Source organism: Glycine max, chromosome 3, assembly GCF_000004515.6.
Source record: "Glycine max cultivar Williams 82 chromosome 3, Glycine_max_v4.0, whole genome shotgun sequence".
NCBI lineage: Eukaryota > Viridiplantae > Streptophyta > Magnoliopsida > Fabales > Fabaceae > Glycine > Glycine max.
The window spans coordinates 40,522,407-40,583,157 of NC_016090.4; the positions used below are offsets into that span (position 1 = coordinate 40,522,407).

General features: G+C 32.8%; 5 protein-coding genes across 6 annotated transcripts; 4 read left to right on the plus strand and 1 right to left on the minus strand.

Annotated features, from left to right (window-relative positions):
- Positions 1-1,722: 1,722 nt before the first annotated feature.
- PAL1.3 (phenylalanine ammonia-lyase 1) lies at positions 1,723-5,077 on the plus strand. Its single transcript, NM_001357058.1, has 2 exons — positions 1,723-2,213; positions 3,150-5,077. Exons 1-2 carry the CDS (start codon positions 1,813-1,815, stop codon positions 4,897-4,899), a joined length of 2,151 nt encoding a protein of 716 aa, NP_001343987.1. The 5' UTR covers positions 1,723-1,812; the 3' UTR covers positions 4,900-5,077.
- A 7,451-nt stretch (positions 5,078-12,528) lies between these two features.
- Positions 12,529-16,379, plus strand: PAL1.2 (phenylalanine ammonia-lyase 1). The gene is made up of 2 exons (NM_001357057.1): positions 12,529-12,964; positions 14,479-16,379. Exons 1-2 carry the CDS (start codon positions 12,573-12,575, stop codon positions 16,226-16,228), a joined length of 2,142 nt encoding a protein of 713 aa, NP_001343986.1. The 5' UTR covers positions 12,529-12,572; the 3' UTR covers positions 16,229-16,379.
- Positions 16,380-19,030: 2,651 nt separating this feature from the next.
- On the minus strand, positions 19,031-36,985 carry LOC100813574 (chromodomain-helicase-DNA-binding protein 8). 2 transcript variants are annotated; one of them, XM_014773877.3, is made up of 16 exons: positions 36,038-36,985; positions 34,084-34,274; positions 33,408-33,532; positions 33,000-33,293; positions 32,162-32,311; positions 30,871-31,125; positions 30,591-30,731; positions 30,201-30,518; positions 29,844-30,017; positions 26,236-27,304; positions 25,882-26,015; positions 23,982-24,086; positions 22,195-23,034; positions 20,462-20,899; positions 20,141-20,354; positions 19,031-19,519 (listed from the first exon to the last, which is right to left on the minus strand). In XM_014773877.3, the coding sequence occupies exons 1-16, from the start codon at positions 36,199-36,201 to the stop codon at positions 19,482-19,484; spliced, it is 4,650 nt and encodes a 1,549-aa protein (XP_014629363.1). In that variant the 5' UTR covers positions 36,202-36,985; the 3' UTR covers positions 19,031-19,481. The 2 variants fall into 2 exon arrangements, with proteins under 2 accessions (XP_014629363.1, XP_006577025.1); XM_006576962.4 differs by lacking the exon at positions 36,038-36,985 and adding an exon at positions 34,395-34,506.
- A 9,462-nt stretch (positions 36,986-46,447) lies between these two features.
- LOC100789494 (adenosine kinase 2) lies at positions 46,448-50,207 on the plus strand. The gene is made up of 12 exons (XM_003521351.5): positions 46,448-46,594; positions 46,764-46,817; positions 47,563-47,609; positions 47,750-47,781; positions 47,866-47,967; positions 48,064-48,131; positions 48,283-48,359; positions 48,468-48,565; positions 48,640-48,710; positions 48,781-48,847; positions 48,937-49,120; positions 49,901-50,207. The coding sequence occupies exons 1-12, from the start codon at positions 46,506-46,508 to the stop codon at positions 50,041-50,043; spliced, it is 1,032 nt and encodes a 343-aa protein (XP_003521399.2). The 5' UTR covers positions 46,448-46,505; the 3' UTR covers positions 50,044-50,207.
- A 5,600-nt stretch (positions 50,208-55,807) lies between these two features.
- LOC106798265 (uncharacterized) lies at positions 55,808-57,982 on the plus strand. Its single transcript, XM_041014125.1, has one exon. It carries the CDS (start codon positions 56,235-56,237, stop codon positions 57,633-57,635), a length of 1,401 nt encoding a protein of 466 aa, XP_040870059.1. The 5' UTR covers positions 55,808-56,234; the 3' UTR covers positions 57,636-57,982.
- The last annotated feature ends 2,769 nt before the right edge of the window (positions 57,983-60,751 follow it).

Sequence of the window (60,751 nt, forward strand, 5' to 3'; positions counted from 1 at the left end):
TTTCCTCGATTAATTATTTATCAGCCCCTTCAGCATTAAAATTTGGGGACAATATAAAATTATTTTAAAAAGCTAGCATTAAAAACCACAAGGAAACACGATAGAGATTACATTCACTAAAATAGCATTACATAAAAAGTCAGAGACAAAATGAAAATCTCGTAATTGACCATTCAAGACTAAACCATGATTAGCCAGAAATGCTACTTGATTAATTACCTTCTCTCAAGATATGTGACTATATGAAAACACCACCATTGAGGCCAAACTCCTTAATGCACTGCACAATTTGGAAGCAAGGGTGAGAAGGCAGCTACATCCATTATTCAACAGATTAATCGAAATCGTAAATCCAATTCAACAATAAATTCCTTAAAGCCACGACTCCATGCTACACGAATGCCATATAAAATGGCCCACAATTCCACAGCCAAAACTGAGCATCTCCGATATCTGCAGCATAGGAAAAAAGCACAGCTCCACTGTGATTTCGAAGGGCACCTCCACTATGATTCCTTAAAGCCACGATCTCAAGTATATTTCATAACCCGTCTTTTTTTTTGGTAGAGATTTCACAACCTGTTGTACGTATATTGCTATCAACCAATCTGGTTTCTTGTGCCTGTCTTGGTGTCATCATTAATTTAATGTAAAAATTCCTTTACTTTTTTAAAAAGTAAAAAATAAAAATCTCATTCAATCTCATCCCACGTGCTTAGACTGGATATTGGTTTTTTTTTTTAAGAAATATAGAGCAAAGTTATCTTATAAGCAAGACAAATCTTTAAAAAAATTATATCATATAAACAATAGTCTATGCATATCATTATCACCAAAACAAAAAGCTTAGACGAACTATCTCTTATCTTTTATATATGTGACCAAGATGGAATAGACCAATCATACTATATATATTACTAACAGACTTAGAGCACGAAAGTTGCTTAGCTATTACATGGGTTATTTAGTAATAAAATATTATTTTAGTTGTGATATTTGATTTTAGGTTGCTTAAAATTGGAGATAAATTTTTATATAAACAATTATTTATTTTTTTGAGTTTCTTAACATTTGTATTAAATATAAGAAAGTGGATATTGAATATTGAATAGACAATTTGAATATTTATAAGTTAAACAATTTGTTAATAGAAAACTTCATTAAAAAAATACCCATGTATCTCACTCAAACAATTGACTTAAATTTCTTTAGTATATTTGAGTATTTATAAGTTAAGTAACTTGTTAATAGAAAATTTTATTGAAAAAAATACTCATCCACCTTACTCAATCTATCAAGTGAGTTAAACTCCTTAGGTATATCTTGTTTAATTTTATTTATAATTAATTAATGAGATCACCATATATATACAAAAGGGTTGGGGATGAAAGCTTAGTTAGTGACGTGAGGACCAAATACATTTAAAAAAAAAAAAATCATTTTTGACCGGAGCATTTGGAAGTAAACGATTATTAGTGTCCATGCATGCAAGTTAAGGACCAGACATATCAGAATTGCTAATGGCAATTTCCTCACCAACTATCGGGTTTTGTTTGGTCCACTCTCTTGGGCGCCACCCCAATCCATCTACCACGTGGCGCAATCAGTGAGAAAGTACCATTCCGACGGTCATAGTTAAATTTCAACAAACCTCATTGAGCTACCTACCAAACACCATTGCATGACATCTATATAAATACCCAACCAAACTTGTTTCCCCTCAAGAAATCCACAAACTAATTAACTTTCTCTCTCTCTCTCTACAAAACTTAGCTCTGTTTTTAATTATTCCTTGCATTCTCTTGTATTAAGATGGAAGCAACTACCATCACCAATGGGAGCCAAAACGGTTCGTTTTGCTTGTCCACTACTAAGGGAAGTAGTGATCCGTTAAACTGGGGAGCGGCGGCAGAGGCGATGAAGGGGAGCCACCTGGACGAGGTGAAGCGCATGGTGGCCGAGTACCGCAAGCCGGTGGTCCGGCTCGGCGGAGAGACGCTCACCATCGCTCAGGTGGCCGCCGTAGCCGGACACGACCTCGGTGTGGCGGTGGAGCTCTCAGAGTCTGCGAGAGAAGGAGTGAAGGCGAGCAGTGAGTGGGTGATGAACAGCATGAACAACGGCACTGACAGTTACGGCGTCACCACCGGCTTCGGTGCCACATCACACCGCCGAACCAAACAAGGTGGTGCTCTGCAGAAAGAACTCATCAGGTAACTAACCATATTCGTATCAGTCGTATGCATTTCCTACGTTTCCTTCTGTTCAATTTTTCATGTGTCGCATAATGAATAACTACCACCACCTAATCATGTTTAGACACCTTATTTACAGCGTTTATTCAAAGTTTTGCATGATTAAGATCCTCCTTTCAGCAATTGTCACCCGAATAAATTCCTTAGTTATGTCAATTTTTTTTATCGGTGGAGTTATGTCAATTTAATACAAGAAAAAATAACGTGATGAAATAAATTATTAAGTATTTTTTTTTTGAAGAAATTGTTATTAAAATTTATGACGTAACATTAGGGAGGCAGATTTTACGGTTTTTTCCAACTAATTTATATTTTTTTTATATTATATGAAAATTTTTAAAGCATAAAAGTGTCGGATCCATATCAAATTTAGAACTTTTCCATCATTTCTTTACTATTTTTCATGCACCCAAACATTATCTTACGAAATTCCTTATAACTAACTAAACTAAGATTGGGAAGTGGTAATCACACAGTATTGATTTATATTTAGAAAGGAAAAATACAACTTTTTTTATCAACGTTATTAGTGTAAAATCTTTTGTTATTGTGACATCAAATTTGTCTTTTATATAAATATATAAACTTAAATATGTTTTTATATCTGTAATATAATTTTATTTTGATGTTAATAATTAAACTTTACTTTTTTATTTTATTACTTAAAATATTTTTATATTTGATTTTAGTATCCATCGTCAATTAAGATTTGCTAACTAATGAATTGTAAATATAATTTTAGTTATAATTTTAAATTAATTGAATTCATTTTTATTTTAGTGTTTTATAATAATCATTGCAAATATATATGCAACTTTCTTCCATCAACATCGATTTAGCTTACCATTAAATTTAAAAAATTTCTTTAATAATGATTCATTTATTCTTCTTCAGATTCTTAAACGCTGGAATATTTGGAAATGGAACTGAATCAAGCCATACCCTGCCACACACTGCAACCAGAGCAGCCATGTTAGTGAGAATCAACACTCTTCTTCAGGGGTACTCAGGCATTAGATTTGAAATCTTAGAAGCCATCACCAAGCTCCTGAACAACAACGTTACCCCATGTTTGCCACTTCGTGGTACAATCACAGCTTCTGGAGATCTTGTTCCACTTTCTTACATTGCTGGTTTGCTAACTGGCAGACCCAACTCCAAAGCTGTTGGACCTTCTGGAGAAGTACTTAACGCAAAAGAAGCTTTTGAATTGGCTAGCATCAACTCTGAGTTCTTTGAATTGCAACCCAAGGAAGGTCTTGCCCTTGTTAATGGCACTGCTGTTGGTTCTGGATTAGCTTCTATGGTACTCTTTGAGGCTAATATACTAGCTGTGTTGTCTGAAGTTCTATCAGCTATTTTTGCTGAAGTGATGCAGGGGAAACCTGAATTCACTGACCATTTGACACACAAGCTAAAGCACCATCCTGGTCAAATTGAGGCTGCTGCTATTATGGAGCATATCTTGGATGGAAGTTCCTACATGAAAGCTGCTAAGAAGTTGCATGAGATTGATCCCTTGCAAAAGCCAAAACAAGATAGATATGCCCTTAGAACTTCACCACAGTGGCTTGGTCCTCTTATTGAAGTGATTCGTTTCTCAACCAAGTCAATTGAGAGAGAGATCAACTCTGTGAATGACAACCCTTTGATTGATGTTTCAAGGAACAAGGCATTGCATGGTGGCAATTTCCAAGGAACCCCTATTGGAGTCTCTATGGACAACACACGTTTGGCACTTGCATCTATTGGCAAACTCATGTTTGCTCAATTCTCTGAGCTTGTCAATGACTTTTACAACAATGGATTGCCTTCAAATCTCACTGCTAGCAGAAATCCAAGCTTGGACTATGGTTTCAAGGGAGCTGAAATTGCCATGGCTTCTTACTGCTCTGAACTCCAATATCTTGCAAATCCAGTAACTACCCATGTCCAAAGTGCTGAGCAACACAACCAGGATGTCAACTCTTTGGGCTTGATCTCATCTAGAAAGACAAATGAAGCCATCGAGATCCTTAAGCTCATGTCTTCCACATTCTTGATTGCACTTTGCCAAGCAATTGACTTGAGGCATTTAGAGGAGAATTTGAAAAACTCGGTCAAGAACACCGTGAGCCAAGTTTCCAAAAGGATTCTTACCACAGGTGTCAATGGAGAACTCCATCCTTCAAGATTTTGTGAGAAGGATCTGCTAAAAGTGGTTGATAGGGAGTATATATTTTCCTACATTGATGACCCCTGCAGTGCTACATACCCATTGATGCAAAAACTTAGGCAAGTGCTTGTAGATCATGCATTGGTAAATGCAGAGAGTGAGAAGGATGTGAACTCGTCCATCTTTCAAAAGATAGCAATCTTTGAGGAAGAGTTGAAGAATCTCTTGCCAAAAGAGGTTGAAAGTGCAAGGGCTGCTTATGAGAGTGGCAAAGCTGCAATTCCAAACAAGATCCAAGAATGCAGATCTTACCCACTGTACAAGTTTGTGAGAGAGGAATTAGGGACTGGGTTGCTAACTGGAGAAAAGGTGAGGTCACCAGGTGAAGAGTTTGACAAATTATTCACAGCAATGTGCCAAGGGAAAATTATTGATCCTCTTATGGAGTGCCTTGGGGAGTGGAATGGAGCTCCTCTTCCAATCTCTTAAATTTATTGTAACTCTTAACAAATATTTTATTTGTACCTATGCAAGAAAAACCATAATCATTTGGTTTGTCTATCATTTAACAAATCAGTTTGAAAAGCCTAATTTCAATGTTCCTTCAATGTCAAATAGGACCTTGTAATTTTAATATTTTAATGGAATTTCATATTCACATGTTCTATATACCAGTGTAGTGTCATACGAGTGAAGTGTCATGAGGCATAATGTTTATGTTTCATGTTGTTTATGTTAGTTATGCATGTTATTCACATACACACATTAAGTTGCACATTTTTGTTGTTGACAACTAGTTTTGAAAATGCAAATATAATTCATAAACAAATTAATTATGAGTTTTAATTAAATTAAAGTAAATTTTCATTAACATAACTAAAGTCATTTTAAGATCAATTCTCTCCTTAGTTCACACTATATCATTATCTTTTTAATATCATTCATCAAGAGACAATGACTTGGATGAAAGGTAGAGACAAGACGGATCTAGAAAGAGATAGTATGGACTCTGAGTTTTCTTTTCTAATAACTTTTTAATGTATATACATATATATATTTTTAAATTAATGTATAAAATTAATTTTATATGTTATTATTATAATAATGATTTAGATTAATTAGTGTAAAATTGTGTAAAATTAATTACATTTGTTGATTTTTTAAAATGTTTAAAGTGATAACTAGTGTAAAATTGTATAAAACTAATTATGTGTTTATTGTTATAATAAATATTTTTTTAAGTTTGTTATTTTTCTTTTTCCTTAAGCCTAGAAGAATTAATTAAATTCTTCTGATTTTGAATCATCATAATATCTACACCTAGTTCTCCTCTTTGAATAAAGGCTATAGTAATTTCTCTTAAAATTGTCAATCTAATAAAGAGACAATATACTTTGACATTGTTAAATATTATTTTACCTACGAAATTATTCCAATTTAAATATAAAATCAAAAGATTTCTTAGTAAGAAATTAAGTTTTGCCTCCATCTTGTTCTTTTCTTTCATTTTTCTTGATACCCTTATTGTCATTTTCAATGTCTAATCCTACATAATTGTTTTCATTATCATTTAATATAAAAAAAATAGTTTCAATTTTATGTGTAAAACTAATAAAAAAATTTAAAAAAATTATTTATTAAAAGTTAGACACTCAAACAATTATAAAGAAAAGAAAAATTCAATCCCTCCTCATCATAAGGTTTCTGGATCCACTGATGGAAGGTTATGTTTACATTTTCTTTAATAATACAAATGTGCGGCTTATCATCTATTAATTAAAATTTTCTCATTATTTTAATTTAAATGTTAAAAATAATTGTCATGCAGGTTAATTTAATGACCCTTCCTCAACTTTTTACATTAGTTATTGTCGCAACATGGGTCACATGGAATGACGATAATAAAAAGATAAAAATTTAGTTTCTTAAAAAAAGAAAAATCAGGAAAGTCGCCACTATATTGATTTAAGGAAACGTCGGAAAAAAAATAAATAAAGAATGATTTACGGACTGAAGAAAAGGATTCAAAAGTTGTTTATGCACGAAGAAGGTGTTAGCACTCAACGTATCTGTCATGAAGATGACAACAACCTTTAATCGAATATGCTAAAATTAAAGTGATTTTTTTTAATTATTTATCTTCCCTTAAGAACATGAGTTATGTTTGTTATATTTTTTATTTAGAAAAAAAAATCAAATTTTTTTTTAGGGAAAAAAAGAATTTTATGTTTTTTTAGTTTTTTAGGTCGACAAGGGATTTGTCCTCGCTCATTCACATCCTCAGGTGCAATGAAGAAATCAGACTTACATAGTTCTTTGGGTAGAATACAGGTTGTGTGTTGAATTTATTTTATCTTTTTTTTTTAAGGTTTGTCTTAATTGTGAGAAAAAAATTCGTTAAGGCATTGGACTTTAAAACCATCTCGAGTAATTTGTAATTTTTGTGGAAAAAAAAAGAGAATTGAGTGATGATTTGTTTGAGTATTTTTTACTTTTTTAGAAAAGATTTTAGTTTTCTGGTAAACTTTGTGAAGTCAAACAAGTCAGAGACCTAACATAAAATTTACAAAATTTTACTCACACATTATTGAAACACCACAAGTCGAAGACCTAGCATGGAGTGCATGGAGTGTGAAAAATATTTCAAGTTTGCGGTAAACTTTGTGAAGTCAAGCAAGTTCGAGATCCAATATGCAATTCACAAAATTTATCTACATGTTATTAAAACACCACCAAGCAAGTCGGAGATCCAGTATGGAATGCACAAAATGTAAGCACGCACTAAAGAGTACTAAGAGCGCACTAATGAATTGTGAAATGATTAACGTAGTGTTAAGTAATCAATTAAATAAACGAAACACACATAAATAAATTGAATGAGAATAGAAAGGGATAAAATAGAAACAAAAAATACATTTAGTAATTAAGGGTGTGAGGTCAAAACACGGGGGAAAATAAATAAGTGATGAAATATTTACAATACATTACAAACTAACCAAACAATGATAAATCAAAAATGAAAAATAGAGCCAAATCGAGAAAAAGGTGGTGTAAATAGCAGCTTTACTTTATTTAGGCTATTTCTAAAAGGAGTGGGGGTGTGCATGTAAATGAAGATGTGAGTAGTGATATTTATTTTATGTACAATTATTTTGAGAGAGAAAAACAAACAAGCCAGCCGAAAATGGAAAAAAAAGCATATATGTAAAGATGGTGGTGTAAATAGTATTTTTTATTGTTTTAGGCTTAAGAAACTAGGCTCGTTTCAACTTCTTTTCTTTTAAAAAAAAAGAAAAGTGCAACAAACATTGACAAAAATAATTCTAAGGATCTCTTCGGCGGCCAAGAAACTTACCGACAAGATGAAACAAATCAAATAGCAGACCGAAAGAAAAAACACAAAAAAAAAAGGAAAGAGGATAAGAGAGGGAAGGAAGAATGGAGGAGAGAAGAAAAGGGAAATGAAGAGATGAGATAGAAGAAATAAGGGATACTTAGAGATCTGACTTTTGACTTCTTTCGTCTCGTCAGATTCTTGCCTCTTCTTATTTTCTGTGTGTTCTCTTTAGGTTTTTTGTTTCTAATCGTGTGTGTAATTTAATGTTTAAACCTCTTCCTTTTATAATGTTTTTTATCCTTCTGTTTTTCTCATTCTTTTCCTTTTTATTATTATTTTTATTCTTTCTTTTCTTTTTTTTCATTTTTTTTCTTGTTTACGTTTTCTTTCTTCCCCTTTTTTATTTTTTTTCTTTCTGTTCTGTTCTTTCTTTTTATTCCCCCTTTTTTCTGTACTTTTCTTTTTCTTTATGTTGTATCTTTTTATTCTTCCTTTCTTTCCTTTTTTTTTCCAAACAGAAGTAGGGTCGGATGACAATTGTATTGATAACCAATTGAAAAAGTGTGTTTAGATTAGTTACTAACAAAATCAATCTAAAAAACCTTTTATTAACATTGATTCAATATTCAATTTAAAAAGTGTTCACATTCTATATCCCCTAAATCTGTAACATATTTTTAACAGATGAAAAATGTTATTTTAACCGATTTAGAAAGTCTAAAGTGCAAAAATTCTATAAATTTGTTTATTTTTTATTTTTTATTTTTAATGATTTTAAATCATTGAAAGAACAAATAAAAATTTAATTTAAAAAATTTTATTCATTAAAAATCATAAAAATATATCTTTAGTCATTTTCTTTATTATTTTTTATAGATAATTATATGTTAGTATTGTATTTAAAGATATTATTTTTTATAACATAAGCTCTTGCGAATGATTTAATAACATTTTTTATTGATTTAATAAAAAAATTTATATCCACACTTACACATTATAATCATTTAATCATAGTTAAGTTTTTAAATATTATATATATTTTTTGACCAAATTTAAGAATCATTATATTACTAATTAGTGTTTGATTTATGTTTAGATGATTTAAGAATGAGTTTTCAATTCAATTATAATAAATTTTTAATGAATGTTTTTATTAGGGTTTATCATTTCTTTAGTTTTTAAACTTTTTAGAATTTTGGTTTTTTTTCTTTGAACTTATTTTGACTAATTGTAGTTCTTAATTTTTTTTTCCGTCTTTACTTTCAGTTCCTATATATAATATAAATGGTAAGCATAAAAAGTAAAGACAAAAAAGTTAAACAACGTTGGTCAATAAAAAAAATTATAGACTTTAAATATTTTTTTGAGAAAAACAGAGAATTAAAAGGTTAGAAATCTTTTTATTAATTTATTTATTTTACATTTAAGTAAAGTGTAGTGACAACTGGTGTTGACATGATGAGTGTATAATTGATAGGTTTAATTAATTCTTTCATTTATTTTTTATATTTAATTTGATCTTTTTATTATTTAAATGTTCAATTAGGTCATGTATTTTCTAAAAATAGATCAATTATATATCTTATTTCTTAAAATAAATTTAATTTGGTCACATTTAAAATTAATTTTAGGCCTGTTTTTGTAATTTTTTTGGAGCAGATAAAAGAAAAATGAAACCAAATTAAATTTATTTTTAAAAATAAAAGACATAATTGAACATTTTAAAAATAAAAAACCTAATTAAAACATTTAAAAACATAAAACCTAATTAAACCTTTAAATAATAAGTAAAAGGAAAAAAAGTAATTAAACCAAATTGATATTCATGCAGTTATAACAATAGGTCTGAATATTTTGTTAGACGTGCTTGTAAAGACGAATTTTTATATTACTCTATTCAAATCCTACTTAGCTTGTGAATTTGTGTTGCACGCTAAGTGGATAACATGGAAACTTACCAGCAGCGCACGTGCTTCACCAAATATAAAATTGGACATTTTCTTGTTCTATTCTACTCTCTCATTGGATCAGTAGTCAGCGTTCAAACGTGGTTGCTCTTTTTTTTTTTTTTTATACTGATAGGTACTTATCTTAAAGTCCCTTTATTTGACGTCAACGGAAAACAAGAGAAAAAGAGATCCATATGATGATTTTTTTTAATAGAGTAAATTATAAAGTCCTAAAAATATAAGAGTAAATTATAATGATATTTTTCTGAAGTTTTTCTTTAGATTATACATAATCTCTTGTTTTTTTTTTTAACGCTTACAGCACTTCTTATAAAAATATATGATGTGATGTTGTTTTAAAGATATTATTGTAATACATAAATTAATAATAATGTTTTTCGAACAATTAAAAGAATTAGTAAAAAGATAAAAAAAATATCCAGATAAAAATTGCCAAAAATTTAAAAATATCAGTATAATTTACTCCTTTTAATAGTGAGTTTCACAAAATTTAAATAATAGATTGATTTCAATTTCATTTGGGCTATATGTGTGAAATGATAAGTGAAGAATTTTAATCCCTCAATTTAAACTCCAATGCAAATAAATATGTGTTAAAATGTTCCTTGTTAATGTACCTCAAAAATAGTTGTATTATTCATATAATAATTTATACACAATTTATATAATTTTTTTCCACATAATTCATTACTTTTCATACTTCCTTATCCTCTTTTTCTTTATCTTTATTGTTGAAATTCTAAATTTATCACTTTATATAACGACATCATTTTTCTCTCTGTTTTAATTCTTTAAAATAACAACAATAAAACTTTGAATCTCATGGTCGTTATTATATATATATATAAAAAAACTTTACTTAATTAAAATGTTATTATTTATTGATGGGTCTAACTCAATTAATTAATAAGATGTATAAATTATTATAAATAATATGTAGTTTTTATTGCTACGAAGAGAAAAAAAAAAATCTATAATAGTCAGTCCTTAAAGTGGTTTAAATTTTTTACACAATACTTCTTACAGTTATTTCCTGTCAAAAACATATAAAGTTTGTGCAAACCGCCACTAAATAAAAAGACAGATCATTAGAGTCCTCTTGGTCGCCACACATATCAGACCAAAGTTGTACTGCTCGCTCCACCATGTGATCCATACTTGTCTCATGATATTAACTCAAAAATTTTCCTAGCTTTTAATTTTAAGTACACAATTCTTTATACAAAACAAGCATTGTGTTTGGGCTTCTATATATTTTCTCATTTCTTCATGATTCATCACCCATAATTAATAGGATTAATTCTAAGTGTACTCCTAAACTAGGATATGTGTTAACTATTTTCAAACATGACAGGCTATATGATTTTTACATGAAGATATTATTATTATTATTATTTAAAGGAATTTTTTGTGAATGTATTTTAAAGGATGGTGCACTATCATAAAAAATAAATTTTATATATTTAAATAAACTATAATGTAAAATTACTTGAACTGAAAAAATTGTTACTCATTATATAATTATATATATTTTCTTCAAGTTCACTTAGAATAAAATAATTAAAACTTAAATTTTAAGTCTACCAATAAAAAATTATCTGTTGTTAAATTTTATAAACCAAAAAATCATATATATTTAAAAAAAATCATATATGTTTACAAACGAAAAGTAAACAAAATTTGGACTTTAGTAGTCTCATCGTGCTTTCTGCTCTTCACGCCCCCATTCTTAGTCTGGTTTTTGTGATTTCCATAAATACCTTTGATAGAAATGTGATTGTGTTGATAAAAATATACGATAAAATTATGTTTTCATTATGTGTAAGAGGGGTATGACAAAATATATAAAAAATAATAATTTTATTGTGCATTGATCAATAAAGTCACATTTCCTTTATGTATTGGATTTGCACCATAACACAAACTGAAATATGTCTTCATTTTGTTAGATGGAAGCACATTTTTGTTGTGTTAAATTTTTACAAAAAAAAATTGTAATTAATTTTGGATATAAGTTACTTTTTGAATAATAATAATCAAATTAATGGTAATATAAATTATATTTTCAAATTTTTGTTAGAAATGATATTTATATTTAGTAGGTAAAATATAAATGTATGTAAAAGAAGATTTGGTGTGGGAACTAGGAGGGAAAAGAGAAGTAGTAATGGGATAGAAAAGGCCTGGACATGAGATCTTAGCAAGTGACATGAGGATCAAATAAATTTAAAAATGATTAGTGACCAGACCATGCATTTTGAAGTAAACCATGAGTATGTATGTCAAGCGTTTCCACGTCTACTTCCTCAGTCCTCACCAACCCACTTCATTTTTTTGTTTGGTCCACCCAGCTACCAAGAAACTCCAATGTTGTCTTCCACGTGGCAAAATCTCACCACCCCAATTCCGAGTGCCAATCCGACGGCCCAAGTTAATTTAATTTCAACAACCTCATTTTCCTCTTAATTGACTAATTCATCATTCTGACTCATTTTTATAAATAAAATATCAATATGAATATATTTTAAAACAATTTATCAACATAAATTTATTTTGACTATTAATAGATCAAAATTACCTATTTAACTTGATAGATTTTAAGAAAAATATGATACGCCCTTAAATCTATTGATTAAATAAGTAATTTTGACCGAAATCATGAAATCAGATTCATATCAATAAATAATTTTAAAAGATATCTATATTTATAAAAATGACTCATGAGCCTACCAAACACCACTGCATGACAATTGACAACAACACACAAACCCGATCTCTATATAAATGCCCAACCAAACTTGTTTTCTCCTCAGGCTACTAAATTTGTTCCCTTTTTAATTTCTCTCTGTATTAAGATGGAAGCAACTAATGGCCACCAAAACGGTTCATTTTGCTTGTCCACTGCCAAGGGAAGTAGTGATCCCTTGAACTGGGGAGCGGCGGCGGAGGCGATGAAGGGGAGTCACCTGGACGAGGTGAAGCGCATGGTGGCCGAGTACCGCAAGCCGGTGGTCCGGCTCGGCGGAGAGACTCTCACCATCGCTCAGGTGGCCGCCGTGGCCGGACACGACCACGGCGTGGCGGTGGAGCTCTCAGAGTCAGCGAGAGAAGGAGTAAAGGCGAGCAGTGAGTGGGTGATGAACAGCATGAACAACGGCACTGACAGTTACGGCGTCACCACCGGCTTCGGTGCCACGTCACACCGCCGAACCAAACAGGGTGGTGCTCTGCAGAAGGAACTCATCAGGTAACTAACTAACTAACTCTACTCTACTACACTTTACACACTGCGTATTCGTATGTAGTATTTGCTACGTACACGTAACACGTACGGCTTTCGTTCTTTAATTTCCATATTCATGTGTCGGATGCTGCTTAGTTGCTATCTTGCTGGTTATTGTACGGGTTACCTAAATTTAACCACATCATAAATTACTACTCCTACCACCTAATCATGCTTTTCCACAAGCTCTTACCTTGAACAAATTCTTTAGACGTGTCATTAATTACAAGAAATATATATATATTAGTGAAGAACATTATATGTATTTTTATTATAAAAAATTGTTATTAAATTTTTTGTCACTTTGATATTTGTGAGAAAGAAAAAAAATATTTTTCATCATTAACTTATTTTTGTTGTGTGTATGAAAATTAGGAGAGATGGATAAATTTTTCATTGTTAATTAATATTTCAAATGGAATTGATTTTATTCCTAATTATTGGCTAAAGATACCTTGATAAACGACAAAATAATATTTGTCAATAATTGAATTTTATTTTTTCGTTGAATTGTCTTATTCTGTATTTAAAATAACTTATAACCAATTGTTTTTTTATTAAATAACTAAACAAATCCAAACGTACTTCTTGGTATAATAATGAAACACTAAAGTTAACTCATGATTTTTTTTTCTTTATACGTGGCCAATAAATAACTAGTATTATATCAATAAACATTTTTTTAAAAAAATGTGTTTTTTATGATTTATTATATTAGCATCATTTTTTACATTATTAGTTTATAAAAATTAAATATATGAAACGGTCGAGGGAACTGAGTTAACACTCCCGGAAAACAATCATATTTTTCGCAAAATGCGAGTTTGATGTCAAAACAGTAACTAAACGGACGTTTGAAAGGTTTCAAACGGACATACAAACATTCATATTTTATCAGCATCTTACGGGTTTAGGAGTTAGGATAATTGTGACGATAATAATAATAATTTAAACTAGAAGAAGGGTTGATGTGATTGCATGCATGCATCTGCATATCATCCCACCAACAACTCACCATGTTTGACTTAAGTTCTTCCTACAGATGCCATGTTTTATTTTATTTTAAATTGGACGGCTCTCACGAAATTCCACCTAACTAAACTGAGTTTGGAAAGTGGTTATCACACAATATTGATGTTTATTCGGAAAACTAAAAAGATATATAACTTTTATATCAACTTTATTAGTGTAAACTTTTTTGCTATTGCTACATTATTAAGTGATAAACCAAAAAATCTTTATACTAAAAGCATATTATTAAAATTATATATTTTCTATACCACAAAAATTATTTAAAAGTATAAGTTCTTACATTCTCACTTTTCTAGTTCTGAATTTACATGTATTTCAGTTCAGTATGAATGTTTTTTACAATAATTATTACAAACTCATGCGACATGCTTCGTTCAAGATGGACAAAGTTTACCATTAAATTTAAACAAAAATTCCTAATCATGATTTTTATTCTTCCTTTTCAGATTCTTAAACGCTGGAATATTTGGAAATGGAACTGAATCAAGCCATACCCTGCCACACACTGCAACCAGAGCAGCCATGTTAGTGAGAATCAACACTCTTCTTCAGGGGTACTCAGGCATTAGATTTGAAATCTTAGAAGCCATCACCAAGCTCCTGAACAACAACGTTACCCCATGTTTGCCACTTCGTGGTACAATCACAGCTTCTGGAGATCTTGTTCCACTTTCTTACATTGCTGGTTTGCTAACTGGCAGACCCAACTCCAAAGCTGTTGGACCTTCTGGAGAAGTACTTAACGCAAAAGAAGCTTTTGAATTGGCTAGCATCAACTCTGAGTTCTTTGAATTGCAACCCAAGGAAGGTCTTGCCCTTGTTAATGGCACTGCTGTTGGTTCTGGATTAGCTTCTATGGTACTCTTTGAGGCTAATATACTAGCTGTGTTGTCTGAAGTTCTATCAGCTATTTTTGCTGAAGTGATGCAGGGGAAACCTGAATTCACTGACCATTTGACACACAAGCTAAAGCACCATCCTGGTCAAATTGAGGCTGCTGCTATTATGGAGCATATCTTGGATGGAAGTTCCTACATGAAAGCTGCTAAGAAGTTGCATGAGATTGATCCCTTGCAAAAGCCAAAACAAGATAGATATGCCCTTAGAACTTCACCACAGTGGCTTGGTCCTCTTATTGAAGTGATTCGTTTCTCAACCAAGTCAATTGAGAGAGAGATCAACTCTGTGAATGACAACCCTTTGATTGATGTTTCAAGGAACAAGGCATTGCATGGTGGCAATTTCCAAGGAACCCCTATTGGAGTCTCTATGGACAACACACGTTTGGCACTTGCATCTATTGGCAAACTCATGTTTGCTCAATTCTCTGAGCTTGTCAATGACTTTTACAACAATGGATTGCCTTCAAATCTCACTGCTAGCAGAAATCCAAGCTTGGACTATGGTTTCAAGGGAGCTGAAATTGCCATGGCTTCTTACTGCTCTGAACTCCAATATCTTGCAAATCCAGTAACTACCCATGTCCAAAGTGCTGAGCAACACAACCAGGATGTCAACTCTTTGGGCTTGATCTCATCTAGAAAGACAAATGAAGCCATCGAGATCCTTAAGCTCATGTCTTCCACATTCTTGATTGCACTTTGCCAAGCAATTGACTTGAGGCATTTAGAGGAGAATTTGAAAAACTCGGTCAAGAACACCGTGAGCCAAGTTTCCAAAAGGATTCTTACCACAGGTGTCAATGGAGAACTCCATCCTTCAAGATTTTGTGAGAAGGATCTGCTAAAAGTGGTTGATAGGGAGTATATATTTTCCTACATTGATGACCCCTGCAGTGCTACATACCCATTGATGCAAAAACTTAGGCAAGTGCTTGTAGATCATGCATTGGTAAATGCAGAGAGTGAGAAGGATGTGAACTCGTCCATCTTTCAAAAGATAGCAATCTTTGAGGAAGAGTTGAAGAATCTCTTGCCAAAAGAGGTTGAAGGTGCAAGGGCTGCTTATGAGAGTGGCAAAGCTGCAATTCCAAACAAGATCCAAGAATGCAGATCTTACCCACTGTACAAGTTTGTGAGAGAGGAATTAGGGACTGGGTTGCTAACTGGAGAAAAGGTGAGGTCACCGGGTGAAGAGTTTGACAAATTATTCACAGCAATGTGCCAAGGGAAAATTATTGATCCTCTTATGGAGTGCCTTGGGGAGTGGAATGGAGCTCCTCTTCCAATCTCTTAAATTTATTGTAACTCTTAACAAATATTTTATTTGTACCTATGCAAGAAAAACCATAATCATTTGGTTTGTCTATCATTTAACAAATGTTCCTTCAATGTCAAATAGGACCTTGTAATTTAATATTTTAATGAAATTTCAGTTGTTTGCAGAAGCTTTGGTTCTATTATATACTAAGTCTCATTTTTTCACACTCAGTTTTTATCCAACTTCCATCTTTCTCTCTGTCTCTCCTGTTTTAGCCATCACATTTATTACTTTCTTTCTTATATATCTCCCATCTGTCCATTATTCATGCTTTTTATGTAAATGATGTTTTCTGGAAAATAAGTTCTCTAATTTCTCTCATGTGGGTTTTGGTTGACGTTCCCTATGGTGTTGCTTTCTCTCTTTTTATCTTCTTTTCTAATGAACTAAGATGTGCTGCAAATGATGGCTAGTGTCGTGGGTGCCAACTTCGTTGGGATCCTTGATGTTATTGTGATGCTTAAATTATATTTTTAGTCCTTTAATTTATTTTTTAGATTTGGTGACATGGAAGCTAGTCTGGTGTTTGGTGACAAGGTGTCTATGGAAACCGAGAAATGAATGAGTGTTCAGACTTCAGAGGAGGTATCCTTTTGTTTAGTGAATTTATCTATCTTTGCTGATGATAAAAAAAAGTAGGTGATGGTACAATCAATTATTCTAATACCCAGATTTTAGTTTTGGACCACTAACCTCTAACACAATCAATTTAATTTCAAAGTTTGTTTGATATTATTCTCTGCCAAAGAGCAATCACTAAAATATGCATATCTTGATATGGTAAATAAAGTTACCCGCATGTCATTCCAGATTGTAGTTTTCGACTACTAATAAACCTCAAACACAATCAATTTAATTTCAAAGTTTGTTAGATGTTATTCTCCCAATGAGCTATCACCAAAATATGCATACCTTGATATGGTAAATAGTTATCCACATATCATATTCTAAGGCAAAATATATGATATATTGGCTTGCATTAGTGGAATCACTACAATCTTGAATTACCCGGTCTACCGTAAAAAAAAAAAACTTTTGTTTTTTGATAGAAAAACTAGAGTAGGTAGTAATCGTGTGATACACATGGTAGTTACATGCGGTGAAAGTATAAGTCATGGGATGCACAAGATGACACGAGAGAATAGTTTACTGATGATTTGGTCGTAATCGTGTGATTCCCATATTATATTTTTTGATAGAAAAACTAGAGTAGGTAGTAATCGTGTGATTCCCATATTATATTTACTGATGATTTGGTCATCAGTAATGACTAACAATCTTGACTGTAACACTGTTGTTGATACCTTTGTTACTTCCTCAACTGGCTGCTGGCTGCTCAGATTACCATGTCATATTAAATAGATGTAGACCTTGCAAACTCTCTACTTGTTTCAAACTCAAGGGTGGTGAGTTCCATAAAGAGGTAAATAAGTTATGTGACTCTCAAGTTAATTAGGGTTCAAGATTTTATGTTAGCTCTTATGTTTTGATTATATTTTCGCTTGTATTCTTTCTCAATTATGAATAAAATGATATGGTCTTATTTTCTCTTAAAAAACAATTTGCAATAATCGATGAATGGGTAAACATATTTTTATAGAATTTATAGAAAGTCCAAACATCCGTCATAGTGAAAAACAATTTTAGCAGCCTTTATTGACAATCAAATCGTTGGTAATTCTTATTTTTTTATGAAAGTAATTCTTATTTTTATTGTTACAATAATTATTAATTTAAATTATATTGTGTTATATGTTTGTATACATTCTTTTTTTTTCTATATTTGCATATATGTTTTCTCATATGTCATTTTAAGAAAATTATTTAAATAAATCACTATAATAAAATGACTTTCTTTAACTAAATTATTTTTATCAGAAAGTTAAAATATAATTGTGAATTTAATTAAGTATTTAGGTTGGATACTAATAAATGTGAGTATTCCCTTCAAACAAAATAAATGAGAATTACTGAAAAAAATTAATATTTCTAAAATAACATATTTCAAAACAATCTAAAACACTAAAAAGATAAAATAAAGTAAACTATATTGACACTCTTGAAGTTTCTTGAGATTGCATATAACTCCCTATTTTTTAACATTAAGAGCAACCTCAACACACCGTGAAATGTTTTCAATTAATCAAGGGTTGTTAGTGTAATGATTTTTAAATAACTAAAAAGAATTGGTGTACTATTAAAAAAAAAGAGCGATACTGAAAAAAAAAACAAAATTTCAAGAAAATAAGAGAGAGGGATTGCCTCGTAAGCATAATAGATCTTAGATTAATTATTTTTAGTCACGTTTATCATAAATGTTGCAATGAGCGTAATGTCATTTTCAAAACAGGCCCTAAAAGTTTTTACATTTCCAATCTATTAAAATTTATGATAAGTTTAATTATTATAAAGTTCAATAAATTAATCATATATAACATTAACATAGGGAATCTTTACTGTCTGTATATACTACTAACATTTTATTTTGAATTATGTTTTACCACAAGGCTGCATACAAGTATCTTGAGACTTGAGAGCTGACAAAAAAAAAACAAGTATCTTGAGGTAAAAATATGAATGAAGAAGTTGTCATTGACAATTACTGCATATGCATGATGGTATGGGTTCTCACTACATGAATATTGGGGAATTAAATGTGCGAAGCCTCGGATTGATATTGCCTCTAGTGTGCTTAAAGTGCGAAAATATTAAATAATTTAAAATACTTAAATAAAGCATCCATTCAAATATTTTTATATTTTTAATATAATAAAATCATTTTCTAATAATAACTATCTACTTTTTATTTCTTATCATGTACTTGAGCACACAATAGAAACTTTTTTTTCAATCTTGTTCACTTATAGACTACACTATCTTTCATTTTGTTTTTCTCTTTCACTGTCTTTAAGGTAACTATTTACATTCATTTCACCACCATGGTTCAGAATTTGGTATATAAGTACATCAGTCAAGTGCCTTTAAAAAAAAAGTTTAACCGGGTGGCAAATGCTGGTCTGATATCCCACTCCATTGATTTGGAATGAGAGGTACTGAATAAGATGAAGCAGCAGCAGAGTCTCTCGGTGGAGACAGGGCTAGTAAATCATAGCCATCATGATTGTTGCACAACTGAATCATGTGGATCAAAGCATGCTCTAACGGGGTTGATTTCTGGAATGGTGGTCCAAGGATTAATCATCACCGTAGGAGAGGACGTTCGGTGAATTTAGTCTTGAGCAGTCTTATGAGAACTAGGCATTGCCTCTGCAGAGGGGAAGAAAGCAACTAAGTTGGAAGAGCTATTAAGATTTAGGAGTTGCATATGCATGAAACAGAAATAATAGAAGGCATTCAAAAGGCACATTCATCACATTAATAATAATGCCCTTTAAGCTAAAAGACCAATGTTTAACAAGTGATAAACATATGCTGTAATAAATATGTTGTAATTAACCTAAACATGTGCCTAAATCTCATTGTAATATGTTGACACATAAAGATCATAATTCTGACTTCTGAGAAGTGAGGACAGTTGTGACTTTGAAATCTAAAGCAAGGTAAACATGAATAATTAAATGAAAATGAAGAAAGAGATAGAAAAAAAGTAAACAATGAAACATTGACATTGCTAATCAACATGTAATGTTTAGAAACAATCACCCAGAATGTCTTCATCCGATTGCAACCTCCTGATCAATTATAATATATAATTTTTATATACATATATCATCAAGGTAGAAAGACCAGTGATAAATGAAGAATTTAGCATAAGTTGGGTGCAAAATAATAAGAATCTGACATTAAAATAGAATAAGCATATAAGTGTACAATAAATGGATAATTAACATGCTCAACAAACATATGAACCTTACTCGTGATCCGTACCTTGTTCTGAGCACTGTACAACATCTCCTTCACAACTATCAAGATTATGGGTCCAAACTTGAGCTAATACCTTGTTCCTTAACACTAATTCACATTGTGTCTCAAGTTCCGTTCTTTTTAGAGCTACTTCAGTATTAACATTCTGAAGCAACATCTTGTACTTTACACTTAACTTTTCAACCTCCTTTTCATAGTCAGATTGGAGCTGCAATATCTGTTTCACAAAGAAACAAAAAGTAAGCTGAAAGTAGAAGGGATCAGAATCCAAATTTGATAGTAAGAAAAGGGTGGGGAAAGAAAGAAACGGATTGCTGCTCGTACCTTTTGCTCATGTATCTTGAAGGCTTCTTCTTTCTCCTTTTCAATTCTCTCCATTTCTATTGGTAGTAGATCTATGAAAGCTTCTTCATTCATGTTTTCTATTATCGACATTTCACCCAGTAGTGGGTCTGTGTAGGCAAGGTGGGACACTTCAGATGTCACAGAGTGAGCTTCAGAGTAATCACTGTTCATAAATCCAGGAATAGTAATGCCGTGAGGTGCATGTGTCGCATTTTCATTCATGGGCACACTAGTGAAGGGTTGCGGTATCACAGGTGAAACAAAGGAAGAGTTAAGGTCCTTTGGTGCTTCCAATATTACTTCAGCCTCATGAATATAGCGATGATCCTCACCACTATGACGAAAAATATCATCTAGAGGCATGACTGTACTAGCCGCATTGTTCTCCGGAAAAGATGGAATAGCAGACATTGCCATCTGGAAGATACAAGGAACAGGTGTGAACCCATATGATGAGAATAGTTTCAAAGCACTCCAAATAAACATCCCATGATCATATTATTTTATTTATTCTAATAAAATTTAAAAAAAAAGTTATATTATATTTATATTAGAATAAAAAAGAAAATATCTACTAAACTAGAAAATACAGTCAAATCTGAGAAACAATAGACTAAGGAAAACTAAAGATCAAAATAGGAATGATCCCTATAGGGAAGTGCACACTCCTCCCCTAGCCAAAGCCACCTCCACACTCTAAAGTCTAAAGCACTATTATAACACCACCACCACCCCCCGGGAACACACACTCATTCCAGCTCCTCCCCTATCTTATTTTCCTCAACATTACAGTTGTGAATATGCTTCTCCAGTTGTCTTCCCCTGTTACTGTATAGGTGAGTGTCTTCTGGTAGCTTTCTGTTAGAATCTTTGTTGTAACTAACTCTTAGTTAGACTTAGCTGTACTCTAACTATAATCTTTGCTTACCAAGCTGCTCAGTAACAGTATAAATATAGCTGTTTGTACTCAGTCCAATCATAATATAGATTTCAGTTCATCAAATCTCTCTCATCTTTCTCTCATATTTTCATAGATTTTACATCCCCCAATCTCCTCTTACAATATCATACTTTTGTATTAAAATATATTTTTACATTTTTGGTAGGACCATATGATCCTTATTACAATCCTACATTTTGCGATCTTGTGACCCCCTCCCATCCCCAAGTAGGATCTTGTAGTTGATCTAGAGTCTTGACAACATTGGATTATAGTTTAAAGGAAGTGTACAACTATGTTAATGCAGAGCTGCTAAGTGGTCGCTGTTAGAAGAAAAGGATCTCTCTAAACAATTTAAGTTAGGGATACATTCTCTTTCCTTTAACATGTGGAAGAACCTGATAGTAGTCGCTTTTGCATTACTAAATAATAACTAAAAAATCTATCACATTTACTCAAGTAAAGACCATTAGGTTAAACATGTAATTAAACTAAACCACAAACTCACCATAATCATCCAATAGGAATACAAGTATAAATGAAAGAAAAAATGGATAGCCTGGATTGTACTTAAAAATGTTTGGCTAGAAACTAGTATCGAATCTAAAAACTTGACCTCCCAAGTGATGTACATAATGACTTACAAATTTGTTGGCATGCTCACAAAGCAACCGGAAGTCGACCGGAGGTTGCTGCTTCGTGCAACAATGCATAGATTATCAATAAACACTAAAAAAAGCACCATAAGGCTTCTTTTACAAAAGCTACTAACCTGAGGCAATGGCCACAAATTTGAATCCGATGGTTGCATATATGGTAAGGTAGTCTCAGGAAACTTCAGAGCAGTTGACTCATCACATACAGGACTCATTACACTGTACCACCGTCTGACCTCAGGAACAGCAGTACTAGCAGAAGTTCCAGCATCTGCCTCAACACTGTCAAGCTGCGCAGAATGAGTAGACATATTCATACCATTGTCAATAGCAACCACTTTATTCACTAAAATTTGAGGATCTTCAAAAACATTGCCATCAGATTGTGTAATATCTGTACTTCTAATAGGGCTCTGTCTTTCCAAAGAACCAGTAACAGGGTTGACATCATTACTCCCGTGATCAACGGATGAATCTTCTGCAGTTATTAATGTTATAGCGTTCACTCTGTCATCTTCTGAGCCAGATTCCATGGAGATAGCATCTCCTTCCACAGGAAAACTACCAGGTGTATTTGGAGATAAACAAATTTCATGAGTACAACTCAGGTCTTGTGAAACCACTGTTGTGGGAGATTTCATTTGAAGATTGAGTTCATTTGTGACAGATTTCACAAGTTTTGAAACACAAGTACCCAGAAAATCCTTCTGCTTCTCCTCCTCTGCCAAATCATTCAGCTCAGGCATGTTGGAGTCTGAAGCACCACTTCTATTGCATTTCTCGACGCAAAGTCCATTTTGTACACAATTAGAAAAATCCTTCACATGCTTCCACAGTTCTGAGTAAACATCGGTGGCTTCCTCTTCCTTGCAATCGAAGTTCAAGTACAGTTTTGCTAGAGCAAGTGAATCTTTCATATCAATCTCATGTTCCAACAAACAAGCTGCTAGCCAACACTGAAGATACAGATTTCATCACACAACTATGATATAATGCTTAAAGACTAGTAATATTTGTTACATAAAAGTATAAAACAACTATTATCCAAAAAATGAGCAACTCACATAAACAAGAGTGTGCAAAAAATGAACAACCCAAAACACGTTTTGCAACATATATGGTATGGAAGGTAATTCAAACTCCAATGTGATTTTTGACCAACCATACACTACGATAGGCCAGAAAAAGAGAAAATGCAACAGAAAATCTCAGCTTATTTTGAGATTGCTGGAATTTATTTTTTCTTCTAAGGAAGCTATGCCTCAGGTTTCAAGGTGGATGGTACCTCTTGGATACCATAGTGAAAAAAATTAGAGAGAAAATAAGGGCTTGGAAGTGTGTGAGGAGGACACCAAATTAGATACAAAGTAAAAGGGTTTTAGATGAAGCATTATGTCAATTGATCCCGACTTACACCACCATTTATACCAGATTATGTGTAGGAGGGATATTATCAGTATGTTTTGTCAATCAACCAGCCGTCAATAGAACACCAACAACGAACAACATTGGATCACTCAATCAATTATCTTAATTTAGCAATCAACACTTTCATAATTCACACAAATTTTCCGAACACTTTTCCAAATCCTTAACAGGAAAGAAGTATGGCTATAAAATGTGGAAACTAGACAAAAATTTCTCAAGAACTGACTGTTGCTAGCCATACCTTGTTTGAGGCAGACAAACATTATAACCAACTGGGGAGCTTAAACCAATCAATACAGACAAGCTAGCTAGAATTCAAATTATTGACAGAAGAATTATGTATATGTATATATATATATATATCCTAGTAGCTCCTTTCTTTCTCAAAAGATGCACAATGATTCATCCATAATCTAAACAAACATGTGGCCAGCTACTTATGTTTTCGATTTAAAAAATTAGAGCAAAAACTAACCACAGATATTTCAAAAGCCTGTACAGTAGAAACTTCTTGGCAATTAACATTGTAATGTTTGAATATGTGCTCAAGAATCCTCATGGCGACAGCCTTGACTTTTTTCTGCACGTGAAATCAAACAATCATGCAAATCAATCTGTTTGTTCCAAAAATAGTCATCGCAGTCTTATATAATATTATTATAATTCAAGCATGAAAACATGTTGCCAATACAAAGATAATTTAATAAAATATAATCCAATGCTAGAGTGATACTAACGGTAACAGTTTCCAAGCAACTAATGGTACAGAATAATAATAATAATAATAAATTCTACTTTTGAATTCTTTGCTTTAAATAAAATCCTTTCTTTTATTAATAAAACTACACAAACGAAACAAATATGCATGCATGCTCCATAAGTGTGAAAACTTCTCAAGACAAATCCAATTGTAGTAATGTCAAATTATAAATGTTGGTACACAGTGTTGTTGGGCTGGTCATATACAAGCTGTACTACACTAGTACTTCACCAAGATTATTGATGTAAATGCTGTTGTATGAGGAATAACGTCTGTGTTTAGAATTGGACTATTTTAGAGAATTATTAATAATATCATCTTCTTCTCCTTCCATCTCTATGTTTTTCATTTCTTTCTCTCCCTCAATATTTTTCAACATAGTATCAGAACAATACCATATGACATGACTTGTACCGTATCTCCACTGTATAGATCCCCAAACCTGGGACCCTCCTGTTTTGTGTCCTTTATTTATCCTATCTTTTGTGTCCTTGTTCACCACCAAATAATTCTCCTCCCAGTGTCTCTTTTTTTTCACTCTATCACTATTCTTGTTTTCCTTGCTCGGCAATGATGATCTAATGAATTTGTTTGCAACATTAGTTGTTGCATTTGTTTCCTTTAAGTTCTTATCTATACTTGTTGTGTTTGTTTCTTTAGCGACATGATTAGAATTTCATATTCAGCCTATCTACAACATCTGATCGACCCTCACTAGAAAATTACTCCAACAACAAAGAAAGCAAATCTAGCCACCCTAAAGTATGGACTTCAGTACAAATAATTGTTTGAGAATTGGTGAATTTTGGAATAGATTTTCAGTTTCGAGAAAAATAAAAGTATGGAAGTTGTAAAATGGAGCCTAAGTTGAGTTTTAGTTGACATTTCATTGTGACTATATTTCACTTCAATGAAGATGATACTGGAGTTATAAGATGGTTGTGATAGCAGAGCAATGAAACATAATTTGTAGGTTTACCCAAAGAACTGTAAATTGGTTCATGAGAACCAATTCGTAATTCATTTACAAATTAGTTGGCTCCCATTTTGTTCCAATTCAAGAAAAAAGACAAACCTGTACTGTGTACCAAAAAGTATTGAAAACAAGATACCCATAGGTAGCCGTTCATCTTTTAGATGGCATTTATTAAGATATCCCACAACAGCTAGGAAAAAGGTTAAATTACTCCTTATAAGACTTGGGTTACTTTAGAGTTAAGTTAGACCTAATTCATTTCTAATATAGTATTAGAGTTGATCAAGCCTTGATTTTGAGCCGTCACAAATATCCAATCCTACAAACTTTATGCTCCAAATATTCAGTCCTAGGGATGAAGGTGGGTGTTAGGATGTCCCACATTGCTTAGGAAAATGGCTAGGTTTTGGGAATTTTGCCCAGTTCATAAATACATTTTAAAGGAGAATAAGACAAGACTGGTTTGGGGTGATTGAATGCATTATCATTGTTGAAAGTTTGAACCAGTAGTTACAAGGAAATGCACTTGCACCAACTTGGGGAGTCATGACTTCCCCTTAAAGGTGCTTCAATGAAAGTTTTAACAAAAAAACACACATGTTTAAGCAAAAGTTACTGAAGCATGTATTGAGACCCTACCGAAAAACGTAGAATGTCGCAAAGACCTGATATATCTGGCTTTGGCAAATTTCGTATGTCAGGCGGGTTCTTTTTCTCTGAAAATTGCATGTTCGTTGCAATTTTTCCCGTAGTTTCATTGGTCAAGGGATGCCCTGTAGAATCAAGTACATTAGACAAACCATTTGAATTACCTAAGGGAATGAAAATGAATTAGCAGCAGCATGTATCTTTTCAAATCATTTCCACTACACCCCACCCCACCCCCAAAAAAAATTCTTATGCCATGAATAAAACTAATGCTTTCCAAGTAAATAGTTAGTTGAAGAAATAAATAGAAGACTATAAAAGTGGCAAGATAACAATCAGCAGTACCATTTGATTTATTTGCTCTATTGACAACACTTGTATTCTTCTTGCTCTTCAACCTTGTTTTCCAATATTTGGAATCAACAATATTCCTGGACGCTTCCCTTCCTTTAGAATCAACAACATCATTGGACACCTTTCTCCTCTTGGGATCAACTTTATTCATGGTCCATTTGCTCCACTCAGGATCAGCATTATCCTTGGACACTTTTCTCCTCTTGGGATCAACATTATCCTTCGACGCTGTCCTCTTTTCTATAAAGGTGTATTTTTCACATTCAGATTCTCTTAGTCCGTAATCAAAATGTTTGACTGTGTTCCTGATCCTCTGAGATGAAACAGGCAAAAATTTCCATTTAGGATGCCTTCCTTCAAGATCACTCCAGGAAAAACCACATGGCTCACCGCCAGATTTCATTATTCTTTCTCCTGGCAATAAAACATCCCTCGCATATTCCCCTCCATTCTGCTGTATTCTTGATATGAATGACCATCCATGACAATCAGTATCATCAGCACCACAAACCAATTGGGATGATAATTCAGAGGTTGTATCACATAGAAGTGACATATCTACAGTGTCTGGAGTAGAAACAACACTGGCATGCAAATCATCAAGCTTATTGAACAAATAGGAGGCACCCCATTTTAGCAGGGTGGGACAAATACTCTGGCTAAGCAATCGCACATTGCTGTCAAGAGCTATACCCTCTTTTGCAAGCATTAAAATTTTTTCTTCAACAGTGAAAAATGAGTACAATCTGAAAACAGTAATCTGTTTAAACTGTGAGCTGATAGACATCCTTTGTAAGCCTCTTAGGTCATTTTGTGGTTCCAAATCACTGTCAAACAATATAACAGTGTCCACTGAAGAAAGCTTAACACTAGAGAGACAGGCACGGTTTTCCATCAAGAAGACAAATTTTCCACTTTCTCCATCATTAAATGTGTCTAAAGCAGCTTGCTTTGATTTTGGGGTATAACCTCTATCATATCGTACATAGCAATCCTTACCAAATCTCTGACAGAGAACATCATCCAAAATATCTCCAATTGATCCAGAGCCACAAGTTGACTGCAGTTTTTTAAGTGAAAGAGAACTAGCTGAATCCTCAAGAAATCTTAAAATAAATCATGCTACAACCAATTAACAACCAAAATATGACAGTTTTTATGAGAACAGCAAAAAATTCTCATATTTCTAAATCCTTAACAGGCAACAAAAATAATAGCTAAAAATAGCCACGAAATTCGTATATACGAAGAGACATTATTTTCATATTCAGTAATAAGTCAACATGGAAACATTACTAACAAAGTACTTGTATTGCCAAAGTATGAGACACTGCTTCAAGTTGGTGTATTTCATGGAAATCTTATCAAGATATCATTTCAAAGATAAAGCAATAATCACAAAGTATCTGACAATCTACTTTATAGGAACTTTCTGAAATTTTAGTAACAAGAGATAAAAACTGGATGAGAAATTTTATATGCCAGCCCAGGCATTCCTATTTTCTTGGCAAACTTAAAAGAATGCTAGCGGGGTCTGATTCTATCAAAACTCCCAATATCATTCCTGACAAGTCGGGCTGCGCCAACAAGCATCAAATGGTAGACAGTAGACTCCAATCACAGTCTACAACTAAAAGAAGCGACAGTGACCAACTGAACTACATATTATATATCAAATTGTTGACAATTGAGTGTGCATTTATTTTAAATTTAAATTTCAAACTAGGGTTGTAGAAGATTTAGGTAGTAAAGATCAAGATCAAGATCAGATTATTCATATCTGATTTGACTTGATTCCCCTATTGGAAACTCCTTGACAAGCTAACCAACTGGAAAAGGCAAACATATGGAGAAGGTCGAGCAGTTCAAGCCTCAAATGGAGAAAACATGGAGCAGAAGGGAAACTCTGGGTCACTCTCTTTCACTAAGGAACAATTGGAGCACTTGTATAGGTTCTCTTCAACTAAAATGTCAGTTAATCCATCTTTTTCTCTAGCCCAAAAAGGTATTTCTTTTTCTGCTAGTCTTCATAATACCAAACAAAATTCTAAAGCTCCATGGATAATTGATTCTAAAGCATGACAAACTGTTCAAAATTGTTCTTCACATAAAGTCTTTGTGTAAATCATAAGATCAGAATAGCAGATGGTACCTTTTCTACATAGCTTCCAGTGTTGATTCCAAGGACTAATTAGACCTAATATTGAATCCTCTATAAGCAAGTTGGGCATGTTCAACATCTATGCTTGAGGGGGGTGTCTATAGTTGTATTTGCTTTTATTTTTAATTTAAATTTTAAATAAATATTCTAGAAGATTTAGGTAGTTAAGATGAAGACCAGATTATTCAGGTCTAATTTGATTTTATTCTTCCTTATTTTCTCCCTATCTTATCCTTATATTTATTTTGTAAAAAGGGTGAATGTCTGTATCTGTGGATAAGTTATATAACATCAGCAAATACTAACCCTAATAATTGAGAGTGGCAACTCTATAATACATAATGTGATGTCTGTGTCTAAAACAATTAAAAAGAATCATGATGATCTGTCATAAGTGTATCTGCTATAGGAATGTGCATGAAAGAATAGAGAACTTGGAGCTTTGAATTTTCTTTCATGTTAACATAATAATAATTCACCCAGAAAGAAAGACAATTAAAATTGTGAAAAAGAATTGACAATTCCATTTTTTATTTTATTTTTTGGAATAGCAAAACTACCGGAGTCACCAAAATCAAAATTCCGAAATTTAGTCACATAATAAGCTCTTTAGTGTATCAAATTTAATTCATACCCTATGGCAATGATGACACAAAAGGAAAATGAACAAAGAAAATTGCTAGCAGGGCAATTCTCACTCAATTAAATTACACAATAATTTTATGGGATATTTATCATGCAAGATAATTCCTCTTCCAATCAACCCTAGTTTTATCCCCAACAAGGTTTAGATGCAGTTGTAAGCAAGTCACTCACCCAGGGAGAGGACTAAAGTTCATACCCTAGAAAAGGCAATTGTTAGAAGGGCATCCTAGTCGCAACAATACCCAAGGTATTAATCTCACAGCAATACAAGTGGAACTGTACATATTCCAGCCAAAGACCAAAAATACTTCTCTTTCACTCTAGATGCTATGTAAGGGAGAGAAATTTGACCTTATTCCCTACTTTTGGTGAAAAGACAGGTTGCTAACTGATCTATTGCACTTCCAGCATCAAGCCACAACAACAACAATAAAAAACGTTCATATATAAAATAAAAAAATAAAAAATAGGTACTTTATATGTTAAAATCTATAGAATAAGTATATGATAATAATAACTTGACAAGTTAACTAAATTAAAACAACAAAAAACATGTAATTTTTACACAATGCAATAGCAAGCAATATCTATATTATCAAATCACTCCACAATTTTGCACTATAAACAAAATATTATCAGGTAGGTACAGAATTACATTAATGAGGAAACATGGTACAATATCTTAATCAGCACTTAACAGCTCTCTCAATATAACAAGTGAATAAACTCGCAAAAATACAAGAAATACAACAAATTAAAAAAAAAAAAACAAGGGATTTCAATAGATGACTACCTGAAATAATATTAACACCCTTAACCCACGACTTCTTGCTTCCAAAAGGATTTTTTCAAGGAGTTGCAGTTTTCCACTTGCTTGTATACCAATATTTAAACGCTCTTCATCAGGTAGACCTTTAGTAACAAAACTTTGCAGTTCCGGGTTCAGGAGATAAGGGTGGTCACAGCACTGTAAAAATCAACCACATATCATCATGCTGTCTTATTGACATTGCACTTAGTAGTACTACTATAGATTTAATAAAAATTGAAGTAGTATGATGAAAGAAATGTTGAACTAAAAATTGACTACCAAAATGCATGATAAATGAGATTTCAGCTTATTTGAAACTCTGTTTCTTATCATGTTTACCTTCCTTATTGAGATAATAAGGTCATGGAGGGCATCAACTGAGTCGGACTTTTGGCCTGAGCATAACAACATTAAGTTTGAAAGCAGCATTGAACAATACTGCTCAAGCTGCAAATGGGAAAGGCAGGCTGGAACCCAATACTCTACAAACCTAGTGGAGCCAGATTTGCATTTGAATACAACATATTTTTCCAATTGACTCTTCAAATTGGAAATGGTAGAAGAAGCAGAGAAATAAGTTTCCACTTGAGCAATACTTGATCCATGCTGTCCGGACTTGAGTAATGAAAGCAGTTTGATATAATCAGCTTGATCTTCCTGAAAATCATCATATAAAAGTCAATACAATGGAAAATATCAAAATACCAATATTGAACACAAGTAGTTTACCTTGATTTGTCCACTAACAAGAAGGAGTCTCATTTCAGCTTTTAGAATCTTGATATCGTCCAAGTGTCCTGAAATTCTGGATTGCTGGCATTCATCAATTATTATTGCTTCCCATGTAATGCATCTTAGTTCATGCAAGTCCTGCATATCATATTAAAACATAATGAGCAGAAAAAAGAAAATTAATAATTCTACTTTGAAACTTATTGTAGAATATATTAAAGCTGAAATTGTTTCTGAAGTCACTTATCATATGAAGCTGTTAGATATAAGAATATACCTTAACAATAATATGAGAAGATGATAACAGTATTTGAAATAATATTCCACCATGTTCATTAAAAAACTCTAATGCCCTGATGCTACTCCGTGCATCTCTGTCTCCCTTGTAAACTACAAGATTGGCAGATGGTGCCAAACGTAAGAACTCTGTTTCCCATACAGAGAGGGCAGCAGAAGTTGAGATGATGAGAAAAGGCCTCCTCACATTACAATTCAAAGATAATATAAACAAAATCACCTTCATAACCCGCTCCTGCAAAGGTAGTTTAACAATAGCTCAGGCATTCTGATATGCATAAGCAGAATAATTGACATTTATTGCAACCTCCATACTTCTTAGACATTTCACATTTTGAAAATGAAAGCAATATTTTCCTTATAGCATGTCTTCACATTGATATTGCAATTTGCTGATACTTCTTTTACTATAAATATGCACGAAAACAAATAATAGCTACAATATTTGGTTGATTAGTGAACATGAATCTCTCTTCCTCACCCCCGCCCCTCGCGTTGTGCATGTCAATGACATTTGTGTGCACAGATCATAAAGAATACTCCATCTGTCTCTATTTATCAGACATAGTTTTCAAAAAAAATTATCCCTTTTTACAAGACTTCATTTCAATTGTCTAGTGCATTAATTATTTTTTTACTAAAATACTCTGAATTGCCTCTTTCTCTGTCCTATGGAGATTGGAGAAGAAGAATAAGTTCCCAATAAAGTTAAGGATAAATTTGGAAAATATAATAATTATAGAAATTTAATGTTAATAACTAAATTAACCAACTTTCTTAATAAGCATAAATTAGTCAACTATATATTATAAATTATATTAGGGACGTAGGGAGTATCTTCAAACCCAAGAAAGCATACAACATTTTATGCAAACTACAGACCACATGTCCTTATAAGATTCTTCAGCAGAGGTTTGTTTATCATGTTTCCATTATCATGGTCATACACAAAAAAGTTTTCACCATTTCCTATACAAATCTTCGAAAATAGGAACAAAGAGAAAACAAGTAGCATTTATGCAATTATTTTGTGAAAAAATAGAACATACTGTCAAATCAAACAGACCCTAGAGATTGACTCAGGTAGCTTTTTTGGATTCATGTTATTTAAATGAAGTACTTTAAACACCACAAATTTTATTTAATAGCAGAATATCTAAAGAAGAGAGAAATTACATATTTTATACAGAAAACAAGGATGAATACTGAATAGCCAAGAAATGAAGTAATTATATAACAACAAAGATAGAGTATATGGAGAAAAAAATGACCTGGTCAATTTGATCATCTACAATAAGAGCACTCTGACCTTTGTGCCAACACATGCGAAGCTTGTTCACATAAGTCAAATGCTGGTTATAAAATCCTGGCGAATCTCCAGTTGGCAACACTGATAATTCAGAAAAGGAAGCTTTTCTCTCCTGCAAATTAACTGCTCATTAGAGAAACATACTTTAGGTATATATCCAGGACGTGTTTCATAAAGGCTGTGAAGAGCCATTTTTAGCCCAACAACAATTGAGATTTTGCTTTTGAGTATCAGAAGTATCATCTCATTCATGAGTTTAACTCTTTTTTACAATATAACACATTGTCATCCCTACCATTCGACCATGAGCATGGTTGTCATGCAAAAGAACCCTCATATTTCTTTTGATCCCATGGTAACCAATCAATTTTTTTAATATTTACCCTAGTAACCTCAGTTAAACAAAGCAAAAGAAATTTGCACATTGTAAAAATTACTCCAAACTGATGCTGTTTCCACACTTCACAGGTCACAAAACTATGTGATCCATTCTACCTACAAGTGCATTTATGGAGAATTAAAAAGCATTCAGTTGAATGCATACAGAAAAACCAGTTCAGCTTAAAATTAAGTGAGGAAGTAAAAGACATTATGCTTTCCACACCATCATTTGTTTTCTTTGCCTTTTTTGGAGTGTATGAAAATCACAGTTAGTTCATTAGTTACATCATAGATAGCACCCCAGAATGGTCTATAAGGAAACTTCATATTAAAAACTTAAAAATTAAAACTCGTAATAAATGGCATTGTATCATACAATAAAAGTAAATTTTTATATATAGTTAAACAAAAAGAAGCACCTCATTAGCTTCAAAATGATTTTTTGACAGTCTCTCTGCTCTCTTGCGACGACTTTCGTAATCATCTATGACTTTCCTGCCTTCAGGTGACGTCAAAAATGAAGCATCATCTAACTCCCAAGTAGCATTATCATAACCAAGACCCCTCCATTTGACAAGCCACTCATAACGGCAATTTGAACCATTGTCACCATGCCCATCAAAATGTTGATCATTTTGTTTTGAAAATACAATTTCCCTTTTTAGCAGCAAACGGTGGGGTATACTCCAATCTCTTTTCCACCTGGTGGTAACCTGGTAATTTGGCATCAAAAGAAGAAATTATTTTCATGGATACTTCCTAAGAAAGTACAGACTAACAAACCAAAAAAACATTACGTGTCCTAAGCCTATGAAGGGTAACTAAACCTGCAGTTTCCTCTTAAACTTGGCCAAGAGCTTAGGAGCCTCGAGAAGCAATTTTGATTCTGGAATCCAGCGGTTGTGAGCATGAGCAAGACCATGATACGTGACAAAGTACTCCCTTTGCATCACTAGTAACAGCTATTTATTATCAAAAACTACCTCATCTATTATCTAATATGCATTCCATGAACAAGAAATGTAGATGAAACATATAGGAGTAAACTCCCATTTTAGTCCTTGAAATTGTAAGCGTCAGTTACATTAGTCCTTGACTTTGCAAAACATCATTAAGTTTAGTCTTTTATATTGAAATTGAAAATGGAAAAGGATTAAGCGTATGTTTGGATTCCCGGTGGGAGTGTTTCAAAAGTATGTTTGGGAGTCAAATCAATTTGGGGTCATGTACGGTTACCCCCAATAGTATGTTTGAGAGTAAAATTTTGCCTAAAACTCAGTTTTGGAGAAGCAAGACTTGATATAATTTTGCAAACTCAGTTTACAAACTTTAATCCAAACATGCACTATAAAATATATTACTTCTTGTAAAGCAAAGGGCTAGAGTGAGGATTCTTTTAAGTTAATGACTAAATTGACCACCACTTGCAATCTCATAGACTAAGATGGGAGGTTTACTCATTAGCAAAATTGGGGGGGGGGGGGGAGATTTTATAGACCATACCTTTATTTTTTGAAACCACTTCTCTAGAATCCAAAATGGATTTCACTCCTTTAGAAACGGAATGCACACCAAGCTCCATCTTTTTCTTAGTGCACCAGATACAATGCCAAAACCCCAAAGGAATGTAATTGAGAGGAGGATCCACACAAGAGGGATGGTACCTCCTTTGACATCCTTTTCCAGAGCAAGATCTAAAATATAGTTTCACATTAATAAACAAAAGCAACAAACAACAACAAAAAAATGTCTCAATTACTAATGCCTGAGTCCATTTTAAACAAATAAAGAAACACAAAAACATTTTCCATTACTTGCTATAAAGAAAAAGGAATTAATTTTGGAAATGCTTGCTATGGTGCTGATATCTTTTTAGGTTTAATATATTCTCAGAAAAATTGGTCAATTCATCCCTATATTTTAAACCTATAGGTTTAGTCCTCAATTTTTTAAATACACAAAAATTAATCCCTCAAAGTAATTAGGTGCCTAACACGTGGCCATGTGGCATCCACAAGTCAACAATGTGGCAATGTATCACATGGATGACACATGACAACTACATGGCTACCATGTGGCAGGTGTTGCATGTGTTATCTTTAGAAAATTTTCAAATTTTGATTTTTGTCCCCATAAAGTTCAAAGTCGCTCTGGTTTAACCTTATACTATTTATTTAGAAATATGAAAGAAGAAAATAGTAATTGAGAGACAGGGTAAGAGTCATCTGGGTTTGGTGAGACAATAAGGTATCCTCCTAAACATAAAAAAAGAAAAAGAAAAAAAAAACAGAATTAGAGGCTCAAATTTGCATCAGCTTTGTCCAGTCTCTTTGCATAATAGTAACAGAACTCCTCTTAAATCACAATGACCAGAAAACCAAAGAGAAGCCAAAAACTACAGCCATATCTCATAACAAATGTAAGTGAGAAAAGACATCCTTGAAACTATGAGCATTTCTCTCCAATCAAATTCACCTTAAAACCACAAAACCATCCGAGGACACAAACTTTAACATCGTACTTTTTTCCAAAACCTTCAAACTGTATTATAATTCATAAGAAACTACTCCTTCGTAAAAAAAATATCCAGTGCCAAAATGTCATAAATTTGAAGTTGAAATAAACCTCACAAAAGCTTCCAGTTACTATAAACTGGAAGTAACTTATCCCCATAGAAAAGTGGGGCAGGTATGGGAAAAAATCAACATAGAGTTGCATTTTTGGTCATACTGGATTTGTTTAACTGTCCTTCACTTAAATTGTTCTATGATTAATTTCTTGAATAACAGCCCTCCTCTTCCTACTATCAAATAATATTATATCCAAGTATAGTAGATGAAGGTCGTTAGTTGATTTTAGCAAGTGCTTAATTTTGACCAAAAGTGTCTAATACATAGTCAAGACCAAAATATAACAGAAATATCAAAAGGCAGAGATTCAATATTATCACCATGAGTATATAAGATAGCATTTCATATTATGACAAATATACTATAAATATCAAATAAAATCATTAATATAAGCACATTGCACAATTATAAATATCCACATGCAGTTCAGAGCATGCAGAACCACATTGGCAGCATGTAAAGAAAGGAAACAGAGAATACAAAATGACTTTATCTAATAAATAATCAATAAAATTCGATAGTGTAATTAAATTAAGACAAAAGCAACTTGTGAGAAGGAACAATTTAGTACAACATGACATAGATAAAATTTGTGCACTCGCATGTTTACCTGAAGTCTCTGGAGTTGACCAATTTGGGCCATTATAACCATAAGTTGCTTGCAAGAATTAAAGTGAAGCAGAAGTTACAGAGGAAAAAGCATGAAAATGAGGTTCTACGTAGCAAAACATTTATGAATGCAGAAGAGAGGAGAGGACCATAAATAAAGATATAAGACGGTGAAAAAGGCCTAATCCTACAGACAGAGATGAAATCCAGAAACTCACAAAAGTACTCCGCCTCGCACGCAATTGGAACACACAACTTCCTCTCCACCTTTTTTATCTTTCACATGAGAATGAGAATTTTCTTGTGCGTTGTCTTTACATTCTTTAGTCAATCCCTCAATGCACCGAGAATGGGCATACCTAGCAAGAGTCTCGGCATTCATGTCACAGACAACAGTATCTATCACGATATGAAGATGCTTGATCCCAGACTACCTGAAACTTTAAAGGAGAAGAAACGGTAAAGTCTACTGTAAAGGGTATATATTATAAGTATAACTTTCAGAAAAATAATAATCCAAAACTCAAACCACGTTCTTCTAACTTCATTTCTTCACACATCAGGAGTTATAAGGTTGGTTAAATGGTAAAAAGAGAACGGCGGGAGGAAACGGTGGTGAATTCGATTCTTCCCCCTAACAAAATACTTAGAACAATCACCACCACGAGACCTTATAGGAAAACATATTCTTAATTTTGGTAAGATCATGAAGAAGAAAAAAGTTGGAAGTTCACAATAGTTTACCGAACAAGTTTTCTTACACACGAGCACGATAACTAAACTAAACAGAACAATCACCGAAACCAAAAACCCTACCATGTCTTTAAACAACAATCATTACAGTAATCACAAGCAACTTTTGGTATATACTACGAGTATGTTCAGCTACCTCTTAGTAAACCAAAAAAAAAAAACTGCAAAATAAATAAATTAAATACAATTATACCGCAAAATGTGACAAAAATAAATAAAATGTATGTAGTACACTACGAGTTTGTTCAGATAGCTGCTGGTATGGTAAACAATGATTTATCAACATTAATTAACGAAACGGAAAAACCCTGTGTGTTTAGAGTTATTAAAAGAAAAAAAGAAAAAAAAAACATTGAGAATGAAAATAGTATGCTGCAGAGGGATAACAGTGCAGGCACATGAAAATAGAAGAAGAAGAAGAAGAAGAAGTATTATGGCCGTTGGCCATGGCGTCATATCATTTTTCTCTCACCTTGAAACCACACTCGGCCCCACTAGCTTCCACTTTCGCAAAACACGATGAAAAAGTTTCATCTAAGGTACTGCCATGTTCAAGCTGGAATGTAAAGACTAAAGAGACACCAAAAATTGACATTCTTTTTACTATTGCAACATTTTTTAGGACTAAGATTGTTGTCTAATAAATCTTGAAACAGTAAAGTGTTAATTTTTGTACATTGTTTTGTACTGTTAATTATTAATGTAAGAAAAAAATACTACTAGTAATTAACTACTATGAGAGTTTGTTACTTGTTATAATGAGAAAGATTAATAACAAACTTTTTAACATTTTTTTAATCAGGTTATATTAGGTGTAAAATGTTTATATTTTTTAATGAATTATTTTATTGTAGACTCACCCTACCGTGAGAGAGTGTAATAGGTCTCTCACCATGAGAAAGTATTTTATAATCATTAGATTACCTCATTTGATAATCAATGGTTGTAATTTTTTCTTCTTTTATTTCATTTTTTCTTTTCTTTTCCTCCTTTTTCTCGTACTACTCTTTTTCCCTTTAGTTCCCTCTTTCTCTCTTCTTTCTCGTTCTTCCTCTCTTTGTATTAGCGACAACGGTTGTGCAGAGCAATACAAAGAAAGGTGATAACATCCTATGCGGAGTAAACAAGAAAGAACTCAAGAAGGTCTTTCCCTGTTTAGCTTGTGGTGTTTTACCACAAGATCTCAACCAGAGAAAAAGCATGGAAGATGTTAGAGTACAAGTGTAAGATGATGTCCCACATCGTAGTGGAATGAAAAAGTTGAACACCATATAAGTGAAAATAAGACACTCATAAACTAAAGCCTTAAGGGTTTAGGTTAAAATGTGGTGTCAAACTCACTTATGTGGTGTGCTTGTACCACTGATCTACCAAATTTGTAATTTGGCCATGTTTTCTATGTTGAGATCTGTGATGGGTTGGTGGGTCATGGTGGTGTTGCCGCCATGGTGGCCATTTATGGTTGTAGGATAGCGAGAAAAAAAAAGAAGGAAAAATAACAAAAGAATAAGGGAGGAGAGAGGGGTTGCCAAAAGTTTAGGGTGTGGTTCTCAGAGACAAGAAGAATGCAAGAGGAAAGGTGAAAAAAATGAAATGTCATCACCAAAGGTAATTCTTGGCAATGGGGATGAAGAAGCCAAAGGGGTAAATTGGGAAAGTTAAGAAGAATATAAAAAAAAATCATACCCAAATCTCAATCACAAAAGTCATGGAAACCATACCACACATCACATCTAATCACACAAGATTGCAACAAAGCTTTGAACAAAATTAACATAAGATGTGCCAAACCTAACAAATCAAAAGTTTTTTTTTTTACAATATTGAGTTTAGAGCAAGAACTCCACAATTCTCAACCTAATTTATTACTTTAAGATCATCTCATTGTAAGAAAAACATTTTAATATCATCAAATGATTAAGATTAGGTTGGAAAAAAATCAATTAGCATATCTTATAGTGATGAGAGTCATGATTTACCTCTAGTCCTTGATATTGTTATGAGTAGACCAAATCACAAACCATATAACTCAATCTCAAAACCATAACCTGTTCTTATCACAAACGAAACAACATCAAAGTCAATCACAAACAAAATAGTTCAACAATTTGTTTGGGGAAAAAGTAAAACCTAGATCAAGAGTTCCTCTCAACGCGTCTTGACTACACAACATATGCAATAGCTAAAGAAAGTTATGTCACTTTTCCGCATCCATTACGCATGTATTTATTAGAGTGCATGGATCCAAACGCTCATTATGACGTGTGATAACTAGTTGCACTATTTCCAAGAACTTAATGGAGTGGTCAAAAAGTTTCACAATGGACAACTAAGCTAAGCAATTGTGTTCTATAAAAACGTAATAACTAAGAAAAAGAAAAAGAATGTAAGCAATTTTTTAAGACAGTTTAGACAAGTAAATTTTCAAGCAAGAGTATATATTTTTTTACATTAATTGTAATTTAAAATGGATATTAATGTAAATTAGATTATATAGTAATATAAAATAAATCAGATATTAATATGAAAAATTTCATATTTAAAAAATCAACAAACCTTAAAATTAGATAATAAATCTTAAAAATAATAGATAAAAATATCATAAATAAAGTCATTGTAACGCTCATCAAAGGAGTAGTTCCCCACCACAAAACTACTTTACCATATTGTGAATTTAATGATTTCAACAAAAGAAAATGTTTAAAGTAATGGAATGGCTTTCGTCATAAGCACGCGAACCATGTATATTGTATTGTGTCGAATTCCACTAAGCTAAGCAATTGTGTTCTATAAAAACGTAATAACTAAGAAAAAGAAAAAGAATGTAAGCAATTTTTTAAGATAGTTTAGACAAGTAAATTTTCAAGCAAGAGTATATATTTTTTACATTAATTGTAATTTAAAATGGATATTAATGTAAATTAGATTATATAGTAATATAAAATAAATCAGATATTAATATAAAAAATTTCATATTTAAAAAATCAACAAACCTTAAAATTAGATAATACATCTTAAAAATAATAGATAAAAATATCAGAAATAAAGTCATTGTAACGCTCATCAAAGGAGTAGTTCCCCACCACAAAACTACTTTACCATATTGTGAATTTAATGATTTCAACAAAAGAAAATATTTAAAGTAATGGAATGGCTTTCGTCATAAGCACACGAACCGTGTATACTGTATTGTGTCGAATTCCATTTTTTTTATTTTTGAAAAAAAGGTCAGTCATTCATTGTTATTTTTGGTGTTATTCGTGCAAAGGTCATTCGCAATAAATAACAATCTCCTCAATAAATTCCCTACCACAAATCATCTTTTAAATTCATATTTAAAAAAATACCAAACATTAATAAAATTAATTAATAAGACTTTAACAGTTTGAAACATCAAACAAAAAATAAATAAACATATACCCTTTGATTGTAGAAATAGCTTATGCAATAAGCATTTATCCAATAAGTAAAGCTTATATTACAAATTAACATGCCTCTAATGGAAGGAACAATCCATGAATCTTGTTCCTTTTCTTTCAAATAACCGTCTAGGCATGAAAGCAAGTGGCATTTCTGCTTCCCAACCTTACTTATTTCTCCTTGGACTTTTCGAACCAAAAGGTTTCCTCTTGAAAAAAGGATGGCAAAATGATGTCATGGGTTTGTTTTGCAAACTTATTCTCAAAAGGGGTCCTTTTTGAAACATTTTCTTTAAAGGGTCTATTATTTAGGGTTCTGTAAGGGTTTCACCATTCCTGTTGGCGAAACACCTTATGTTGTCATTCCCATAAGCTATATAGCACTGTGCATGTCAGTCAAAACATTCACGTACCATGTGTGTTTTGCCATCACCATTGGCGAAACACACTTCACTCATCCCGTACCATCATCCCGTGACACCATGGCCATGCATGCACATCCAGCATGGGTTTCACCAATGGAGTTCGATTTAGATGGGATTGAAACATTTCTTCAAAATGAATTTACATCATCAAGGGTATTATTGTTAATTTTTTAAAACAATGGAGATGAACTTAAGAAAAACGGGGTGAGAATAAGAAATTAAATCTCATAGATAAGATAATATCAATTCATAATAGAATAATCAGAAATAGAAAACTAGTATGACATCACATCAAAGTTACAGTTATGACATTCATGCTTAATCTTAACAATTCAAAAGGTTGAAGGAAATAAATTACCCAACTGTTGAGCGACGTTATGTGCAAAGGGAGTGAAGGTGTGTTGTTTACCTCAATTCCCTTGAAAGAGTGAGGGGATGCTTAGGTGAAAGAGTGAGCCAATATATAGTGTCTGTAACGTGCCAAGTAAAATAATTGAGAGGGTGGGAACAAAATTTAAATTATCTTCATCACTCCCACCTTCAAAGAATATTAATGGCTACACTGCACCTTCTGAAAAGGTTATACTTCAAACACTGCAACCACTGCTTCTGAAAAGGCTACGAAAATGGGTGGCGTGTGTTTCGCCAATAGTGTTGGCAAAACACATGTGGACAGGGAGCATTCGCCAATGCATCTTGCGGAACCAATGGTGGATGGTGGATGGCAAGATGTCAAGATGCATGCATGAGACATGCATGCCACGCATGGAGTGTGTTTCACCAGTGGTGATGGCAAAACACATATGGCACAATGATTTTTTTTTTGTTGACATGAATAGTGATGGGACGCTGATGGGAATGGCGGTATAACATGTGTTTCACCAACAGGAATGGCGAAACCCTTTAGAAAATCCACCCCCCAAAGAATATGTTTGAAAAGGGACCCCTTTTAAGAATAAGTTTCTAAAACAAACCCCTTCACGTCATTTTGCCGAAAAAGGATATTCTCATATTCCTTGAGAAGGTCCTTCTGCAATAGGATCAAATGAATAAAATTAATATTCTCTAAAGCATGTTGAATGCCCTTGAGGCAAGCCTCAGTCTACTTCTTCTTGAATATATTTCCAAAGACATCCCTATTAAATACAATAGATTCCTCCTTGACACTTTCTAAAACTTTAACCACATCTCTCTCCTCCTTATGCCACACTTGTTGTATTATCCTAGGATATTCAATATTAGTACACCAAGCTGCTTGAAATCAAAATAGCTTCTCAGTCCTAGTGGCAATAACATGCTTGCATTTGACCAACAATGGATTATGATCAGATTATCCACGAATAAGATGATCCACTGTAGCCTCTGAAAAGACAAAATACCCTCAGTGCACCTCTCCTACCACGCGAGTTTGTCACCAATAAAATAAAGATCAAGTAAGTTATAACCATTAAAGTCCTTCCACAAAAGATGTAGCTCGTAACTGTGAAAACACTCCCCTTGTTGCTCTAATGGCAAGAGAATATCATTGAAATCTCTACCAACATCCAAGAAAGATCCAAATGATCCTTAATCCCCTCCAAGTGCCTCTATAAACTCTTACTAATTGCAAAGTTCGAGTTGGTGCATGGTTTCCCCAATGCTCACCACAAAAGTCACTTTCTTGTCCATGAGAACCCAAAGCCCCTAGCCTTGGGTCTCCTCCACTGCCACCAACTTGTACCATTATTTCTCCCAAAATCTGCTCGAGTTATTGAAAGGCATATGAGTCTCCTAAGCGAAGACTAGAGTAGGATGATGCTTAGACAAAAGTTCTCACATGACTATGACTTTGTTTGTTTCCAAAATCTCTCACACTCCAAGAAAGAACATAAAATTCTTCAAAACCACCACCTAAAATACCCATAAATCTTCAAAACCATCAATTTTATATTGTCCCTCAATCATAAATCACTATGTCTACACTTCCTAACAGAAAAAAATACTCTTCACCTTCTTTACTAACACCCCCATGTCGGAGAAGCTCTGCTATGCCTACTTCATCGTCATGTCTAAAGGTTACAACAACAAAATTCTCGCAACAATAATAACAACCACCTTTGTAAATAGTGTGCCTCGTGACATGGGCACATCTAAACACATGATTACCATCGAATTTTACCCTTTGAACATCGGAACCCCAATCACCATCCCTGATCACCACCAATGACTTCCTACCCCCAATTGTCATGTGTATCTAATGACCTCAACACAACAGCTACAATAAACAAAAGAGAAAAGGAAATTCCAAGCCAAATGACAACAATAGGTCAAAGCCCAATGATCTGAATGCGGCCATCTTGTTGCTCCTTTCCAACTACAACAATGGTGCTCTCCTTCTTCCTTGAGTGACAAGAATGCCCCTACAAGTCTGAGGCCTCTCGATCTTGCAACAAAGAGCTCTAGTGGCTCGTGATGCTTCCTACGATGGTAAAGCAACGATGAACGTAACACCTCATTTTTTGTAAAAAAAAAATAAAAATAATTTTTTATTTAAAAATAAATAGAGTTTTAGAAAAATGATGAAATTTTTATAATTAAATAAATAAAGAGAAAGAAATTTATTAATTAAAATAATGGTTTGAAGGAAAATACAAAATATATTTTATTTATTAATTTGATAGGAAATAAAATAAAGTTCATTTTTATAAAATAAGAAAACAGAGTAAATAATAAGTTAAGAGTATCCTAGCTATAAATAAAGACATATTAGTTCATTTTTTCAAACTGACAATACGTTTCTACGCTTCCTCTTTTTCTCAAATTTTTTTTCCCTTCTCCTGCTCTCAAAACCCTATATTTTTCCCGCATAAATCCAAACTTGTCCCATTAAAATGATGATTTCAGACTTTTTAACCGTTGGATCATTATGAAATTTGAACATCAGGTTAGTAATTCATCTTGTCACATACCCACCGTTGAGATTTACAAAATATTGTCTATGATGAGGGGAATTTCCCTTGCACATAACTCTTTGTTTTTCCCGCATACACCCAAACCTTTCCTAGTAAAACTATGATCCCAAACTTGTTAACCATTGGATCATCGTCAAATTTGGACACCAAGTTTCGAATAAATTTTTGCACATCCACACCATTGGGATTTGTGAAATAATGTTAGAGCTAAGATAAATTTGGCTCGCACGGAGATATTGGAATGAAGGCTTCAATCCCTTCCCATTCTCTCTAACACTTGAAAACCCTAGCAAAACAATTAGAGAAAAAGCTTGAGAAATCTCAGGGAACCCGCTAGATATGTCACTATCACTACCAGAATATACACGTGACCCCGCTTAGAGGTAAGTGATGAGTTTATCACAAAATGAACATGTGTAGGGATCCTTGGAGGATTAAATTGGAATTTATTTTTGGATGTTTATTGAATTATAGTTTTTTCTTTATGATTATAAATATGATATTGTTGTGTTTGACAAATCAATTGATGTCTTGATGTGAATTGGTTGATAAAATTGAGTGCTCTTGGTGTTTTCATGTTTTTGACCCATGATTTTGATTCATTGGATTTTATATAATTGTGTTAAATTGTTTGAGGGGTTTTACTCCCCATGTTGTGAGAAACATTTTTACATAAATTGTTTGTACTTTGAACAAGATTTGCTAGATTGACATGATAAATTGTTATATTAAGATTATGAAATGGTGATTCAAATTGTGAGTAAGTGAAAAATTAAACTTGTGATGAATGGTGAGATACATATGTGTTGAAATGTTTTATGTATTGAGTTGTGAGTTATGAACTATGCAACCACACAATGGTAAGACCTTTTAAAGACGACGGGTTTTTGCGCGACGAGTTAAAATGATTTTGAAAACAATTGAGTAATTGTGTGTATTGCATAGTTCATAGATAAAGTGTATATGATTCATGAGATGAGATAACATGTTACTTTGGGATTATACCATTGTGATTGAGACCGAGTGTATATGATAAATTGAATATGTATTGACTTGTAATGTATATGTGCATTGAGATGTTGTGTGCATTGAGTTGTGAGCTATGAATCGTATTATCACACAACTATAAGACCCTTTAAGGGCGACGAGTTAATGCGTGACAAGTATTGTGATGGGAACCATTGTGGGGACCATATGAGTTTAATCACGAGCGCGACGAGATAAAATTATTTTGAAAGCAATTGAGGAGTCGTGTGTTTTGTATAATTCATAGATAGAGTCTGTGTGCTAAAATACTTTTCTGGGTTGGACCTGAATCAAGAGGGAGAGACCCTGATGGACTTTTCAAAGACTAGGCCTTGGGGGTAAATACACCAGGTTTGAGTGCTCTTTTAAACATGTATCAATCCTACATGGTTGGAGCATTCTTTCAAAACAGCGTGGCCCTGACTGGTCTCCCTATGATTTTACCTAGTGAGAGTGACTTGACTTACCAGTGTGTGATTTGTCTTGTCATGTACTCTTAGGTGCCTGATGAGGTTTTTCACTAACATGATACCACATTGCATATACGATTGAGTCTTAGTATATCTGTTGCATAACACTTGTGTATTGATCGGTATTGATTGGTTGAGAGATATTTTGTTTGATCCTTGATTACGTGAATGATGTGAAAATGGATGAGACGTGTTGTGTTGAGATGTGATGTTATACAACAAGTGATGAAATGACATGAGTTGTGTTTAATTTATATTTCATTTATATGATATGTATATCTATGTTGTCATGTTTCTCTCTATTAGTTAGAAATGTGATAACTCACTCTATGTGTGCTATTTGTGTTTGGATCCAATAATTATCTCAAATTTTATGTTCGTAAGAGCAGAGGCTTAGGTGGATGACTATGGAGAGTCTAATGTTAGAAGACGCCGAAACACAATGCTCTAATAGGATGTGATATTGGGGCATATGTTTCTATATTAATTGCATGAAGTCTTGGATGACTTTGTTTTGAGCTAAGATGATTTCATTATTTATTTGAACAAATTCTATTATGATGTTAGAAAAGTGATTGTGAGCCTTTTACCATTTGAAATTCTTTTATTTAAATGTGTTTTTAAACTTTTAATTAATTTTGCATTCTTAGTACATATATGTGTGGGGTAGAGGGTGTCACAATGACATCACGCTCAAAGCAACTTCGACATGGGCTCAGAAATGACATTGATGGGGAAGACTTGTTCCGGTAGCGAAGCTTCACTAAATAATTTGAAGGGGCCAAAAAGTAGAAAGTAATATTTACATTTTTAAAATTCAAAATTATAATATGATGAGGTAAAAATGTTGAAATTATATTATTTTCATTATCATCAAGAATTTTTTTAATGAGAAACTTCTCATACCTCGATAGTTGTATATATGTATTATAATACTAATAGTCGTTGGTTATTACAAATTTTAATGAGAGACCATACGTTTGAAATATATACATGCATATATCTATTATCCAAAATAAATTGGGGGAACCCCCTGTCCTTTAAAAGATCTTTCATTGCTTGACCCTAGCACAAGATTTATAAGAGTTGTTTTGACCAAGGATTCATGATTTGGGGGAAGAGGTTTTGCAAGCTGGAGGAAAGGATGATTTTGCTTTTGGGGATGAAATTTTGGAAAGAAAGGACGATGTAAGTTGGAGGAAAGGAAAAGGCTTTTGGGGTGTCGAGATATCTACTTTAAGAATATCTATTTCAGAATATAAAAATCATATTCCAAAATAACTACCATGAAATAATGATAAGTGATCCAAAAACCTATTCCAAAATATATATAAAAAATATATTTCAAAATAATTATTCTAGAATATGATACTCTTCCATAATAAGTAATAACCATCATGGAATAGGAGATGCTTGGGTAGGGGGGTATTTTTGGTCTTATGGAGTCTTTTTGGAGATGCAAGAAGGAAAAGAAGAAGGTGGACAAAGTAAAATCCTAAAATCTCAACTAGTGAGCCCACACAGATACACACCAGCGTCCAAGTTCGAATGTGAGTAAATTTTTAAAAAAATGTGGAAGGGCCACGTACAAAAGAGAAATGGTAAATATCAGTAAACACGTGCCGTTTCATTTGATCATCACATGAAAATGGTGTCCGAAGGCATTCTCCTGGGCATTGGTAACCCTCTCCTCGACATCTCCGCCGTCGTCGACCAAGACTTCTTTAAAAAGTACCATCTGACTCACTCACTCTCTTTTCCATGCCGTTTTGCTCCACTCTCCTCGTCGTTTCGTTTAACCTTGCACACCGTTCCATAGGTTTACTGGATGGATCAACGACGTCGTAAATCGCTTTGTTCGCTTCTGAATGATTTTTTTACTTGTTTTTGTGTTTGATAGATATGATATCACCTCAAACAATGCGATTCTTGCGGAGGACAAGCACACGCCTATGTAAGATTATATGTCTCTGTTCACTGTTACGCGTTAGTGTGTTGTGCTGATACTCAACGATGTCGTTTTCTATAGTTGAGATTGATTTGTAAACTTTATGAAGGTTTGTCGTTCGTCATTTGATCATTGAGTTTTAATTTCACTTCAAGCACTTCGGTTTTAATTCTTTTACACTTTCGAGCGTCATGTAATCTGGTTTTCTGCTATGTTCTTTAAGAAATGTATTGAGTTTCATAAACCTGCTAGTTTTGTTGTGCTTCTTTGGTTTCATGGGTTTATTTTTAGGGCAAAGCTTGGATACTGTTCTATAGGTGCTTTTGGTACAATTCTCCATTTAGAATTTGGAGTTTCAACTCGGTAACACGCATGGTAAAGGCCTGCATCAAAGATTTATGCTACTATAATTGAAGTACCTGTATAATTGTATCCAAGTTTTCTCCTTATTTTTATATTCACTTTTACTTTTATGCTCTGCACCAGTCCTAAATAGCAATATGTTAACTATTGAAGGAATTCTTAGGTTTTGGGTATGCCTTTCACTAGATACCTAGTGTCAGCATGTATATTTTGCATGCTTGTAAAGTAATGACTCATTGCAATAGTGAATGGGATATTCAGTCTCCTATTTTGATAAGATTTTAGATCTTTCTTCTCCACACTTTAGTTACGGGTTATTTTTATGGTTACTTGTTAAATAAGATATCTTTTTGTGAGTTCATTTGATGTGATCAGCGCAATATTTTAGGTTTGAAGAATTGGTTGAGAAATATAATGTGGAGTACATTGCTGGAGGTACTGCACTAAATTTGGAGTATTGGATTTCAGATAATTGCTTTAATATTTAATATCATAAACAAACTTAATAAAACCAGCAGTGGAAGTGCATGTTTCATAATGACAGCTTCTACATTTTTTTTATTGTGTGATGGCAGGTGCCACTCAGAATTCAATCAAGGTTGCTCAAGTATGCATCTACCTTGTTAGTAATACTCTGAATCTGTAGTAGCTTTGGTCAAAGCAATTTACCCTTTACTTTTGCTTCTTGTAGTGGATGCTCCAAGTTCCTGGTGCAACAAGTTACATGGGTGGCATAGGAAAGGATAAGTTTGGGGAAGAGATGAAGAAGAACTCAAGGCTTGCTGGTGTAAATGTAGGTTCAATGTTATGATTTATCTTCTCCTTTCATTGTCATGTGCTTCTGTGTACTGGCTGTTTTAGAAAATTAACTTATTTACTCATCCATCAGGTTCACTATTATGAAGATGAAACTACACCTACTGGAACTTGTGCTGTTTGTATAGTTGGTGATGATAGGTAAGATGATCAAATTTTTGCGTGTTTTTTTGTCTGCCTGTGTGTCTGTTTTTATGCTGTTTCCAAATGAAGTATATGCCCTCCAGCCTGATCTTTACTTGATTGTAAAACAATTTTTTGAAGTCTTACATTTGATTGCATCCAAATGCAGGTCTCTTGTGGCGAACTTAGCAGCTGCAAATTGCTACAAATCTGATCATTTGAAGAGACCAGAAAATTGGGCACTAGGTACCCTGTCATTGGTCTATGCAGGCTCTCTTTTATTTCTGTCTCCACTTCATAGCTGACTAATTCAGTGGACTGACATTTTTTATTGTGCAATTTTTTCTCACGCAGTTGAAAAGGCCAAGTATATTTATATTGCTGGGTTTTTCCTCACTGTATCACCAGATTCCATCCAGCTAGTTGCTGAGCATGCTGCTGCAAATAACAAGGTTAAATATGATTGGAAAATTGCTGCTTCCTATTAAATGCTGTTTCTGATACTTTATTTTATTCCTGTATGCAGATCTTCTCAATGAACCTTTCTGCCCCTTTTATCTGCGAGTTTTTCAGGGATGTACAGGAGAAAGCTCTACCGTAAGGATTCATCTTAAAACGAATGAAATTTTACATATTGGTTCTTAAGGATGCACATTATGTGATTTAGGTATACGGACTTTGTTTTCGGATATGAGACTGAAGCAAGAACATTTTCTAAAGTTCATGGCTGGGAGGTAAGCCTTGTATATCAAATTTGTAGGCTTGCAGTTTTGGTTTTGAATGTTAAATTGTTAACCCCCCCCCCCCCCCCTCTTCTTTCTAGACCGATAATGTTGAGGAGATAGCTCTAAAGATTTCCCAGTGGCCAAAGGCATCAGGAACACACAAAAGGATAACTGTCATCACACAGGGTGTGGATCCTGTTTGTGTTGCTGAGGATGGGAAGGTGAAAAAGTTCCCTGTGCAACTTTTGCCTAAAGAGAAACTAGTTGATGCAAATGGAACAGGTACTGTGCTCTACTGCTTTTAGGAGTTAAAATGTGGAACATGCGTGTATAATTATTATGTATTTGCTCCTTAAAGTTATTTTGTACTGGTCTTTCATGGTGGTAAGGGGATACTTGATTGGGGTAAAGTGGATTAGTAGGAAGATAGCCCCTATAGTTAGATAGAGGCACAAAATCATTAGGAAGGACTTGGATAAATAGGTTTTGGTTGGGCCATTTTAAAAAGCCCTTTAGACCTAATAAAGTCAGCTTGTTTGAATAAATATAATAATAATATTATTATGTAGGCACTTATTATAATTATTATAAAATTGAAACTTCAATGTAATATTTTGAGATTATATATACTTATTGTTGTATTTAAAGTCTATTTACCAGTGAGTTTTTTTATCTATTTAAAAGACTTCATTAAAAAGTAGACTTTTAAATAAACTTGAAGGCTAGACTATGCTTTTAAAATAGGCTAAATAGATAAGACGTCAGGCTTAAATTTGAGATTTTGTTCAAGCTTAGACCTTGTAAAGCCTAGTGTAGTCATCCTATTTTCATCCTTAGTTGTTGTTGTTGGTCTTCAATTGTGATATTTGCTCTAAAATACATGCTTGCTGGCTATAATTCTCTCATATTATTGTCACACGACATTGAAACCAACATGGAAAGTCCATGAAATTATTTATGATTACTGAGGCACAGCCAGGATTTCGTAAATAGACATTGGTAGTGACAAGCAAGATGCCAATTTTGTTTCATGATTCATTCCTTATTGTTTTATGTTTGTAGGAGATGCATTTGTCGGAGGATTTCTTTCTCAATTGGTTCAGGAGAAGCCCATTGAAGAGTGCGTGAGAGCTGGCTGTTATGCAGCAAACGTTATCATCCAAAGGTCTGGCTGTACGTACCCAGAGAAGCCTGATTTTCATTGAGTGTTTCTCTCGGTTCTGTTTCCATTATGAAGTTTTGATTGTTAGGAAATCTTTTGTTGTATTTTGATAGTTGCAGCATAACAGCTGCATTTGGATTTTTCAATCCCGACTGGGGAAAACGAGGAAAGAGTTTCAGTGAAAGGAAACAAATAATTGATCTGTTATATTCTAGTACTATTATTAGAGGCTTAGAGCATCGTTTCATATTTTTGCTGAGTTTGTTATTGAGTCTTTTTTATTCGATATTAAACCATGTTATTATGCTTAGACTGATGTTTAACTTGCCACTTCGAGTATAGTTAACGGACCTATTGATTAAGCAAGCTTAAAAGCATTATGATTTTTTCCGAAGATATTACTAGTTTATGAGAAAAATAATAAAAACTGTTTCTTATGGCGAAAAATTGTTCAGTTTGTAGTCACAGATGGATCCTTGGAGACAAATTTTTCCAGTGCTTTTATTAAGATTGCCAAAACTCAATTTACTGGCTTAGTAATTTTAGAAATTGATTAGTATGCACCTTCAGAATATTTTGGTTCAATTATTCATTTTATCGTTATAATTATACAAATATTATTTTGTAGTCTCTATTCTCTATAATTAAAATGTATCCCTTTTAGTCCTTGTACATGTAACACGTTATTTTTAATTGTTTTTTTAGTACTTATGATTTTAGAGGATAGGGATTTAAAAAAAAAAAGATAATATGTAAAGGGACTAAGTAATAAAAATGGTATGTATCGAAATTAAGATCAATGATTATTAAGTATGGAGATTAAAAAGGTTTATACAAATGATATACTAAATGAGCAGTTAAACCAATATTTTTTTAATATAAACAGAATTTTATTAGCTTGTTTAAGCTGGTTGGCTTGTTATTCATTTCTTAAGTGTTACTATCTCCTTCGTATGAATATATGTTTATAAGTCATATTTTTTTATTGGCTAATATTAATTATTAATTATTTAATTTATTAGTTTTTTTAATGAAAAAAATATCATCAAATTAATCTTATAAGATATGACCCTGCGTAAGCCACATTGGCATTGTAGTCTCAATGTTGTCAATCAATTTAAATTCAGTTTCCCAAGTTAAGAACACACCTTCTTCGAAGCTTTTTGTCATGTTTATCAGCAGTTATCCATTCAAGCTAGTTATATTCAATTGAAAATAATTGATATTTATAATTCAAAGCAACTAGTGAAGAGTGTAAATATTATAGTTTCAAATTTGTATTTTGTCTATTTGATGTCATGCTTTTTATATGGACCTCTATTTATCGGGCAATAGTCGGACAAAAGCTCGCGAAGTATTTGATTAACACGTAACAAGAGATTATGCCTTTGCTTAAGACCAAATTACCAATTGATTGGGGGATTTTCTTCCTACACTATTCATAATTTTTCTGCACCAACATTTTTTAAAAAATTTCAAAATTACCCTTATTTATTTCTTCTTCTTCGTTTATTCGTTTTTTTTTTTCATACACCATTCATTCCTGTTTTCGTTTGGTTGAACTCCTTCTTTCATGTTGTGACTAATTTGGTTGAAATACATTATTACGGTAGTTCGTTTGCAATTCGTGATTGCCATCATGATGGGTGTTGCGGGGATTGTCAATCCATATCAGTGACATAGATTATAACTTAATTTTTTATATATTTTTAATGTTTTTTTTTTTATAAATTTAGTTATATTTTTTAATATTTTGTATAAATATTATTACATTAACTAGTTTATTAAAGTGTATAAAATATGAAAATTTATATCAACTTTAATGTAATATATTAGTATATGCACTAAAAAAATAATAAAATTGTGTCATGGTATATGTTAAAAAACATCTAGTATAAAAAAATTTAATAAATTTCAACATGGAATTTTTTTAAAATAAGTAGGCTTATTTACAAATAATTAGAATTAATCATGAGTGATAAAAAATCAGTATTTTATTAAGAGATAAACTATTGTTATATGTATATAGAGATATAAATTATTATATGTCAATCCGTATAGGCTATATGTATGAAATTTCATTAGTTGTCATTAGTTTGTCATTTAATTTTTTTAATATTTTTTTAAGATGGACGAAGATCAACGAATATATGAGAACATAATGTTTGAAGAAGTCAATATGAATGAAAACAATGGAGATGAATATGGTGTGCTTGAAAATATTGATTGTTCTGATACCTTCAATTATAATTTTGTATTTTGTTAAAATAAGTAAATGAATGTCCTAAGAAGGCTGAACATGTATTATTTCTTTTGTAGATGTTTGTTACCTGTGAGGACGTGTTGCAATGGACTTGTATTGTTGTGTATGATATTGGTTTTGTGGCTGTGATAATGAGGTCAGACACATATACTCAAAAGAGAGAAATGACCTCATTTATTTTAATTGGATTTGAAACGAATGAAAAATGTAGAGCATACAAGAAAGACTTAGTACGAGCGATGACGGGTAGTAAAAAATGTAAGTGTCCCTTTAAGTTGCGAGCAAAACCAATCTTGGGAGGTAATGAGTGGATGGTGAAGTTAATATGTGTGACTCATAATCATGTATTAGCTAAGTCATTCGTTGGACATCCATATGTTTGTCGACTATCTGAGGATGAAAAAAATATTATTGATGATATGACAAAGTCAATGATCAAACCAAAAAATATTCTTCTAACTTTGAAGGAGCACAATGCTAACAATTGTACAACAACAAAGCAAGTATGTTATAATTAAACTAATAACTACCTCTTGTGTCCAAACTCTGACTGCCACATGATCAATATATGATGTCAACACTTATGTATCTTAGGGCCCTCCAGGAAAATCCTCAGCCATATCAACACCCACATGATCCGTAAATGGCTTGTGTGACTCCTCATGAATCTCATCAGCAACATGATCCACATGGTCAATATCCTTACAGCAGTTGTAGCTGCTTGTTATCTACGTGCGGATACTGTCAGCCTTCGATGCTAAAGGACTTCTTCCTCATCACCAATAACCTATCTACTCAAGGCTCTTTCTAAAACTCAACCTAAAGCCTGATACAATTTTCTAGTTCTAAGCATAATCTACAAATTTGCACATTAATATTAATTAATGTCATCGTTCAAATAATAGTTGTCTTTCATATTTCATAACAAAAATTTAAATTAACTTTAAATGATTAATCTAGCAAGCTAAAATATATCATCAAAATCAAACTATAATTTTTTAAAAATATTTTATAAATTACTATTTAATAATTCATAAATAAGTATTTAATTATTTTATAAATAACTATTATTTTTACTTTTATATATTCATAAATCAATGTAGAAATTTCTTTTTTAAAATTTGTATACTTCAAATAACTATTCATAGAAAACAAAAATATATGATAAAAAATAAAGTATAAATTTATTTTTATATTTTTTATACATCAAATCACTATTTATATAAATATTTAATAGTATTAATGTAATAATATTTATACAACTATATTAATAAAAAAATTAACATTTTTCTTATACAATATATTACCTTTTTAAATAAATTTTAAAATATATACATTATAAAAATCTCTATTTTTTTAATTAACTATTTTATAAATAACTATTTTAAATCTAGGAAACTATTAAATTAGTTATTTATAAAATAATTAAATAACAATAAAATTTATACATTGATTTTTAAATAAACAAACTTATCAAATAAATTATCTATTAAATATTTTTTAAAAAAATTAACAAAAATACAGATTAGAAATCCGTATAATCCACATGAATTGACAATCCGTTTGGATTATACAAGATTAAGAATCCGTATGGATCATACGGATACGGATTGCAAATCTATATGGTTATACAAAATTTTTTTTCACATGTATCAATCCGTATGAGTTTAACACAATACAAAAACAATAAATAGAAAATACTCATAGTGGGGAGGCGAGATGGGATGAAAGATGAATGCAGGAAGAATAATGGAAGGGGAGGGATGTCTATCGCAGCACAACAATAGGAAGGGAAAAGAGCTATCAATGGTGTCACAATACGGTAGGAGGGAAGGATGAAGGAGGAAAGGAGCATGACTGAATGGTGTGTGTGGAGGGATGGGTGTATGAAATTTTTAACGGAAGGGCAATTTCATCTTTTCAATTCACTTGTTAGACTTGTTAGGTGTAGAAAAATTTGTATGGGTACAAGAAGAATAACCCATTAATTGGTTGTCTCGGACCAGCTAAGTGCTAACATAGCTGGCTTGGAACACGGACAGCTTTATGCAGCTGGATCGCTATTAGCCTATAACACCCTTTATTGAATTTTGATACAATTCAACGTTAATTTCCCTTTATCATTAGTTGGAAAATGTCACTATTCCATGCTAATCTTCCACTTTTCGCCGATTAAGTTTAATATCAAAATTATTTAATTAGTCATTAAACTGTTTTATCAAGGAACATAAATACTTGCACTTATTTTTACCATCATAAATAAATATTATCACAACTCTTAATGGATATTTCATATTTTTTTAAAGAATGCTAATAGAAACTTACATAAAGTACTAGATTTTCTTTTCATTAAATTTTGAAACCATTATGAAAGAATGGGACTGTTTAATTAAACTATTTATACATACTTTTCATAATTCGCGATCCTTTTCTTTTTCTAGCAATGCTTTGGTCGTTACTTTTTATGTAAAAAGGGTTGTTCAATTAATCACCACAACACTCCAAACAAAATAACCGTACTAAAACTATTAGAAACAAATTAATTTTGTTTAGTTTGGAAAGAAAGGACAGTTGAGGGCGCGAGTTACTATTTTATGACCATTATTTTTATGGGTGTCACCGTTAAATTTAATTTGAAATCTAAACCAAACATAAATAAAGGAATATACATTTTGATTTGATTTGATTTAATTTAAATATAATATTAAACTCAAATGAAACCAAACCAATTTTATGAAAATTTAGTTTAAATCAATTATTTGATTTTCCATTTTATTTTATTTTTATATGATTTTTAAAAGTCTAATAAACAAAACATACCATTGAAAAAGCTCATCTTAATTGCAAACATCCTTTAGTCCTTCTTAGTTGGGTCTTTTTTGGAGTTATTTGATATGCAACCTAGGACAATGATTTAGTTTCATGTTAATAAGTGATATAGTTAAAATAATATGTATAAGTAAAATACAATATTTATCTCACAAGTTGATTTATAAGATTGAATTATACTCAAATTTACGTTCTAAAAATACACTATCAACTTCAACAATTAGATATTATTATTCATCTGATTTTTAAAATAATTATTAACAAAAAAACATTACACATAATTAGTTTATAATTAGACAATAATGTACATTTTTTTACACACTAATTAACAATTATATTATTTATTTTTTATAATTTCTTTAGTAAACAATTTAATAAAACAAATGGGTACAACACAAAATGTAACAATCACTTATTTTTCACCGGTCCTTAAAAAATGCCATTAATCATATGTAATAATTATTGAATCTCTACAATCGAATTCTTGACCCACATGCAAGGTCGAAGGAAATAATTAAATTTTATATGCAACAAGTAGCCAAGCAAAATAATGAAAAAGAAAAAACAATAACATAACTACATTAAAATTGTGATTTAGTTTTAACAATAAAAACCAAATATAAAGAAGTAGTTTTTTAGTCAAAATTGCTCAATCTCCAGTTTTCTTATACAAGTTAAATAATTCAAAACAGTTTAAGATTTATTTAGCAAATGATAGTTTTATACTTTTTTTATTTTATTTATTCCTGGTAATAATAAAGTAAAGCCTTGTGCACTGATCAATTGATCCTGAACAAAATCTCAAATTCGAGTTAATGAATCCAGAAAATGGATGGATATTATTAATAACATAATTAAAATGTAAAGCCTTGTGTCATGGAAGAAAGCCCAAATCCACGATCCTGATCGGCCACGACTTATCTATTCAATCTTCATTTTCATTTTTATTTTTTTTCATCTCATTGTCTCACCTAGAGCGTTGAATGCACGGCCCTACACTAGCGCGTGAAACAACCTCCCACTCCCATAGAGCCAGCCACCTTCTTTCTTACCCTGTTCAAACAAACAAAGAAAAAATCCGCAAAAACAAGAAGGAACGAAGAAAGAAACAACCCTGAAACTAACGAACCCTTGAATCCGCCATGAGCGACCACCATCCTCGGTTGCACCACCTTCGTTCAACCTCTCACCTCTTGAAAGAATCATTCTCCTCTTTCTCCTCCAATTTCCTCACATTTTTGTTCCTTTCTCTTTTAACTCTTTCTTTTCGCACCCTCGTCGAAACCGGCACCGCCCATGTCACCTCCTTCATCGACCGCGACCCTTCCCTCCGCGCCCTCCTCTCCCGCCTCGACCTCGCCGGAAACTCCCACAATCACCACAACAGCAACAACGGCCACCACGACCTTCCTTCTCCGAACAACCTCCGCCACCGCCGCCGCCCCTTCCTCCACCTCACCCGCGTCGGAACCCTAGACGACGATTTCTTCTCCGGCGACGACGACGACGCCCGCTCCCTCTTCGGCTCCATCCCCAAACCCTCCTCCAACGCCACCCTCCTCGCCCTCTCTCCCTTCAAAACCACCTCCGCCTTCTCCGATCTCCTCGCCGACGACGGAATTAGGGTTTCCCAAGTCATCCGCTCTGGCACCACCTTCAACACTCAAGGATTATCCTCCTTATCGTCGCACCACGACGACGACGACGACGACGACGACAGCGAGGAGAAGGAAGAACCGAAGAAAGAGAAGGTTGATTTGCAATTCTTCGTGAAGGGGATCGAGGTGGGCCGCCGCGACGCTGCGGCTCTCTTCTTTCTGGTGAGTTTCCTCTCCGCCGCGTACGGATGGGTGATCCTCGTTTTCCTCGTGACGTATTCGTGGGTGTTGGGCGTCGTTTTCGTTTCCGTCGTGAACGATCTGTTGGGTAGGTTTAGTTCCGTCACCGTTTTGGTTTGGGAAGGTTCGAGATTAGGTCTGAAGAGGCTTTCGGGGTTTATTCTGATGCGTTGGGCTGTGAGGGACGCGTTGACTCAGCTTCTAGGGTTGTGGTACTTTGGAGAAATTGAGGATCAGTACTCGTTTTTCAAGCTCTTTGTTAGGTTAAAGTTGATGCCTTTCTCGATTATGTCCCCTTGGGTTAGGGGGTTTGAGAGGGAGATTTCTGGGTTTTTGTTTACTTGGTTTTTGGTGGATACTTTTGTGGCTTTTATATTCTCTGTGGATGCTTGGGTTGCCATTGTGGACTCGAGGAAGAGTGGGAGGGAGATTGTGAAGGAAGGGTGTTATTTGATATCCACTATGTTGAATCAGGCTATTCAGGTTAAGTGCTTGGAGGCTATACTTTGTGGGTCCTTTGTGAGGTGGGGTTTGAGCCGGGTTTGCGGGAGGTCGTTCGCCAAGATGTTTCAGTCCACCATGGAGGTTTACTTCATGGTGACTTGGCTTTTGTTTTACTTTGCGGCGCGGTGTAAGGACGCCAATCTTCATGGTAGGAGGTTCGGGCAGAGAGAGTTGGAGGGCTTGGTTGAAGGTCACAGATGATGCTTGATAGTGGTTGGCTTTGGATGGATGTGGTTTTATTTATTTTTTAATTGTGATGCACAAGTAGCAGCAGCAAATAGCAATGTTTCACTGGTTCTTTGTGTCTCCCACTTTTTGCAGTCAATGTTGACTGCCATTCTATAGTTTTTGTCACCAACGATGATGTCTTGAATATGTACTTCACCAGAAGGCTGATATAATTCTCGTGTATATTCTGAATGAGGGTAGTTCTTATGTATATTATTCATGGAATTGTTGAATTAGTTCCTCAATATGTGTTGGTGATATGATAGTCACAATTACAAGGTTTGAGAAATGAAGAATGGTAACGATTTTTCTCCATGCAACATGGGGGGGTTTTGTTGTGATGACAAAAGTTAACTGCGTAGCACTTCTGTTTGTTTGGTGTTATACTCTATCCTTTACGGGCATTTGGTGGCTTGACTTGGACATCATCTACAAACAATGAAAAACACTTTAATATGCAGAAAGAACAGCGAAAATTATTAGTGAGTTATGTATTGTTTTCCTCCCCTTTTAGAAATTCTCCAAGAAGGTTGTTCAGGCTATATTAACTTTTTGTTTGTTTTGTATGATTATCTACAACTTTTTTCCAAACGAGCCTTTACATATGCTGTATGTATAGAATCATCTTGTAGAAAGTTCATAAAACTTGTTTTGAATCATGGAGTTACTTTGGCCAAGTTTGAATGAGGAAAAATTTAGGCTGATAAGTGATAACAAAATTAGGGCTGTATGAGAGGGGCTTTCCAAGTGTTGAAATTAATTGTTGAAGAGCTTTGTGTTTAGTTCTACAAAACGGATGTTTGTATAGTCAAAGTAAATACTTGATGTTTTCTGTTTGGTGGTTGCTATGTTTATTTTATGTTCATTTGGCTTCCTGAATTTACAACCTCTTCCTCCTGGTTGTCTGTGACTTAATAGATTCTAGTTTTTTTAACAGATAGATATAACATTTTTGGGCAGTATTGGCCTTGAAATCAGTAGAGGATATAATAAAATTGGGGATGCATGAGTTTCTATGATTAACTTGTTAAACTGTCTTTTGAGGGTGGTTTCCCTAAGCATGTTGAGGATTGATTACTATTGTAAAACAGAAGTTCTCTGAAGGGTTCCCCTTTTCTCCTATTGCTATTAACAATCCCATTAGTTTCAATACAGGTTATTTTTCATGCATTTCTTCTTGAAAATCAAGTGCAAGGCTAGGATTTCTGTTTTTATATGGTTTCACTTAATCAGCTTATGAGCTCGTCTTGGTTTTCTGGTCGATAGTCTACTTCATCCAGCCAGTGAGCCAGGAGACAAGTTAAGTTGTTTTTGCATATTAGCCAGTTTTAATGGTAGTGACCTAAATGCACTTACTAGATCTCTCACCACCATTTTGTAATGCTGCAAGAAAACCAGAGAGGAGAGGATTTTTGTAATGCTGTAAGAAAACTAGAGACGAAGAACTTTTGAAATTTAAATTGATGTAAAAATGGAAGGAGATAAATTTTAAAATTTTGCTTTTAGAAGGCAACTTTTGCCTTTCTTTTCGTTATATCAAATTCTATAACTAAATAAATTAAAAAATGCATCCTTGTATTTTTTTTCCCCTCACTTTTGAACATAACATAATAAACGTGCGTGTGGTGGTAGAAATCCTAAGGGATTACAGTTTCCATACATTAACCGGAATCTAAGAACATGAAATCAGGCTAAGGCTAAGAACTAAGCAATTAAGCATCATATTTACATCACACCCTAATAAAATTACGTGTCAATATAACAATTAAGTGAAATTATTGTAAAATTAATTTTGACTACACGTGATTTTAAATATTACCATTAATTAAATTTGTTAAAGGGAAAATATTTAATACTTAGATATCTGGATAAAATTTAATTAATCTAATTTAACACATTTTTTTATCTTGCACATTAATGCATAATTTAAAGGAAATTAAATTCACAATCTTAAATATTTGAATTATTTACATTTTACAAAAAATAAATATTGAGCATTTTTCAATTATAATATTATATATATATATATATATATATATATATATATATATATATATATATATATATATATATATATATATATACTTAACCCACCATACAGTTAATCTATAAGAAAAAAATTAATAATGAATGTTACCTATGGAAAAAGTTAAAATTACTTGAATTTCATTAATAATTGGAGTTTAAAAAAAGCAATCAATAATAATTTTATTTTCACATTATAAGGATATTTTTATCTTATGTTTCATTAATATATATATATATATATATATATATATATATATATATATATATATATATATATATTTTTTTTTTTTTATAATAATAGCAACCTTAGAACTCGACTGACCCGCATGTGGGAGAATGAACCTCAAGTATCGAGATCAATTATGGACCTCAGTAATTGAGTTAGGAGGATATAAGTACTCTTAACCTTTTTTTATTGTTACATTCTCTCTCTTTTCATAGTACATACGCTTAAGCTTATTCAACTTATTTTTAATGGTCCCCATCTTAATTTTAAAAGATACTTAGACAAGAAAAACATCTTCAAAAGGGAATACATTACCATCTTTAATTACTAATTAGGTAGACTTAGTAAAATATATTTAAGAATTTTTGAACATGAAAATAATAACTAAAATTAAACTCTATATTAGTAGTATATAATTTCGTATTTCTTCATTATGAAATATAGAAACTCATGAGAATTAGTTGAATGGCAGTACTACAATTGCCTGATGATATAGTTAACATCTGAAACCAAAAAGTGTTTGAAGTTTTTCTTGACAAAATGGTTTTGATGGCTCCTAAGGATTATTGTGGAGAATCTACAAGTCAATCTATATCCAAATATCTCTAGGCCCAATGGTTCTTTTTTTACCAAAGGCCCAATGACTCTGCTGCCTACAAACTCGATTTGTGTGAGCCGTCATATATATGCTGATAGTAAGACAGAATTTGTTGGACTAGAAAATAGTAAAATTTTTGTCCATGGGTTCGAGTGCGACATGGTGTCACTTAGCATCACAAGTGGTAACTCTTAAGATTCTCTAAGATTTGTTTATCTCACTTAAACTGCATTTACA

Coding starts and splice junctions, on each gene's coding strand:
- PAL1.3 (NM_001357058.1), top strand. CDS start 1,813: ATGGAAGCAACTACCATCACCAATGGGAGCCAAAACGGTTCGTTTTGC. Junction 2,214..3,149: donor CTGCAGAAAGAACTCATCAG/GTAACTAACCAT, acceptor ATTCTTCTTCAG/ATTCTTAAACGCTGGAATAT.
- PAL1.2 (NM_001357057.1), top strand. CDS start 12,573: ATGGAAGCAACTAATGGCCACCAAAACGGTTCATTTTGCTTGTCCACT. Junction 12,965..14,478: donor CTGCAGAAGGAACTCATCAG/GTAACTAACTAA, acceptor CTTCCTTTTCAG/ATTCTTAAACGCTGGAATAT.
- LOC100813574 (XM_014773877.3), bottom strand. CDS start 36,201: ATGAATGCCGAGACTCTTGCTAGGTATGCCCATTCTCGGTGCATTGAG. Junction 33,294..33,407: donor AGTTTAAGAGGAAACTGCAG/GTTTAGTTACCC, acceptor CCAAATTACCAG/GTTACCACCAGGTGGAAAAG. Junction 30,018..30,200: donor TTATTATCTCAATAAGGAAG/GTAAACATGATA, acceptor TGATTTTTACAG/TGCTGTGACCACCCTTATCT.
- LOC100789494 (XM_003521351.5), top strand. CDS start 46,506: ATGAAAATGGTGTCCGAAGGCATTCTCCTGGGCATTGGTAACCCTCTC. Junction 47,782..47,865: donor ATTCAATCAAGGTTGCTCAA/GTATGCATCTAC, acceptor TGCTTCTTGTAG/TGGATGCTCCAAGTTCCTGG. Junction 48,848..48,936: donor CTAAAGTTCATGGCTGGGAG/GTAAGCCTTGTA, acceptor TCTTCTTTCTAG/ACCGATAATGTTGAGGAGAT.
- LOC106798265 (XM_041014125.1), top strand. CDS start 56,235: ATGAGCGACCACCATCCTCGGTTGCACCACCTTCGTTCAACCTCTCAC.